General features: G+C 35.5%; 7 protein-coding genes across 9 annotated transcripts; 1 reads left to right on the top strand and 6 right to left on the bottom strand.

Moving 5' to 3' along the window:
• Positions 1–13,807: 13,807 nt before the first annotated feature.
• On the top strand, positions 13,808–23,435 carry LOC132628042 (proteasome subunit alpha type-1-A-like). The gene is made up of 2 exons (XM_060343731.1): positions 13,808–14,304; positions 22,757–23,435. Exons 1-2 carry the CDS (start codon positions 13,954–13,956, stop codon positions 23,228–23,230), a joined length of 825 nt encoding a protein of 274 aa, XP_060199714.1. The 5' UTR covers positions 13,808–13,953; the 3' UTR covers positions 23,231–23,435.
• A 1,038-nt stretch (positions 23,436–24,473) lies between these two features.
• On the bottom strand, positions 24,474–28,459 carry LOC132628041 (uncharacterized). Of its 2 annotated transcripts, none has more exons than XM_060343730.1 (8): positions 28,304–28,459; positions 26,697–26,960; positions 26,539–26,610; positions 26,402–26,440; positions 26,056–26,163; positions 25,737–25,834; positions 25,524–25,635; positions 24,474–25,110 (listed from the first exon to the last, which is right to left on the bottom strand). In XM_060343730.1, the coding sequence occupies exons 1-8, from the start codon at positions 28,394–28,396 to the stop codon at positions 24,838–24,840; spliced, it is 1,059 nt and encodes a 352-aa protein (XP_060199713.1). In that variant the 5' UTR covers positions 28,397–28,459; the 3' UTR covers positions 24,474–24,837. The 2 variants fall into 2 exon arrangements, with proteins under 2 accessions (XP_060199713.1, XP_060199712.1); XM_060343729.1 differs by having other exon boundaries at positions 28,250–28,453.
• Positions 28,460–32,460: 4,001 nt separating this feature from the next.
• Positions 32,461–38,117, bottom strand: LOC132628040 (gamma carbonic anhydrase 2, mitochondrial-like). Its single transcript, XM_060343728.1, has 5 exons — positions 37,918–38,117; positions 35,558–35,701; positions 34,223–34,348; positions 34,002–34,153; positions 32,461–33,125 (listed from the first exon to the last, which is right to left on the bottom strand). Exons 1-5 carry the CDS (start codon positions 38,030–38,032, stop codon positions 32,841–32,843), a joined length of 822 nt encoding a protein of 273 aa, XP_060199711.1. The 5' UTR covers positions 38,033–38,117; the 3' UTR covers positions 32,461–32,840.
• Positions 38,118–42,206: 4,089 nt separating this feature from the next.
• Positions 42,207–44,515, bottom strand: LOC132628039 (phenylcoumaran benzylic ether reductase TP7). The gene is made up of 5 exons (XM_060343727.1): positions 44,244–44,515; positions 43,996–44,130; positions 43,068–43,311; positions 42,702–42,905; positions 42,207–42,611 (listed from the first exon to the last, which is right to left on the bottom strand). The coding sequence occupies exons 1-5, from the start codon at positions 44,424–44,426 to the stop codon at positions 42,445–42,447; spliced, it is 933 nt and encodes a 310-aa protein (XP_060199710.1). The 5' UTR covers positions 44,427–44,515; the 3' UTR covers positions 42,207–42,444.
• Positions 44,516–53,173: 8,658 nt separating this feature from the next.
• Positions 53,174–55,644, bottom strand: LOC132623663 (phenylcoumaran benzylic ether reductase TP7-like). Its single transcript, XM_060338457.1, has 5 exons — positions 55,386–55,644; positions 55,143–55,277; positions 54,270–54,513; positions 53,749–53,952; positions 53,174–53,648 (listed from the first exon to the last, which is right to left on the bottom strand). Exons 1-5 carry the CDS (start codon positions 55,569–55,571, stop codon positions 53,482–53,484), a joined length of 936 nt encoding a protein of 311 aa, XP_060194440.1. The 5' UTR covers positions 55,572–55,644; the 3' UTR covers positions 53,174–53,481.
• A 1,918-nt stretch (positions 55,645–57,562) lies between these two features.
• LOC132628038 (uncharacterized) lies at positions 57,563–58,939 on the bottom strand. Its single transcript, XM_060343726.1, has 4 exons — positions 58,630–58,939; positions 58,373–58,497; positions 58,159–58,259; positions 57,563–57,961 (listed from the first exon to the last, which is right to left on the bottom strand). Exons 1-4 carry the CDS (start codon positions 58,679–58,681, stop codon positions 57,811–57,813), a joined length of 429 nt encoding a protein of 142 aa, XP_060199709.1. The 5' UTR covers positions 58,682–58,939; the 3' UTR covers positions 57,563–57,810.
• A 1,413-nt stretch (positions 58,940–60,352) lies between these two features.
• On the bottom strand, positions 60,353–64,148 carry LOC132623653 (putative pectinesterase 11). Of its 2 annotated transcripts, XM_060338437.1 has the most exons (6): positions 63,564–64,148; positions 63,383–63,468; positions 62,730–63,164; positions 61,660–61,848; positions 60,888–61,123; positions 60,354–60,800 (listed from the first exon to the last, which is right to left on the bottom strand). In XM_060338437.1, the coding sequence occupies exons 3-6, from the start codon at positions 63,120–63,122 to the stop codon at positions 60,593–60,595; spliced, it is 1,026 nt and encodes a 341-aa protein (XP_060194420.1). In that variant the 5' UTR covers positions 63,123–63,164; positions 63,383–63,468; positions 63,564–64,148; the 3' UTR covers positions 60,354–60,592. The 2 variants fall into 2 exon arrangements, with proteins under 2 accessions (XP_060194428.1, XP_060194420.1); XM_060338445.1 differs by lacking the exon at positions 63,383–63,468 and having other exon boundaries at positions 60,353–60,800.
• Between the last annotated feature and the right edge of the window lie 6,426 nt (positions 64,149–70,574).

Raw genomic sequence — 70,574 nt, 5'->3', positions numbered from 1 at the left:
GTTAAAATTAAACTATGTCATTTTCAAAATTCTAATTGTGTCAGGTAAATGGGGACATAGGAGTAATTTAACTCTGTTTGCGCTGTACAGTATACTTGTTTCCAAGTCTCCAACTTGGATTTGATCAACTCGTTCGGCGATTATTTTAGTTAGTACTTATTTTCATATATTTATTTGTTTGTTTTTATGCTCTTTTAGTGTGTTATTTTTTTCGTCTTTATTTGTAGTTAAATTGTGGCATCCTTGAAGAAGCCAGCTTTCAAATTATGTGAGGACCAAGAAAACACGTAACGACGTAAATGTTTTAACGTTTTGTTGTGCTTTTGGAAAAGAGCAATAATCACTTTCATACTGCTATTTGGCTATTTTGCAAAAGTTTTTAATTTATTACTCACAATTTGTTAGAATTTCATTTTCTATTTTTCAACAATCAGTGGATAATTTCATTTTTCCATCATGAGAAACTAATAAAGTTATATCCGTGTATTAATTGTATTTGTAGCACGTGTAAACATGTAAAAAAGAGGACCCGCATTATCATTATCAACATTATATAATTCATTACCCTCTTTCAAAATTAAAGTGAGAAATGTTCGTCATTATTCTTTTTCTTTTTTATATAATAAAGGAGATATTTGATATATTCACTTAATTATCAAAACCTATGTTTCACTCCTCGATTTCCAGGCTCTGTATATAATTAATTACGACCAAGTTCTGAGTTTTTAACTTCAAGTTGTTGGAATTTGGGGGAAAATAGTTATTATAAATGATCAGTAGTAATAAAGAATAAATAAAAGGAAAAAGCATAGCCGTTTCCTCATAGAGATTGTCATGACAATTATTCCATATTCAAACACTTAATCATACAAAGTATGGCCCCTCTTTCACATGGAATTATGGATTTGAGGACTCCATATTCGGTACTGTATAAGGTCCCATTATGGAGACACTAATTGAGAGCGCCGAATTGGAAAAAATCATCATTGCTCGTATATATTATAGAAAATTTAGTTGTCATGACTATCCTAAGACTTAATTATGAATAATAATTACCTTATTTAATATTTAATTTTAGCAGCTATATTATTCTAGAATTACATTTCATAGCTACGCAACTATATTTTAATTACTTTGTTTCATCATTTCCTAAATAAACGGTCCATTAGCTATTCTATCCCTAAATACACGGTCCATGAGATCTCACCCCTCTCTTTATCTCTCTCCGTTACCTATCTCACTCCCATATCTATTTTAACAGAGAGAGTAATATAAACAACTTATTTGGCATTTGAAATGCAAAAATTAAAGTTCAGCTCCTTTTGAAGGGCAATCCGTGCAATTTCTTCATTGTTGTTACATATCATTCAAAGGGTTTTTTTTAATGCTTCCGCCTGAGCATTGAATGCTGCCGGTGGAGTTGGTGGAAGTGGTGTTGGTGCATGGTGTGTATAATCGGTGGCTTGAAAGAGGCGATGATGATTTTGTAAAATATTGCTAATTCCTTTCTCTCACTGATAATGGCGCTATTCTACCGCCCCTCCGGTATGAATCCAACGCATACTCCACCTCCGATGAGAGTTGTGGAGCTTCATGCCCACCAAGTGTTTGATAAAATGTTTCAGTATATTTCAGTATACTATTTCAGTATATTTCGTTGTATTTTAATGTATTTCTAATTTATGAAACAGTTTTTGATATATTTTATTGTATTCCATTGTATATACGCATACTACAATTTTATATTTCTTAAACAATCAACCATATTTCATTGTATTTCAGTGTATATTTTTCTGTACTTTGAAGTATTTCTAAAAGTTTGGAATGGAGTAATTTGGAGAGAGAAATGTGGTTGTCGTGATTGTTGTTGGTAGTGGAGGAAGTGGCAATAAGGAAAGCAGTGGAGGATCTCCAGCCAATGGCCGAAGCTCAGCCATAACAATTCGTCTGTTAAATCTCCATGGATGGGCCAAAAGAAGAGGAAAATCCTTCTTATGTTTGCTGATCATGTGTTGTTGTTTATCTTATGAGTGATGAAGAATAGTATTGATTATATCAATATGATATTGTAGCATCATCTAGGAGCAAGAGAATAGGTTGTTGGTGTAGAAACACCATTGATGAGAGTTGTGGAGCTTCATGCCCATCAAGTGTTTGATAAAATGTTTCAGTATATTTCAGTTTATTTCTGTGTATTAACAAACCATATGTTTAATTTTCAATATATTTCAGTGTATTATTTTTGCCGTTGATTATGTGCATTTCAATATATTTCAGCGTATTTCTATTTGGAATGGAGTAATAGGGGGAGAGAAAGACGTGAGCTTTTATTGAAACATCAGCCGTTATGCGTGAAATATGATTGATTTAATTTGACTTACCATTTAAAAAGAAAAAGGAGAATTTGTTCAAAAAAATATAGCTTATTTTTATTCAACCCGATTTTGTATGTCCGTGTATTTCATTGTATTTCAAAAAAAAAAAAATGAAATTAAAATTACCTTGTTGATAATCGAATTTTTCAACTGTTCTTCACTACGACAATGTAAAATCACTCGTTCGTGAATTACAGAGTGTATTAGCTCGAATCAGATTGTTGAAAAAATTTCAAAGATTAAAGAAAATTTTACTGTATTGTTGGAAAAAGAAGATGCTAAGTTTTTTTGAATTCAAAAACTTTTGAATGGAGTGATTTTGATTGATAGACGTTAACTGTAATGGAACCTCATGAGGTTTGCGAGAATCATAGAACCATTAATACAAATTACCATATAATTTGAAAAAGATTTTTATTGCCATAAATATAGCCGTTTTTTACTCAATAGCTGCGTTGTATTTCGTTGTATTTCAAAAACGCGAGATTCAACTGAAATACAGCCAAAAACTGCTACGAATTGTAAATTTTCAACTTGTAGCTATAACTTGTTAGAAACTATTAAAAGATAGCTATTTGTGTAAGTTTTACATATATTATAGTAGTTTTCATATGGTTTTTTACCTAACGACTATCTCTATTGTAAGAAAAAACCACTTACTGAATCGAAGTACTAAGCACTAATAAATGTTGTGTATAGTATTTAAAACTAACCCGGAATTATTAGATAATGAATTAAATAATTCAAGATTAATTTTTATAACGACGCTGAGATCTAATTATTAATCTTTCCAATATTTTAGTTGGTATGAAGTATGAACTCATAAATAGTGGAGAAGAGGGTCGTAGAAGAATATAATAAAGAACTTTTGATGAGATGTAAATGACGGGAACTCCGATTGTATTATCACATAATTCCTGCATACATAGATTTGATTATTATCCATGAATTTTCATTTATTTTTCCTTTGATTTTAGTGGAAGTCATGTGCTGAATCAAGAACAAATAATAAACGTTTTTATTATGAACATTTTATTGTGTTTTCACTTATAAAAAGTCAAGTCTACTTAATTATAACGCGAAGAGTTTTACTTGAAAAAATAGAAGGAACATATATCAGGCGTGTCAAATCTAATGAAGTCCACTTAAATAGGAACAAAAATGTGAAAGTTCCACCGGAGAAGGTCCTCATCCTTCTCCATCTTTTTTTCTCAAATAAGATAAAATTGATGGAACGAAAGGAGCCAAAGTGAATAAGAAGGACAAAATAGAGGATAAATTTGACTCTCACTTTATAGAGATGGATTATATCATTGTTAAACTAATAATTATGATTATGAGAATTGTTATCTCAATAATAATAAGAATAATTGACAGATGGCCAGATATAAGTCAAGGAACCAACAAAGGAGAATTGAATGGAAAACATCCTTTGCACAGAAGCTTGGTTGGCACCTTCAATGATCCATTTCATCACAGTCCCAATCCCGAAACTATTCAGAAATGGTTCATTAGTAGATGGAGAGTTACTGCTGGCATCAAAGTCATACCTTTAGACCACAATCAGTTCCTCTTTGAGCTTCCTTCCAGGCAAGAGGCAATAAGGGTAAAGGCAGGGAATTGGTTCTGGAACGGAAGACATCTTTCTTTATCTTGGTGGTCGCATGACATTTTCTCATTGCAATCTGGTAACTGCTCGGAAAACATATGGTTGAAAGTTTTTGGAATCCCTCTAAATGCTTGGTCAATGGATACTTTTGAACATATAGGGGCTCGTTGCGGGGGTTATGTCGGTGTTGATGAAGATACGAAGAACAGAACCCACCTGATCTGGGCTCGCATCTGCGTCAAAAAATCAGCTATGAAGTTTCCGGCAAGTTTGAATTTTGAATTTGATGATAGGATCTTCGAATTGCCAATAATTAAGGAAATCCGGTCTTTTTCTTTACATGCTGGTCCTTCAACTGGTTTGCCCGAGGTTGGTAATAAGATGGGATCAAATTCTCTCTCAGCTCCACGTGCTAATACCATTAATGATTCACGTGACACACGTGTGGAAGAACCTGTGGAGAAAAGAAGGAATTCGAAGGATTTAAACACAAATGGGCCGGCCTTATTCTCTTCTAATAGTCAGGGTAGTAAGAAACACTACAAAGGGAGAACTTCATTAGCTTTGAACAACGATTACTACACTAAAGGCCCACTTACAAGCAAACACTTCAAGCAACACAAAAAGAAGCAAGTGTGGAGATCATCTGTACCAAAACTGGACCCATGCTGCTTCAGAGCTTCATCTTCCTTGAATGCTTCATTCTCTTTTGATCCTTTTGAACTAGAAATTCAAGCTTCTAGTCTCAGGGATTTAGAACTCATGGAGGGGACACTGTCCGAGCCTGAAGCAGATGATGAAGCGGTTCACGCAGGGCACTCGATGGACCCACATATACCCAAACCGATATTCTCAGCACTGTCAGTTTCAAATGAATCTGACTCTGGTATCTCATCTCAGTCCTACAACAGTTTTCTTCCTTTGCCTTGGCATGATCCACAAATTCAAACTGTTGATATCCCTGATGTGGTGGAAACCTCAAAATGGACGAAGTTGACAATGATGAAGGCTTGCAAAGTGTTGGGGGTAAATGTTGCTGGGTTTGAACACGAACTTCTGGGAATTATTCTGAGAATGGAGGAAAAAAGAAAAGTGCAGATTCTTGAGCAAAAAAATAAAACAGGAGAATTAAAGAAAGGGAAAAGCAAAGCAGTTACTGAGCTTAAAAGATTGGATTGGGGTCTCCAGGACGGGAGTGGGAAGAAAGAGAGGGGCAGGTCTCAAAAGGCTCATTCCAGATGAGAGTTAAAACACTCAGCTGGAATGTGCAGGGTCTCAACAATAAAGACAAGAGAAGCACTTTCAAATCTCTTATTCACAAGTGGGGAGTTGATATTATTTGCCTGCAGGAAACCAAAATAGAGACATGGAATCCATCTCTAATCAGGCAAATTTGGGGAAACAGATGGATCTCTTGGGCAGAAGTCAAAGCAATTGGTACCAAAGGTGGGATATTAATAATGTGGGACAAAAGAGCTTGGAAATGTGTTCATTTTGAAGCAGGAGCCTTTTCTTTATCATGTAGATTCGAAAGTCTTGCTGAGGATTTCAAATGGGTTTTTACTAGTGTTTATGGCCCTCATACCAATCCAGAAAGGGAGGATCTTTGGCTCGAGTTAGCATCTATCAGGGGATTGTGGTCTGACCTATGGGTCATAGGAGGGGATTTCAATGTGTGCAGATTTGTGGGGGAAAGATTGAACTGCGTTAGAAGATCAAGAGCGATGCTGGGCTTCTCCAACACTATTCTAGACCTGGATTTGATTGACCCTCCACTTCAGGGAGCACAATTTACCTGGTCAAGAGGGGAGGAGTCTCTCCAAGCCTCTAGAATTGACAGGTTCCTTATCTCAACAGAATGGAGCGAGATGTTCAATACTATCAAACAGTACCCCTTGCCTAGAGTTTTTTCTGATCATAAACCAATTATCCTGGAAAGTGGAGATTGGGAGACCACACCTTCTTATTTCAAATTTGAAAACATGTGGCTTCAAGCAGAGGGTTTCATGGACATGATAGAAGGATGGTGGATTTCTTACACTGTATTAGGCACCCCAGACTTTGTGCTAATGCAGAAACTAAGGAATCTCAAGAAAGACATTACTAAATGGAATAGGGAGGTCTATGGAACAATCGAGACTCAAAGGAACAAGGCACTCAAAGAACTTTGGAAGCTGGACCAGTTAGCTGAGCTCAGAGCTCTCTCTACAGAAGAGAAAGGTCAGACATTGAATCTCAAACTTGAAATTCAGCAAATAGCAACCGCTGAAGAGATCTCATGGAGACAAAAATCAAGATGTTTATGGTTGAAAGAGGGGGATAAGAATACAAAGTTTTTCCAAAGAATGGCCAACTCTCATAGAAAGGGCAATACCATTGACAGACTCAAAATAGGGGATGAAGTAATTGAAGACAAAGGAAGGATCAAGGATGGTATTCTGGAGTACTATCAACAAATTTACAAAGAAACTGAATCTTGGAGACCCTCAGCTGTCTTTGAAGGTCTGTCAAGTCTCAACACAGTGGATAAAGAGGACCTTGAACTTCCTTTCACCGAAATGGAGATTTTAGAAGCTCTCATGACTTGTGCCCCTGACAAAGCTCCAGGCCCTGATGGTTTCACTATGGCTTTCTTTCAAAAATCATGGAACTTCATCAAAGCAGACCTGCTAGCAGCTTTTAATTTCTTTCATCAGAACTGCCAAATGGTGAGATCATGCAATGCCTCTTTCATTGCTCTTATCCCAAAGAAGAAAGGGGCCGCAGAGCTTAGAGATTATAGGCCTATAAGTCTTATAGGCAGTGTCTACAAATTGCTGGCCAAAATTTTAGCTAAGAGGCTCGGAAAAGTGGTGGATTCCTTAGTTTCTGGACAGCAGAGTGCTTTTCTGAAGAATAGACAGATCACTGATGCATCTATGATTGCCAATGAAGTGCTAGACTGGAAAATTAAAAGTGGTGAGACTGGAATCCTATGCAAATTAGATATTGAGAAAGCTTTTGATCAGCTTAACTGGGCTTATTTAGTCAACATTTTGAAGCAAATGGGTTTCGGGGAAAGGTGGATAAGGTGGATTTATTTCTGTATTTCGACAGTGAAGTTTTCAATTCTGGTGAACAGAAGTCCAGTTGGGTTTTTCTCTTCTCAAAAGGGACTCAGGCAGGGGGATCCATTGTCCCCTTTCCTCTTTATCATTGCGATGGAAGGATTATCTCAGCTGTTAGCAAAGGCCAAAGAACTTCAGTGGATTCAAGGGTTCCAAGTGGGCAGAAATCCTTCCACCTCAGTCTCAGTCTCTCATCTACTCTATGCAGATGACACCCTTATATTTTGTGGAGCTGATTGTCAGCAGGTCTCTAATCTCAACACTACCCTCATGATCTTTGAGGCCATCTCTGGACTTCATATCAACATGCGTAAGAGCACTATATATCCAGTGAATGAAGTGACCAACCTAGAAGCTCTTGCTGATATTCTTAGCTGCAAAACAGGCTCCTTTCCCACCACCTATTTGGGACTTCCTTTGGGTGCTAAATTCAAATCATCTGGGATATGGAGTGGGGTCATTGAAAGAATGGAGAAAAGACTAGCCACTTGGAAGATGCAATATCTCTCATTGGGTGGCAGGCTCACCCTCATCAAAAGTGTCCTAGACAGCATTCCCACTTACTTTATGTCACTCTTCCCTATGCCAACCTCAGTTCTAAAGCAAATTGACAGGCTTAGAAGGAAATTCCTATGGGAAGGTAACAGTGTTACTCATAAATTCTCTTTGGTCAAATGGCAATCAGTTATTCAACCCAAAGGCCAAGGGGGGCTGGGGATTAGAAATCTTAAGTTTCATAACAACAGCCTACTCATGAAGTGGCTTTGGAGATATGGTCAAAATGAGGCAGGGTACTGGAAGGAAATCATCAAAGCTAAATATGGTATTCAAGACCACTGGACTGCAAAGAAAAGCAATGAACCACATGGTGTTGGAGTATGGAAACACATCAGTAGTCTCCAAGAGGAATTCTTCCAGGCTGTCTCATTCAAGGCTGGAAATGGGCTCAAGATCAGATTTTGGCAGGACAAATGGCTTGGGGACACTTTAGTAAAAGATTTATTTCCCTCACTATTTCTGATAGCTTCTAACAAAGAAGCAACATTAGCTCAATATAGAGTTAACAACTGTTGGACACCAATTTTAAGGAGAAACTTACAGGATTGGGAAGTTGATGATTTTCTTTCTCTATTAGAAAGTTTGGGACAAAGTACTTTGGTGGCAGATTTTCAGGACAGAATACTCTGGGGCAATTCTAAGGAAAAGATTTTCACTGTGAAGGAATGTTACAACAACTGGTGCTCTCAAAATAGCCTTTTAGAGGTTTGGCCTTGGAAGTTTGTATGGAGAACCAGACAGCCTCTCAGAGTTACTTGCTTCACTTGGACTGCACTGAAGGAAGCATGCCTAACACAAGACAATCTTAGAAGGAGAGGTGTAATAGTTGTTAACATGTGTACCATGTGCAAGCAGACCAATGAAAGTGTCAACCATCTATTTTTGCACTGCCCTGCAGCAGCTAGCCTCTGGTTTTTCTTCTACTCTATGCTTGGTCTACAATGGGTAATGCCCTTCAACATCAAAGATGCATATGCTAGCTGGATACTCTGGAGAGTTGACAAATCCATTAAAAGAATTTGGAGAATGATCCCAGCAGTAATTTTTTGGACCCTATGGAAGGAGAGAAACAACAGATGCTTTGAAGGAATCTCAACTCCTATTTGCTCTCTAAAGTCTAGGTGTTTAGTTAGTCTTTTTAGTTGGCTTTTTTTTGCCCCTGTAAACAATGTGGGTAACTTTCTAGATTTTATCAGCTCCTTTTCTCTAGTTCAGTAGAGATAGGATATCTTTAGATTGTTCTACAGGTTTTGCCAAGCCTGCCAGCTTTTCCCATCTGTAACCTTGCATCTTCTTGATGTTTTACTAATGAATTTTATTACTTTACCAAAAAAAAATAATAAGAATAAAGAGCATTCATAAAGTTATACATTTCTACTGCATACCTATCATAATGATACACATCTCGTCTTATCTTGAATTTCTCTTATACTCACAGAAAAAGCTTTTGTGGCTCCATCCCTACACGAGCAAGGAACCAGGCATTATCTCAGCTATGCTACTAGAGGCTCTCAAGAAGTCAAAGAGGATATTTACTAGTTATATCAGCCCTAATTGCTTGAACTTTCAGATGTTCTTCGAATTAATCATAGATTTTATTGTGATGGGCATAACTCTTCTTTTGAAAATCGTATAGACTTGCACCTAGTACAACTCAAAAAAAAAAAAATCCAAATATTAGTTGCAACATATATGAAATTTTTAATTTTTAAATATACTTTAAGTTTTGAGTTGTCAAATACAGTACAATAGAAGTATAAAAGCAATGAATTTGAGCCTTATCTGTGACCATAAATGGGGGGAACAAACCTTAATGAATGCTCACTCATTTCATGGTCAAAATCCTTGAAAGGTACGGGTCTGATACAATATTAGATATTTACCGATGAATATTTCTCCATTACACATGATTAAAAACGTTACTGTTATGAAGTAATGAGTATAGCACTATAGCTCCTCACTTTAAACAATAAGGACCCACAAAGTAATGGCATCATCTACCTTTCTTTTAATAAACTATAGTTTTGTTGCATTGGTGATCGCACTCTTTTTTCTAAGTTTATACTTTTAAACCCTACACATTTCAGTCTTTAGAAACTTTTAAATTTATTTCAAAGTTTCCCACATACGGAAGTGGTCATCAAAGGTTCAATTCATAGACTATTGTTTAACACAATAGTGTCTTTTCCTACGGCATTATTGGGATATTAATACATAAAAAGGAGAAATCCCCATGGACCGTTTTGCTCATCTTGTTATCATGATATTTTAATATACGCCCAATTTAAATTTAGTGCTTACTATAATGATCTTTTTTCACTTTCCCCTTTTCACCCTTTTTACTTGTATGTTAGTTTGCGCGATGTGAAAATTATAGCTTTAATATATATGTGCTAAAGAACAAGAAATATACGTTCATGTAGTTGAGATGATCACAAGCTGATCCGAACACCATATTATATAATTGAATCTATTTTTAATAGCTTCTATGTCGACTACACTTTTTAATTCAAAATTGTACTAAATTAAATTAATGTTATTTTATAAGATGTTAGTGTTATTTTGTTGATTTTCATTTCTTATTTTTCTTTTGATGTAGCAACATATGACCGTTGCTTTTAATTAATTTTTCATCAAAGTACAAGCTTTCTTAACTGCGAATTTATTCTATAGATTAGACCTCTTAAACATGAAATTTGAAACTAGATAAACTTTCGCCTTGACCCTTTAGAATTTAAGAGTTGTAAGGAAGAAAGTACTCTCTATCTCCGACCAATATATATATATATATATATATATATATATATGTCAAGAAGTTTCGTCAACCAAGACAGTAACGACAATATATTAATTATGATTTGCGAACCAAAATAAGATTATTATTTCTCCTTTTCAAAATTCAATTACCACATCTTGACCAAATACACGCAAAAAAGAAAAAGAAAAAAGGTCAAAGTCATAGATGGACTCCTGAATTTGTCTTGATTTTTTATTTAGATCCCTTAACTGAAACGTTGATCATCTGGACCCTTGAACATAAGATAAAATGTGTCATTTGAACCCCTCGTGCCAGCTGGGCACACGCGTGTAGTCCACTTGCAGTGACATGGAAAAATAGACCAGTGACATGGAATGTCTGACCAATAAAAATAAGCCATGTCAACAAAAAAAATTAATTTAAGAAAAATTAATTTTAAAATATATTTAAATATTTTTAAAAAATCTGAATAACCCAACCCATCCTCTCTAATAGTCCACTTCACCGCTGCCACTGCCGCCGCTGCCTCCGCCGCCCCACCGCCGCCCCACCGCCGCTTCAAAATCTATTTAAGTAATTAAAAAAATGGTGCCGTTTTTTGTCGGAGATTTATTTAAATAGATTTTGAAGCGGCGGCGGTGGTGGTGGGGGCGGGGAGGCAGCAGCGGCAGTGGCGGCGGTGAAGTGGGCTATCGGAGAGAATGAGTTGGGTTTTTTAATTATTTAAATAGATTTTAAAATAGAATTTTTGTTAAAATTAATTTTTAATGATTAAAAATTTGAAAAAAGGAAAAAATTTGGTAACTCACGCTCTGTTTTAAGCAGTGCAGTTCACGTGTGTGCCCAGTTGGCACGAGAGGTTCCAATGACACATTTTATTTTATGTTTGAGAATTCAGACGATTAATATTTTAATTAAGGGATCTAAATAAAAAATTAGGATAAGTTTAGAGGTCCGTCTATGACTTTGATTAAGAAAAAAAAGATGATGGGATGTCGATACATATAGAAGTCTTGGGTAAAAATGATTTAAGTACGTAGTAATTGTCTGATACGACTGAAGAGAATCTTTATGAAAAGGTGAAGGCAAATATAGTAGGAGAGAATGATGAAGACCTAAAGGGTAAAGTAGATCCTAAGCTCATCACTAGCCTACTTTTACTGTCACTTCTCTTTTTCTTTCTTTTTATTTTATTAATAATTGCTAGGTGTTCTTTTTTATTAATTTCAAGAAGACCAAGAATATGCACCTGCCGTTTTACAGCAAATCGTGTCTCGGCTCTATGGCTTTATCAGTCCATGGCACACCTCGCACTTTCTGACTAATCTTTCTTTTTAAAGCCCCCTTCTTTTGTTTGTTGCTGGAACAAACATATAACTCGTTGATGTGGATACCTGACGTGGATACCTTACTGTTGGCTAGGAGTGTTATATGAGCGGTTGAACTGAATTTGAACAGATCAAAATAAGCTGAGTGAATAAATAAACGGATCATTAGTTCGCCCAAATCGTATTTAGTCATTCCTACTATGTGTATGTGTTTTCGAGTTCTTCATATGTCTTTGACTTTTAAAGTCTGAACAATACAAAAAAAATGTGAATACATCGTACAAATCTTTAAAATACACTAAAAATTAACAATTTTTTTTTTGATATACTGGTATCAAATCCTTACACATACATGTATTCAGTGAGTACCTGTAAATGAATTTGTGTAACATTATTACATTAAGTATTTACATTATTCACAAGCTTTATGCAATTCAATGAGTTTTTTTTTTTTTTTTTTTTAACTTCAATCAGGTTGGGATTTCATTCCACTACGTCCAGTTGCATAAATACAAGACATCTAACTATGCAAGCACTATGACATGAAATGTCATTTGGTTCTCGTACAAATCTTGTAAGACAACTCATTGACCAGTTCAAAATTCACTCTTTTTCCCTTGACCAATCAATTCTAGCTGGACTCAAAATCTATAGGACAATACTCCAATAATTTTCACTCGGTGTCCTTTTAAGGGCTGATGTTTAACATTTGTCCTTAATTTTTTAAAAGTTTTGTCAATATAAATTTCTCATTCTCTTCCTCCTCCTTCTCAATCTTCTTCATAGGTGTGATAGAAAATTAAAAATTCATTGTTAATTGTGGTTACTTTAAATTGCCTTAGTTGAAAAAACTCATAGAATACCATTGTTCGATTTTATTGAGTTTGTTCATAGAAGAAGACAAAATGGAACTATTGATCTCTGAAAGTTTTGGTTGAATCTAACCATTGGGAATTGTTGGGATTTGTGTTAGATGTTGAATATCAAATTTGGACTTGATTTGGATCAATTTTGAAGCAAAAATATGTTGGTGAAATTTCTATGCAAGTCCCACCGATCCATCGGATTTGTGAACAAGTTGTGATACAATTTGTGTTGGAGTCTTGACGATCCAGCAGAACTCGTAGTAAAGCCCATCCACCAAAACCGCAAAATTCTGACATGCAAATCATTCATAAAACACTTAGTCAAATGAAGTCAAAACTTAAACAATGGCGTGAAAATAGGCTATTTGTTCAAATCACCACACAATAACTCTCAAATCCCAATAATGGATAAGGACTTGGATTTGGATCCAGTCAATTTCGAGATACTGGCCCGTACTAATCTCCAGCCCAATCAAAATGTCATAATTGGGCTAATCAGTTTAACAGATCGACCCATAACAATGACAACCCAAATGTACTTGTCAGATTCTGCAGAAAAAACGCATCTCTTCACTCTGCCTTGTAGAAAAAGAAAAGGTAGCTCAAAGCTTTCACTCTCCCAACTGCATTAAAGGTTAGAGAAACATAAACACATAACCATAGCGCAAAGCATGTGATTCCAACTCCACAAAACGACATCGTTTTAGATTAGATAACACTTCGTAAACACAATGTTCAGAAATTTTTTCATTGACATAAATTTATATTTTCATTCATAATATTTCACAAGTTATACTCATAAATTCGATTGCTAAAGGACAAAAGTTAAAGATTACAGGGACAAACCTTAGAAGAAATTTGCATGATGGGTTGGTCTTTCATTTTTATCCTTCAAAATTAAACTTATGCCTAGGGTGCATAAGTTCTTTTAAGGGCACAAGACATAACTTATGGGATATTATGATGCAAAAATATAAACTTATATCCGGTGAAAAAGTTCTTTACATTGGGGGACAAAAATTAAGAAGTAATTGCACCGTTTGTCCTTCAAATGGACTGGTCTTTAATTTTTGTCTTTCAAATGGGCTGGTCTTTAATTTTTTCCCTTCAAAATCAAAGACCAGCACAAAAATAGGGCCAAAAGTGGCTATTAATAGACCAGCCCATTTGAATGACAAAAAGTGCAAGAAGAAAGCCCATCTCTTCACTCTTGCCTTGAAGAAAAAGAAAAGGCAGCTCAAATCCTTCACTCTCCCAGAACTCCAGCAAAGGGAAGAGAAACAAAAACACAAACCTCCAAAAAAAAAAAAAAAAACGACATCGTTTTCGATCCCTAAACAAAGACTCACACAATGTTCAGAAACCAGTACGATACGGATGTAACAACATGGTCACCAGCAGGAAGACTATTTCAAGTAGAATACGCAATGGAAGCAGTAAAACAAGGTTCAGCAGCAATAGGTCTTCGATCTAAAACACACGTGATACTGGCGTGCGTAAACAAGGCTAATTCTGAACTATCATCACATCAGAAAAAGATCTTTAAAGTTGATGACCATATTGGTGTGGCTATTGCTGGATTAACAGCTGATGGACGTGTACTTTCACGGTATATGAGGACTGAGTGTATTAATTATGCTTATTCTTATGAGTCTCCCTTACCTGTTGGCAGACTTGTTGTTCAACTTGCTGATAAAGCTCAGGTACTTTGCTTCAAACCCTAATTTGTATTTGCTATTTGCTGATGAAATGAATCCTTGTTGAAATTCAGGGGTTAGGGTTTTACTCCTTCCGTTTCAATTCGTGAGTAAAGAAAACTTTTGAATCTTGTGTCTTAAACTAAAGATGTGTAGACTTCTGAATGCATGTGAAAAGTTGGAATTAAAGAGTTGGAAGAAAAGAGAAACATACATTCTTTTTGAAACAGACTAAAAAGGAAAGTAAGGCAAACAAATCGGCGGAGCGAGTGCTTTGGATTGAGAACATTCCCTTTCACTTGGTAGAAGGGTCAATTGGATTTGGTAACACGAATGCTAGTGATCCTGCAATTAGTTTCTCACTCATTTATTTCTAATTAACAATTAGGAAGGTGTGGAGGTCGAGGATTAGGGTAGAAGGGTAGGAGGAGGGGCTTATTAGTAGCATTATTTTGTAATTGCATAGTTTTTTTATTCTTCGATGTGTATTATTTTATCTATTGTGCATTTGCTTTGTATCTTGCGATTTTGCTGTCATATTTTTTTTTTCTTTTTTTTTTCTTTTGAGCTGAGGGTCTTTTGGAAACAACCTCATTGCCCCACAAAGATAGGGGTAAGGTCTGCGTACATCCTACCCTCTCTAGAACCCACTTGTGGGATCACACTGTATGTTGTTGTTGTAATTTGGCAACACATCAACAACAACAACAACAACAACCACCCAGTGAAATCCCACATCGTGGAGTCTGGGGAGGGTAGAGTGTACGCAGACCTTACTCCTACCAAGGTAGGACGGCTGTTTCCGAAAGACCCTCGGCTCAAGAAAAGCATAAAAGCATAAAAAAAGTCAGATAAGGCTAAGAGATTCAAAGCGATATGAAAATGAAATAATATAAAATAAAATAATGCAAGCGACACAGATACCACAAGATAATCAAAACACAGAAAATAGCAGATAATAACATAAATCGGAGCACAAGAAATTATATTGCGATACTGCGACTACTAATAAGAACGGATAACGAGACTATTTACTAGCCTTCTACCCTAATTTGGGTCCTCCAAACCCTCCTATCTAAGGTCATGTCCTCCGTAAGCTGTAATTGCGCCATGTCGTGTCTAATTACCTCTCCCCAATACTTCTTCGGCCTACCCCTACCTCGTCTGAAACCATCCATGGCAACCACTCACACCTCCGCACTGGGGCATCTGTGTCTCTCCTCTTCACATGCCCAAACCATCTCAATCTCGCTTCTCGCATCTTGTCTTCCACCGAGGCCACCCCCACCTTATCCCGAATATCCTCATTCCTAATCCTGTCACTCCTGGTGTGGCCACACATCCATCTCAACATTCTCATCTCGGCAACTTTTATCTTTTGAACGTGAGAGATCTTAACTGGCTAACACTCCGCCCCATACAACATAGTCGGTCTAACCACCGCTTTGTAGAACTTGCCCTTAAGTTTTGGTGGCACCTTCTTGTCACATAGCACTCCGGAAGCAAGCCTCCATTTCATCCACCCTGCCCCAATACGATGTGTGACATCATAGTCAATCTCCTCGCTGCCTTGCACAATAGACCCAAGGTACTTAAAACTACTTTTCTTCTGGATGGCCTGGGTACCAAGCCTCACTTCCAAGCCAGCCTCCTGAGGTGCTTCACTGAACTTACACTCCAAGTACTCTGTCTTGGTCCTACTCAGCTTAAACCCTTTACCCTCCAAAGTATGTCTCCAACCCTCCAGCTTAGCGTTAACTCCGCTACGAGTCTCGTCGATCAGGACTATATCGTCCGCGAAAAGCATACACCATGGCACCTCACCTTGAATTTGTCGTGTCAATCCATCCATCACTAAGGCAAATAAAAACGGACTAAGAGCTGATCCTTGATGCAACCCCATCACAACTGGAAAGTGCTCTGAGTCTCCTCCTACTGTCCTTACTCTGGTTTTGGCTCCCTCATACATGTCCTTGATCACCCTAATGTACGCCACAGGTACACTTTTAGCCTCCAAGCATTTCCATAGGATCTCTCTTGGAACTTTGTCATAAGCCTTTTCTAGGTCGATGAATACCATGTGTAAGTCTCTCTTCCTCTTCCTATACTGCTCCACCAATCTTCTCACAAGATGGATGGCTTCTGTAGTTGAGCGTCCCGGCATGAATCCGAACTGGTTCTCTGAAATAGACACACCTCTCCTCACCCTCATCTTCACCACCCTTTCCCACACTTTCATAGTATGGCTTAGCAGTTTGATACCTCTATAGTTGTTACAACTCTGGATATCTCCCTTATTCTTGTATAGAGGGATCATTACACTCGCCCTCCATTCTTCGGGCATCAATGTCGTCTTAAAGATGACATTAAACAACCTAGTCAGCCACTCCAAACCTGCCGGCTCCGCGCTCTTCCAAAATTCCCCAGGAATCCCGTTAGGTCCGATCGCTCTTCCCCTGCGCATCCTACGAACAGCACCCCTAACCTCCTCAACCTTAATACTCCTGCAATACCCAAAATCACGACGCCTTTCTGTATGTTCTAAATCTCCCAACACAATGTCTCTGTCCCCTTCTTCATTCAAGAGTTTATAGAAGTATGACTGCCATCTCCGTCTAATGAGAGTCTCCTCTACCAATACTTTGCCATGCTCGTCCTTGATGTACTTTACTTGATCCACATCACGTGCCTTTCTCTCCTTCGCCTTAGCTAGCCTGAACAATTTCTGGTCCCCTCCTTTCTCTTCTAGTTCAGCGTACATGCGTTCAAAAGCTGCCGCTTTTGCCGTCGAAACCGCCAACTTCGCCTCCTTCCTCGCCATCTTATATATCTCCGTATTCATCCACTTCTCCACCCCATCCTTGCTTTCTATCAACTTCGCATACGCCACATTCTTTGCTTCCACCTTTCCTTGGACTTCTCCATTCCACCACCAGTCCCCTCGATGCTGACCACGACTACCTGTCGAGACCCCCAACACTTCCCTTGCTACCACCCTAATGCAACTAGCCGTCTTATCCCACATACTGGTCGCATCCCCACTACTATCCCAGGCCCCCATATCCTTCAATTTCTCTTCCATCTCCAGGGCACTAATCGTGGTCAAACTACCTCATCTGATCCTAGGTCGGTCACTCTTCTTCCTCGTCCTCTTGATCCCTAAATCCATCACCGAGCTTATGTCGGGTTGTAAGATAGTCGCTCAGAATGACCTTACAATCTTTGCACATACCTTTATCATCCTTCCTAAGGAGTAAAAAGTCTATCTGAGTTTTAGCCACCGAATTACGGAAGGTTACCAAGTGTTCCTCCTTCTTTGGGAAACTCGAATTGGCTATCACCAACCCAAAAGCTCTTGCAAAATCCAAAAGTGAGACTCTTCCTCCATTCCTGTCCCCGAAGCCAAAGCCTCCATGCACATCATCATAACCTCCCGAAATAGGCCCGATGTGTCCATTGAAATCACCTCCCACAAATAGCTTCTCAGTAGGCGGTATGCCTCCCACTAACTCGTCCAAATCCTCCCAAAAGCGCCTCTTCTCCTCCTCGCCTAAGCCCGCTTGCGGCGCATATGCACTAATAATGTTCAAAGTGAGTCCTTCAACGACCACCTTAACCGACATCATCCTATCAGTGGCCCTCCTAACCTCGACCACCTGATCCCTTAATTCACTATCTACTAAATTGCCCACCCCATTTCTATACTTCGACCTACCAGAGAACCACAACTTATACCCGTCTACCTCCTTAGCTTCAGGACCTACCCATTTGGTATCTTGGATACAAGCTATATTAATCTTCCTCTTCTTAAAAATCTTAACTAGCTCTATGGACTTCCTCGTTAACGTCTCAATGTTCCAAGAACCTACTCTCAACCTAGACGCTCCTTTAACCCACTTACCCCTTCTAACCCTCGCCCCTGTCCCCGAACGAAAACATGACCCTAGTCTACCATCACTAAGCAAAGCCACAAGAATGAGTATGAACTAATAAATTATTCAAAAGTCTAAAGTTAGCAAAATGTAACTACAAGTGTATGGACAAATAATGGGTATGGCAACCGGAGGTACCAACTCCAGTTGAACTGAACCTGGTCGCCGCCGGAAAAACTGTTCAACGTCCGAGTTACTGTTCACTGTCGGAATTCTGCTCACAAAGACCTGAAACAGGAGAAGAGAAGAGGGGGGAAAAGAAAAAAAAAGGAACAGGAAAAGAAAAAGGAAAAAAAGGGAAAAAAAGGAGGGAGAAAGAGGGGGCTGGCCGGAAAATGGTGCCGGAAAAGTCTCCGGCGATGGCGCGGCTGAGTTCTGGCAGCACCAGAGGCAGCTAAAAAAAAGGGGAAAAAAGGAGAAGAGAAGAAGAAGAAGAGAAGAAGAAAAGGGAAGGGAGAAAAAAGTAAATCTGGCCGGAAAAGTGGCCGGCGTTACTTGATCGCCGGAGTTACCTGAACAGTGATGCGGTCTGGTCGCCGGACGGGGTGGCGGGTGGGGTGGGGGGGGGAGAGAGGAGATGTTACCGTTGAGAGCAGAAGAGAGAGAAAGCAGAGAGAGAAAGGCAATACAAGAAAAGCAACACATCGTGGAAAGCTTTTTTTTTTTTTTTTTTAGTGTGTGTTGGATTGGTTTTGGTGGGTGGTTTTGGGGGGGGGGGAGAGGAGTTTTACCAAGGGGAGTTAAAATATAAAAAGTTAAACGCATGAAGAAGCTAAGGGGATTCAACATATTGTATGTATACATTGCAAAAGATTACTAAGTAATTTTTTGAGCGCCCTTGCTCGAGATGGCTTTACCTCTAGGAGGGGAGGGGGTTCTGTTAAAAGATTATTCCTTGTTTCCTTCATTTCCCCCAATTGCCATCGACTCTATGCTGTTAAATGATGAAACTAAAATGGTTAAGCATGACAGTTTTTTGATCATTTCTGTTCATCTTTTAGGTAAACTTGTGTACTCAGTACTGCTCTTTAGGTATATTAACTATTAAGTGATGGAGTTGAAACTGTAAAAAGATTACAAATGTGTAAGTTTTTCTTAACCTTCTGCGTGAGGTTTCCTTCAATCTGGTGTTCCCAAGAGAAAAAAAATTAGAGCTCCACTACCTTAGTTTGCAAAATCAGTTGGTTGCCTATGTGCAAGATCTTCATTTCTTCTACCTGAGTTAGCATTATCCTAGAATGCTTCAAACTCCCTAAAAAATTAGTTCTCTTATATCATTGCTGAAATGGAGGACAAGTTTTTCAGCAAATGACTATGGGACAGTTGGGGAGTAGCTTGAATGCCTTTATTGCTCCATGGACTCGAGTCGGAGTTTCTTGTTGTAACTGCTCTTGTGCTTTCTTAGAAAAATGGCTGCTTTGTTTTTCACTTGTCAAATTCCATAAGATCAGTTTGAAACTCGGCGCGATAAAAGAGTTGCATACAGTTTAACCCGCAAGGGTGGCTCAGTTGGTTGAGTATGGGGCTTTCATAATGGAGGTCTCAGGTTCGAAACCCCCTGCCTACGACAGTAGGGGATTTGCCTTCTGGGTCGAGCTCGTCGCACCAGGCTTGCCTAGTGCGGGTTACTTCTTCTGTGTGGTTTGCGAGCTATTGCACAGAAGCTAGGTTTACCCTGTGCGCACCTGAAGGGTAGCGGTTGCGGGTTCCCATGTCATCCAAAAAAAAAAAAAAAGAGTTGCATACAGTTTGTTATATAAAAGTTGCATACAGTTTGTTACATATATAAGATTTATCAAGAAAAAATGCTGCATATTTAAAGCTTGACAGGTTCTAAGGCTTTTTCCTTGGGATATATTTGGAGCAAGTTACCCTTCTATTTTACTATCAGAGAACACTGTGCGCCTTTTACAGATTTCATAAGCATTTATCATTTTCCAGAGAAGCATCTATCATACTCAAACTGTAGCCAGGGTTGTCCAAATAACCCCCGCTCCCTTTTTCCACTTTACAAATGAGCTGCTTTAATCTGCTTGATCAAAAACGAAAAAACAAATGAGGTGCTTTAATCTGTTCCTGCATCTTGGTAAATTATTACTACATGGACATTCTCCAGAGTGCACCTTTAGAATTTTCAAGTTACATGCCCCTTTATGTAGAGTAAAATTGGGTATATATTCTTGGATTTTCATGTCAGATATCAATGTGGTGTTTAGGAAATACGATACCATATAAAAAGGGACCATGGTAGGATGTGAGGTGCTGCTATGTGTAGTTTAGTGGTAATAGTTAGCACTGTTTTGAAGTGTTTAGGATAAGTCACCACTCTAAACCAGTGGCCTGTCTCGCCATAGACAACTAAGGCGTGGCAATTTTCAGAAGGCGAGGCAAGACGAGCATGGCGAATGGCGAGGCGAGGCGACACCTTTTGATTTTTTTTTTTTAAAAAGTTACTGACTATATTAAAACAGAACAGAAATATTTACCTAGGTCCTAGGGTTTCATTCATATGTTTTTTCCATAGCAGCTGCTGCGTCTCCTTTGGTCAGATTGCATCTCCACCATTCATATGTTTTTTCCAGCAGCAGAATAGCCTTTTTCAGGCAGATTCGGAAACGACAGGCAGCCGGTGACCCAATTCGGGCAGGGTATTTTTTTTTTTTTCATTTTTGTGCGACTTTTGGAGATCTTGAAGAAGAATAGATGTTTCTTCGTTATAATTTGGTTAATGCTAACAGTACAGTAGTACACTCAGGGACCTTATGACTTATTAACTATCTAGTTGCCTAGTTGGAGACTTTTAGACTTTATTATCAACTATCAACTATCTATTTTTATTTTTTTCAATTGAAATATTTGCTAGTATTTTGTTGAGTATTTGAGTTTTTGGGTATTTATATGTGCATATTTAATATTTTAATTTTTTGTGTTAATTCTTGCCTCGCTTCCAAAAGGCGTTCGCCACGCCACGCCACGCCATGAGGCGTGAGACGAGCCCTTGTCGCCACGCCACGCCTCGCCTTTCGCCATCCTAAACACTGCTCTAAACCTTCTCATAACAAAGCAGAATATAATTCGCACTAATTGAATGGGGTGCCTAGCATATGCTTCCTTACATTTACTGGTCTTATCACAAAGTATCACACATTAGAGCTAACCAGACTGCAAAATTATGCTTTTCTTTTTTTTGGGAAGTAAGGCGAGGGATTTGCAGTATAATGTTTGAAGTACAGCCTTAACTTATGATCACGTTAGCTACAGGATTTTATCGTCGCAGGCATTCCTTCAAATCTTTTTTATTGCTAACTGTTGGTGAATGTGTCCAAGTAGGCTTTGCAGTGGTTATATTTGACAGCAATTTCTCATACTTTTGACTTCTAAGGATTCTGAAAATTGTACTTAGTTCCTTTTAAATTGTAGAAATCTCCCATAGATGTAGAGGAAAATGTAAACATGCACCCAGTAAATAAGTTTTGTGGCCAGTCCATGGTATAATAGGCCCATTTTGTGGTGATATATTCTTAGGCTTTTGGGTTATAAGACGTGTTCCAGTATCTATAAATTTTACATTATCAAAAAAGAAAAAAGATGTGTTTCAGTAACTGTTAAAACTAGAGTGTCCTGACTTTGTTACTGTAGAAATTCAATGAAAATTAAGGGCATTCTTTCATTTAAGTCATGGAGGACATGCCTTGATGTTAGACCCACTATTGCCATGTTCTTTCTGCTTTTTAATGATTCGGATATAGTTACCTCAAGTTTACTCTGTCTGAGGTCTTACTAGTATAAATTAGCCTTTCTCATTGTCAGTCAACTAAGTAGGGCCTGAGGTCCCTGCGAATCCATAAATCTGAGGAGCATGCCGCAACGTCTTAGTTAGTTCTTCTCAAGAAAGCATATGGTTTATTTTGACAAGCAGGCTGAATCTTTACTTCTGCACAATTTGTTGGGTATTTGTTGATAGGTTCACCAACTGCTTGGTGTCTGATATCGGACTTATTATAATTTGTCCCAAAATGTTTTTATGGAAGGAAAAAGTAGAGGTCGGCTCTTAGATGATGGGTGGTATGCTTCATGTTCGAACAGTTCTGTTCCATAATAGAAAGAGAAACGCCTACAAAGTTGTTTTAGTTCTTCACGTATAGGATGTGTGTGACGGTGAACTAGTCACCTCCAAACGACACATGTAGAGCCTGGCATGGGGAAAAAGTAAAGAAAGAATAATTCTTTTGGGTCCTTTGTTGTGTCCTGGTGGATATTGAGCTAAATATACCGTTTCCCTCTATTTCTCTGGATGATCTATTAATGCAACAAATGTTTATATTGGAATATGAGGCTAACCATCTTTTTGAATTCTCTACCCGTTTGGTGCACCCCTTGTATACAACCAGTTTGGCCATGTTTATGAATGAAAGTACTTTTACAGTTTTACTTGATCAACCAAAATATACTAGGCTAACCATCTGATTCAAAAAGGCGATGCCTATTTTTGCGCTCCATCATCTTAACAGTTGCTTTTATGTCAGGTTTGCACTCAGCGATCGTGGAAACGGCCTTATGGTGTTGGCTTGCTTGTTGGTGGACTGGATGAGTCTGGTGCTCACCTTTACTACAATTGTCCTAGTGGTAACTACTTCGAGTATCAAGCTTTTGCCATTGGATCTCGGTCACAAGCTGCAAAAACCTACTTGGAACGTAGGTTTGAGACTTTCATGGATTCTTCTCGTGAAAGCCTGCTTAAGGACGCACTCTTTGCACTGAGGGAAACTTTGCAAGGAGAAAAATTAACAAGCTCCAACTGCACGGTAGCTGTGGTAGGAGTAGGAGAGGCTTTCCATACACTGGACAAGGAAACCATACAAGCATTGATCAATGAATTTGAGATAGCTGGTGAGGAGGCTCCTGCCGAAGTCCCGGATCAAGCTGCGAGTGATGAACCAGCAGCACCTGAAGAGGGTGCTGCCCCTGCTGCTGAAGGAGCTGCCCCAATGGATATTTGATGATGCTATGTCTTTCTTTAGGCCTCACTTCTTTCATATTAAGAGATTTCTTCCTAAAATGTTGAGATTTTGTGTGGCACAATGGGTAATATTTCTGCTTGGATGTTTTATTATGCAATCATGCTTTACTATGGTCCAAACACTTTAAAACTCATGCTTCTGAGATTTGAACTATAGACATTTTAAGCGACTTTGTTGGGTTGGATCTCTCTCTCTCCCCTCCGTTGTGTATTTCTTTGTTACTCAGTTCATTTTCTTCCCTCAGAAACTGTTGATGAAATGACAGCATGACCTTCTGCTTCTCTATAGCTCCAAGCAGCTGATCAAATCAACAGTACACTCTCTTTCTTGTCCTAATTCGGGCAAGAATAGGGAGGACAGTTGCTTGCAGTAATGGTTCCGATTAAACTATAAAGGTTTTGAGGTGAGGGGAACTTACAACTATGATTGAATGAAAAAATATCGTTAAGTTTATTTCATAAGTTTGAGGAGGTTATATATAAAAAGATAACTAGTGTGTTTTTGAGACTCGCTCGTTACCTCTTTGTGGTACTCTATAAGCTGACAGACCACTTGAAGTTTTACATGATCTTTGTTAATAGTAATTTGTTTTCATGATATTCGAAGCTAATGCAGTTGATTACAAATTTCGCTATAGTGTGTCTAGTAAATTAGCAAAAAGGAGCTTGTTCCGCAATACCTTAAATTAATTAAATTAGCTCTAATGTTTTTCCAATTTAAGTAAATCTTGATGTGACACGTAAAAATTATTGTTTAATTTTATAACAAATGAAGAGGTGCTAGTTCTATATTTGGGTTCTCAATCTTCACCCAGAACTGTCCAACTATGAACTTTGTAACATCAACCTGGGCTACTTCTGCTAATGATTATGATTTCTCGTTATCAACTCCAGATGCAATGCATGACCTACTTGGTGGGGTTGCTGAGCTTTTTCCAAAAGTTTAGCGAGCAAGTGATTCTGTGTAGGTTTTCGATGAAGATGATCTATTAATCTTCGCAGGTTCTTTCCCTTGTTGTTTATGTAGATTTCAACATAAATCTCTTCCTGTTTCATGTAGTAACGCGTATATATCTCATGTTGTATAAATTGTTAAATGAACTGTACGAAGAAACAAGAAATCCGTCCCACTAGAATCACAGAGAACCACAGGTTCTACCATAACATCATTCTTTATAGCTTGTTATGGGAAAGGGTATAATACATATGCTGGCTACTGAGGATGTGAAACAAGGTTCAATTAAGAGTTACAAATCAAAAAGCGGGAACAAGGGGTAACAGCTTTGATTATCTGCAGTATGGCAAAGTTTCAACGCATTGAATATAAAACTGAATCTTGACACCTGAATTAAGATGGAGATCCAGATTAAACAATATCAACTCTACGGTTCAACATTTCTTCACGAGAAGTCAAATAGCAGGAGTAGGCACTTAAAAAACACAGCGCTGCTCGTTTTTCTCCCTTTTTTCTTCCCTCGGTCTTTTTTTTTTCTTGAGTTTGGGGGGAGGGGGGTAGGGTAGTAGAATTAGGAGGATTTCAGCTGATAGGTAGAAGAAACCTCTTGACAACGGAACAAAATAACGCTTCTATGTCACAAGACTCACAACAGAGGATTTGCTTGGCTCCGGAATGGAGAGACCGTTGGTCTGCATTTGTTTGTACATCCATAGCCAGTTTTCAGGGGTTACTTCACCCCCAAGAGATCGAATCACAGACCCACCGCTGCAAGAACCCACAAGGCAACATTCCTCCAGTGACAGTCCCTTTACCAATCCATACAAAAACCCACATGCAAACAGATCTCCTGCACCTGTAGCATCAGTTACTTTTGCCTCGCCAATTGCTGGAACACGGACAAACTGAAAAACCAAAATAATACTTCATCTTCATTACCGTCATAACAAACACTAAGTTAAGATTGTATAATCATCAGCGAAAAAAGTGTTACTCCTTCTATCCCATTATGCGTGACACTTTCCTTTTTAGTCTATTCCAAAAAGGATGACACCTATATTAGAAATAATTAATTTTCAGTCTCCAATTTTATCTTCAATGGCGATTTTATAGCCACAAAAATGTCGTAGCATGTTTAAAACCACACTTAAAAAAAATTAAAGTGAAAGTGCTAGTAGGCTACTAGAAGAATGACAAGAACCACCAAGTTGGGGCATACAACTACCGACCTTCAATATTATGTACATCAAGAACAAGAGGTTCGATTTAAATCTTTTTGTTTTAAAGATGAACTGCGGGTTGGAAGGATAAGAGATACCTCTTTCTCATGTTTGGCAATGCATCCTTTTTGGGCTAAGGTTACAACAGCCCACTTGCAATGTTTAGCCAGAAATTCAAGTGCTGCCTCAGGATTTGCATTGTCTTCACCACTGCACCAAATGTTGAAAAGACATAGACCGTCATTTGCATGAACTTCACATCGACACAATAAACATAATTTCTCAGTTTTAACCCTAAGACGAATAATCACCTTAGCAGCTCAGTTGCTTCATCCTCATTTGCAAAGCAAAGGTCTATGTTTCCAGACTCCAATAATTCAATCAGAGGTGATTTAAACTTCCTCACCATCTACCATATATTAAGAATAACAGAAAGGCATCGATAACACAGATCAAACATATTTCAACAGTTCTTATCTTATGAAATTCTTTTCTAGGATAACTCAAATACAGAGAACGAAATAAGATCTTTGTATCAATTAGAAGACAGGCAACTGTTTCCGCTTAAAAAGCTCAAAGAAAATAATGAAATGCCAAACTTCTAATTATGTAGCCTAAGCGAACAATTACCTCAAAGCTAGCTAGATCTAGCGAAACAAAAAGGCCTTCTTCCTTTGCTATTTTGATGGCCGCCTTAATAACTTCTACATTCAGTATGGCATATCTCAGTACCAACCACTGTAACAAAATAAAGACATATAGTGAAGAAATTTTCAATGCTACAAATTCTCCAGAATTGTACTCCAGCTAGAAATAACAGGAAAGGTAAGTTTGTGGTAGAAATTAAAATGATTTCATAAATGGATCAGACAACTCTACTTGTTACTGGCCACAAATACAACATTAAAGTATCTAATGGTGTAGAAAATGATGGAGAAGAGATAAGAGGTTAAAATATCAAATTATGAACCCTCACCTTGGAACCTTTGAAGTCCTCTCTTTTCAGTTCATCTGCCTGATAAGCAAGGAAATAATAAGATAAGCGTAAGGTCACTTCGTCATTAGAATCATTAGCCACCACTGAATTTGACTATAGATGAAAGTGGAAAGCACCTGAACTTTCACAGAGCCAGACAGACAGGGACGCATGGTACGATTGCCATCTTCGTCAACCAGACAAACACACTGTATATCACAATAACACAGTTTTAAAAACCCGAGAATCATCTAGATATATATACAGAGTCCTAATGTCTAACCAATGTGTTCACCTGAGCTGTAGTTCCATTCTTCAATCTCAATCTTGAGATATCCACTTTGTAAAAACCCATGTTGCTCATAAATAGTTCACCTTCTTCATCATTGCCACATGCCCCAATAATCCCACAACTAATCCCAAAGCCAGCAGCCAAACCTCTAATTGTATTTGCAACACTACCTCCAGCTATGGTCTTCAATAGAGATTCATTGTCAGTAGAAGGAAGGCTATGTGCGTTAAGCTCGTCGAGTATATGCTTCAACTCTCCAACTGCAACCTTCAGTTAACAAAGGAGACTAAATGAATCAGAATCTTGTTTATAACAAGTAGAGACATTCGTAGCAAACATAATATTTCACGGTTATTATATTTTTACATTTTTACTTATAAACATTATGCCTCTCCTAGCTGCCAGTTACACAAGATAAGCCAACCAACTACGTCTCAATGGTCAGTTATACCAATCCTATATATCAAATCAGCTTTCACATCCCAATGAATTCAGCACTCAGATATCATAGTTTAAGACTATTTAATTACTGATTTCTTCCGATATCCGGGCTCGGAACCATTTGCACATAGGTGGAGTGAAGGGTAAGATCAACATAATCTTTTAACAAATGAAACCAACATGGATTAGAGAAAAGGGAAGTTTATGAATCAAATGTACAATGCATTTTATCTACTCAAGCAAAACCTCCTCTAAGTCCAATCCTAAAGTCCACAATATCAAATGCGAGCCAAATTCCCTAGTTTTCAGACTGATCGTAGTAGGAAACGTCAAAAGGTTATGAAATCAACTATCAACTTATAATGTTCAATTCCAATGTTGTTCGGACTCTCCAAAAGTGTATATGGGTGCGTGTCCGATCCTCTGAAAGTAGTGCATATTTTGAAGGATCCGACAGGGGTGCAGAAACCGTCTAGAACCACAAAGACTAAACCCCCTAATATACAGAAAAGATGAGATCATCTCACCTATTAGCTGCTTTTTAGATTCTGTGATACATCAAATCCTCCTCGGTAAAAAGGTTCGTTCTTGTCTGTATCATTCTCTCTTTAGCTGTCTCTTTACTGATACACTGGATTTTGCTATTGCACTAGCTTGTTCTGTTTGGATTTTTGAACATCTTCCTAAATCCTAATGCTATCCCAATGAACTTATAAAGCACTATATAACTTGTAGCAACAACAATCACACCCAGCTACCAAACTACCTATCCCCTAAAAATAGGATAATTAAACACACACATGCAAAAACATATACACGTGTATAGAGAGAATAACAGGATCCAAGGACCAATAGAATCAGAGCAAAAAAGGGAACTAAAACAAAGAGCTAGCTGAAAACTATGCATATACTTTAGTTAAAGTGACACTGGATTTAAAGATCTAATTTTTGTAGCAACTGGCAGAATACAAACTATTTTTTTTTTCTTTTCTGTTTGTGAAATCATGACAAAACCCAAAACTTAGAGATGACAAACAATCAAGAACTATTCTTATGAAGTATATGTAATTGGGAATCAAGAAACAGGAAAATTGAGAAATAAAATAAGTACTGACAGGGAAAGAGCCACCACGTTCGCCGCGAATGTGGGAGAGAAGAGACCAATCAACCTTAGCAATATGGTCTACTAACGCAAACGGTTGAAGTCCAAGTACCACCGGTGCACTCTCATGATTGCTGCCTCCTCGAATTTCAACTCCCATAATTCGCAGTTTGATATTTCTTCCCACCCTTTTCCCGTGTTTAACTCTCTCTCTGTGTCTTCCAATTTATAGCTGCCCCTCTCTCCTTTACTGCACACTGTTCACTACTTGTCCACTTGGTTTTTTTTAAATTTTATTTTCTTTACTTTTAAGCGACAAAATAATTTTGTAAATTGTTGAGCTACAGTCTTTCTTTCTTACCGGATTCTTGAATAATTGGATTCCATCGGTTTATAATAAGTGTCCCCCTTTTTCTATTTTTGTTCAAAATAAGTTATGAATTAACTTTAATTTTTTAGACTTGTCATTATTTATATATACCTAATATTTTGGTTCAAAATAAGTTATGAATTTTTTTAGATTTGTTGTTACTTATATATACCTAAGAAGTCTTTTAAATTACTCCAATTTTCTATGATATCATTTAAATAAGGCAAGTTTAGTTAAAATATCTGTTTTTTTAAGGAGTAGTCGTTTTTTCAAGAGATGTAAAAAAGATTAAATGGACGGGGAGTAGTTAACTTCAGTCTATGTTTGACTAATCAACTCTATTGTCACATGAATTTATTGTTAGGCTCATGAGTAATTCTTTGATATAGAGATCCAAATTAAATCCTTTATTTTATGAAATATTTTAGTTTCACATTCCGCTATAGTTTAGGATTGTTCATACTTTTATTGTCCGCAATTGTCTGGAATTTGGTCGTAACTTTAATTGAACTCAAACGTGGTTTGAATGAATTCAATATGTTAAATTCTTATAGGACAAAGGTTTAAATTTATCCTACACTTTTGATTATGGTCCAAAATTATCCTTCACTATATTTCATATTAGAGCTCTGTTAGAATCAGCGCTAACTACAAGTCAATTTGCTGATGGCAAGGGCATGAATACTTCAAACTTCATAGTGTAAGATAATATAAAATTAAGATATTTCAAATGGTGCAACTGTATTTCTTATATTTTTCGGTAGCTAATATGACATTCTATTGACTATTGATCATTACGAATTTAAGGAATTTTGTGGCATTGATTGGTATTATAATTTATGATTTCTAAGAAGTTAGACTTGTTATCTTTTCTTGTCAACATTGCTTGGTAAAATAACTAGAGAGTTCATTTTTCTAGGTAAATAATGATGATTTACTCGTAATTATTGGGTGAGAACTAAAGTAAAAAAGAAGATACATCTCCTCATTTTCATCCAGTTTTAATAGATTGATAAAACAGACGTGAAGATATACTTATTCTTCCACTTTAACTTAACCCCTCTCTTACTAAACAAGGAAATAGGAACTTTTATCTTGCCAATAGATATTTTTGTTCCAAATGAAATTAACAATATAAGAATTATGAATTTCGTACCTCCTAAATCGTTAGCCACGAAATTCAAAATTGTATGGACAGGAAAAATTCTGTGGGTTGGAACTGGAGTCGTATCATTATTAATGTGGACAGGGATAGAAATAACTGTATTTCATTAAGTTCAACTGAAACAAGTGTTTTCAAAATGGAATATAAATAATATGTAAGACATTATTAAAATTTATTGAAATTTTAAGTTCTAAACTCACAATTTCAAAAGTACAGTGTTTCACGCTTAAATTTAAAACATTAAACCTATCAAATTTAAATTTTGTATTCGCTTGGGTAAAATCCTATTTAAAATAGGATGGTGTGGTGAGTCTGTCAAATGCTCAACAAGTTCCGACATTAGTGAAGCATAAACTATGTTCGTCAACCAAGTTTATTTAATGGTCGTAAGTTTATTAATCTGACAAAAAAATCTGAATTTTGATACACTTCAAAGTATTCCATTTTGACGGATTCGAAGAGCCATCAATTACTATAATCTCTGTCTTACAAAAGAATTTGCGTAAATCCTTTATTTTTTTTCTCCCATACTTGACATTAATCAACAACCAACTGAAGTACTCTATAATTTTCCGCTACTCGTGCAGGAAGATGGAACAAATGATGTCTCATCTTTTTACTTTTTAATGAAAAAAAAATCTCTTTTTGTAAATATCTAAAAAAAACAATCTAATCCACGTAAGATATGACAACACTAAAAAGTAAAGACAGACCACTAGATATTTGCTGGTTGTCTCTTTCTACTATAAATAAAAATAAATTTCACTTATCAATTTTGTTAGAAACATTTGTGGATTTTGATCATCATTATTCATATGGCCTTTTACAGAAACGTATCTAAACTCGTGCTCTTCCCTCAGATTTTGTCTACCTCTCAATAATGGTTCTTTATTTGTGCAATCTTTCTTTTTACTCAAATTTGAAAGCTCCCATTTGATTGATTCTTTTGTCCAAATTGATAAATTTGATTTTACACCCACTTTTGGTACACAGCTCGTAGTTCTCTCTCTGTCTCTGTCTTTTTCCTGTCTAAATGAATTGACTGAGAGAGAAGCATAAACAAAGTAAAGAAAAATGTACATTTGGTTGAGTTGCATTTGCATATAACATATTTTAAGGCGGATATTATAGGAAATTGCAATTTCATCTTACATCACTTAAGTGCAGAGTTTCAATTTTAAAAATATTCTCTCATCAATCAACTATTGCAAGATTCCAATATCAACAAATCTCTCTTATCTCATACTTTCTTCTGCTCACATTATTAATGATCCCGTCCCCCCACCCAAAAAATCACAAAAATGAATTTTAGAGTGGATATACTGGGGATCCGAGTGTTGAATGGTAGAAGAGGTATAAAACAACTCATCCTGCACATGATGCTATGAAGTTCACAGTATAAAAACTGCAGCTGATTTCCACTATCCAAATTTGGAAGTTTGGAAGATTATAGATGGTCTAAGGCATGTAAGGAAGATGATCAACATTGCCTCATAGTTAATTTTTTTTTTCTGCGTACAGCCTACTCTCCCCAAACCTCACTTGTGAAATTACATTGGATATGTTGTTTTGAAAATCCCGAAAACAGTGGCTCATAGTTCAAAACTTGGTGGACAATGACTCACATCTCTATGTTCCCTCCACTGCAGATACCAACCTTCTATCTGCAGATTGCCTGAAGTTCCGACCCTTGACGTGTGTCTAATCCTCTCTAAACTCTAGTTCTCCTTGCTACATTTTAAGAGCAAAGCTAAAGCCAGATTTTGAATTTATGAATTCTGAATTTAAAAAAAAAACAACTTATTGAAATTTTTAGATAAATTATTTATACATATTAAATGAATTTATTTAAACACAAACACAGTGTCTAAGCTAAAGTTACTAATTTCTTCGAACCCGTAAGTAGAATTATAGTTCCGCTCCAGTTTAAGATCCCACTGTCAAAGGTGTAGAAAATTACGCATGCACTTGCAAAAGAAGACCAAATTTTACGCTCGGAAAACATATCTCGAGTCAGTGGACCACTTCTGTGAAAGAAAAAATAGTCCAAAAGGAATCTTCTATGGACCCCTTACAATATACAAATCACGAAAATATATTTTTTGTGTAAGGCCTCAATAGAGAAAGTGAAACTCAAGTATGCGCCGAATGGTAAAGAGAGAGATTCATGACCAAGATGACTCCATTCAAAACCAAACAATTCAACAGATTCCACATCACTCGTATAGAAATGACAATGATTGAACTACAGACTCCCTTTTTGTCGTTTTAAAACACAAAAAGACAAGCTGAATTTACGGGGAATTGGCACATCTTTTGGCTCTTCAGATTCAAATCAGCCAATCATCTTTAGCTCTCTAATATTTCTATACAATACATTATTATGGAAAAAGACACTGTATGCATATTATATTGGGATTTCCACAGCTAGCATGCCTTAGGCCCAGGTTACTGATTTTCCCACATGCAATGTGCTACTTAGTCTTAGATCTCCATAAAATATTGAGTATTTAACAGCTTAGAAGGTCATAGCATGGCCATTAGGAGGAATCTCAAACAGTAGAAGGGTTTGAAGAATATCAAAAAGATGAAGAGAATTTCGTGCACGATAGAAATTTGCTATCCAAATGATACTCTTTATCAGAATCAAACACAATTAAAGTCGTTTAAGTTATAGCACTATTCCATCTGATTAGGAAAGTCCACAAGAATGGCATTGCCAACAGAAATGCTTCAACTGATAAGAAGTAATTTTAGAATGTGCTGTCAATGTCTTATGTTATTCCAAGTACAATTTAGCAATTTCATCTATGAAAACGATTTCTGAGTTACAAGCACCAAATGCATATGGCTTCTGAGCGTAATTAAGTTCCTTTTCCAAGCTGAAGAAGTACCTGGGAAACCGGAGGCAAAAGTCTTAACTACAAGCACTGACATAGCGATGCTACCCAACAAGTTTGGTATTATTTGGAAGGGCAACAACCAATATCCATGATTATCCCATACAGATGCTCACGGGGTAAAATAAATCTCTGGAAAGCAAAAAGGAGAGTTGCCTGGGCACAAATCTTATTGGACAACACTCTTTGCAGCCTTTTCAGGGAGAATATTATCAGGAAGTACAAGCTCGGCAGGTGTTTCACGGACAACACCAATCATAGAATCATATTCCTCATCTTTTTTGGCATACTTCTTACGAAGCATCTTTTCAAATTCAATTTCATCAAAGGACTTGGAATTCTCAGCTGCATGAACACGAGCAAGGTTACAGTAATTGGTTGCCGACTGGGCAATGAAGGCTATCTCTTCATCAGTTAGCTTCCTCAGAAATTTAGCTGGATTGCCTGCCCATACCTGTGTCATATAGAGATTCACGATTAGATGGTGAGAGCAGACGTAAGTCCGTTGAATCATAGCTATTTGCAGAAGAAGCCAAGCATGACGTTGCTTTGCGCTGAATGTGGAATCCAGCTCATCACCATAAGGATTTAGAATGGAATGAGAACAAAAGATGTAGCTTGGTAGACTTATCAAACACTGGACAGTCTTAAAACCTCCTTTGCACCCCAATCATAGTACATAATTAAGACAGTTGGATAAGTCAAAATTTATAGGAAAATGTAGACCAGTCAGTAAGCCATAAGTTGGCAATCAGCATACTGTCAAAGTTTCAGTCTCATATTCACATTACTTATGACTTTGCAACATATAAGCAACACTGTTGTATCTGGCCTATTCAAAATAGCATAGCAAGCAACAAAAACAGAATGACATAGCAAGACGATTTTGCAATAATACAGGCGATCAAACAATTCTCAAGTGTAATCCACAAGACGCTGCTTTCTTTACCCACTTTCTTTCTTTCGGGACAAAATAGACTATAACTTTGCTGTACAGCAGTGATGAACCCGGAAATTTAAAGTCCTAATTGCAATCAAGAACAGATAGATAAGGGCAAGTTCCTATATGATAATATAGTCTTGCCCAATGCAGTATCTAATAAAGACAAGATCCAATCATATCTTCGATATCTTTGCTTCTCTCACGCATCCTGTGAATCCCACAAAAGAAAGAGAAAGTCCACAGGTATATGCCTCATGGAAAGAGTAGAACACCTCAGTGGAGTTTCACCCACCCAAGGCATTTTAGCAATACCTCTACCACATCTTTTAAACAGTGAACTTACTGTAAGGAAATCACTGGTGATGAGGGGACTAGTGGATACCATACCTCTCCGGAGGGGATCCTTGTGTTCTGTCTCACAAGGGCTCCTGCAGCAACCATGGCATGTTTCTCTACATGGACACCATCAAGCAGTGTGGCTCCCATACCAATAAAGGCCTCATCCTCAATGGTGCAGCCATGTACAACAGCACTATGACCTACAGATAGCTTAAGTCACTATCCATAAAACCAAGACAACTGATGCTAAGGTTGACTTGAATGCTTACCAACAGTGACATTGTTCCCTATAATGGTGGGAAGCACCTTTTGACTTATATTTGATTTGGCCACATGAACAAGGGAGTTGTCTTGTATATTGGTACCACATCCAATACTGATGTTATTAACATCACCTGTAAAAGAGAAGGCACATAAAATTGAAAATATTGCATGCAAATCTGGAAAATTTCTTGCCGATTACAATCACTCCACACAAACAGATGCTGAAGTTGTTGGCGATATAGTTGTGAGACCTCAAATAAGAGCAGGGGAAGCCGACGTGTCGAAATGGGTCACGTATGACAGTATGAGAAATGAAAATTTTCCCCAAACAGGTTGGACGGGGACGTGAATAACCCTTCCACACCTCACATATTTGCTGATTGTTTATGCGATTAGAGAAAAGGTATATGTACTAACACACTCAACATATACATGTGTAACACAGGGCTTTACCTTACGTAAAATTTGAAACAAAATTATATAAATGGTACTTCATGCATTTATTCAAAGTTCCTCCTACTTGTAGGAGTTGAAAAGAATATTATATCAGGGAGAAGGAAGGAGGAGAAGATATTTGCTCCAGATATTATATACAAAAGAAGATTTCACTAAAGCGTATTGTCCAATTCTCCAAGCATGAAAGATAGAATTGTCAGAACACTCTCAGCTTCCATTTTGTGGACAAACAAAATGTAATACTCCTTCCATTTCATTTTATATGGTGATGTTTGAATGGGCGAAACACCTTCGGCACATACTAAAAGTAGCCTTAAAACTTGTGGTCTGAATTATCCCATGACATTTCTATGGCTCTAAGAACATGTAAACTAAGAAATTTAAAGTTAAAGAATTTTCAAATCATTCTTTTGGAACATACCAATGAGCCGCCCATTGAACCGTTACAATTAATGTTCGATTACAAAGAGAAGGAAAGGATCTTCAGGAAGTGGGTTTTATGATCCGAAACTAGTAACTCGGACATGAAATTGTTCAAGTTCCAACTTCCAAGAAGCCCCCAAAATAACATTCATTCGCTGATCAATTTTCAAATAGTTTGTTTTAAATTAGGAGCTACACTAATCATTAAGTATTGCACATAGGGAAGCTTCAGTACCCTATGTTAACTGTCATATGCAGGAATTAAGGAAAGAATATAGAAGGCCAGTGAGCAACAAAAAATTAACTCTTATTTTCTAATGGGTAGCATGCACCATACCAACTTCAATTTTTTATGCACTAGAATGGGGGTCTTTATCCCCCCCCCCCAAACAAAAATTCAAAAGGATGTTAACAATTGAACGCACCATTCAACAATGACAATGTTATGATAAAATGCCTACCTCTTAGCACACATCCATACCAAATCGATGAATTGCGCCCGACACTGACATCTCCGATGACCGAGGCACCTGGAGCTACAAAGACATCCTTATCCACCACTGGAGCTTTATCAAATATGTTCATAAGAGTCCGATGCCTAGACACTGAAACATAGAAAGTGTAACTAACCAAGCATAAGACCAAAATTTAACCACTCAAAAGGAGTCTAATTACTGCTAAATAACATACATATTATTTCTTTTCTTTTTTTAATGAGAGTGAGGGTGTTTGAGAAGGCATATGAGAATTGTTGCATGAACACTCAGTGAGGCATAACTGGAGCAATTCATATGAGAAATAAATAAAAATCAAAATAATGCATCAACTATGTTTAACTATGACTTACCACGAGTTCATACACACTAGCATCTGATACTAAACAGACACGAGTATTGTAAGATCAGAGTACATAACACTGACTATTATCAGCACTCAACAGATATCAACAGTCTACAGGTCGATCTTTTCAGAACATCTGAAGAACAAAAAGTGTCAAGATACTTCTCTGGTATGCATACAATTAACGAGGGGTTGACCTTTTAGTCAACATTACGTGACCCTCAGATTGTCTGTCTTCAGTCTTCATGCATTTGTCAATATAATGCAATCTTTTTAAGGTTACCTGGATGTACATTTTCTGCTTAATTAGCCAAATTGCTCCTACATATAGGTTAGCATCAAATGTTTAACCAGATACCAAGAACTGCTTTGCTGTGGACCTTTGGAGATTCTTTTTATTTCCTTGGAGGGGAAGGGGGGTGAAACCAGATTGGGAGATTTCTTTTTTATTTTTCATTTTTGTGGAAACCAGCTTGGGAGTTGGGAAACATAGAATATGCAACACTATGTTTTTTTGGCCCCTTCAAATATAAACAGGTAAGAGAATAGGGCTCTAAACTGCGAGGAAAACTATAAATGAGACCTGGAGAGAGAGGCGCATTGAAGGTTGTGGACTACTGGTTAGTGACAATAAAGTGGATAGTTCGTCATATTATAAATCACATCCCTCTCCTTGTACGCATATTATGTGTTTTAGAAGAGAGAATGCAGCAACTAGAATGGCAATAAAGTTCTCAAGTTATAGTGGAGGCTAGCAAGAATCCGCACCAAAATTTCCACTTCAGGTCCTAGTACAATCAACAACCAACGGATAAGAAATGGACCTTGGACCTAACTCAACCCTAAAAGTTAGTTCATGAGGTGTGGATTCCCCAAAATCATATAGGGAGCCCAATTCCACATCCTACAATAATACGGGGGCCTAACATCGGGTAAACTAAAAATTGGGATGGGAACCTTTGACACCATGATAAGAAATGGATTTTGGGTCTCACTCAATCCCAAAAGCTAGATTATGAGATAAGAAAAAACCATATAACAAACCAACTCCACATCCCACAACAGATGTGGGACAACTTAAGACCACCTTTGTGATCCTTCCTCCATTTCTAGGAACAGATATTTGAATCAGCAAAGTTCTTGGTGGGCATACAAACTGGCTAAAGTCTAAGCACCAGTAGTCCTTGAAAATCTGCTTAATATGCAGCTAGAATAGGGTGATTTTATGTCGTTAAACAGACAGGTTTTTAAAGAAAGTAGCTAATTCTACCGACATTTAACAGCTTCCCTGCATTGATAAAAGATAGCACCACTCTTATAAGCGCAGGTGGTGCTATCTTTTAGGATACCAGCCTTCAAGGCAATCTCCTCCATTTCTGATGCTTTACAAAGACACTCCTTACATATTACATCTTTCGTTCGCTTGTACTTCATTTACGCTTAGCATCAATTAAACTAAAACTACAGAAAATAGAATTCGAATAAGCATTAGGGTATGGATACGCGTTAGAACCCACTCCAAAATGCCTTTTCCGATTCTCTTTCCTAAAGCATGACTTCATAAGCGCTGAACACCCATTCCAAAGACAATTTTAGGAACTGACCCGAAGAAGACATGAGAACTACAAGACAGCTTTTCAGTTTTCACAGTCTCAATAAGAATACTACTCGCACTATTCGAGGAGTCACACAGTGTTTCTTCGACTAGATTTTTTTCCATATAAAAGTTGGGATTTACAATCTTTTTTTTTTTTTTTTGGTTAATGTATAAAATCATTAATGTAATTCCTAACCATGCCAATTTATTAAAGTTAGGAACAACAACAACATACCCAATCAAATCCCACAAAGTGAGGTCTGGGGACCCCCGCCTCATGGTGGTAGAGAGGCTGTTTCCGAGAGACAGTAACGCATAATTTATTAAAACATAGATGCAGCGAAATAGCAGATTAGATCTGGGGTTAATGGGAATATTACGTACGGTGTTCCTCTATGTGGGAGCTGCCTTGAAGGAGATTGCCAACGCGATCAAGGGCTTGACCGGTCTTACGAACGATGGCTCCAAGGGAGTATATTGCTTTCCCTACCGTTCCCATTCTTTCTTTCTTTCTTTCTGATCAAGAGAGACGACTGGTGAGAAATGAAGGCTTTCCACTCAGTAATGGTGGTAGGGCAGAATGGAGATTACCCACATCCCTAGGGCCTCCTAAGGGCAAATTTGGTATCAAGTTTTCTTCTATTTTTTTTTTTTGACTTTTTAAAGAGGGCATATTTAGCAACAATTTATGTGACACTTTGAGATTCAAATTATGTATACTTTAGTCTATAATTTTAACCATAATGACATGAGACGAAATTGCAACTTACCGGATAGTTTTTTCATATTTAAGTTTTAATTTTAATATATTGAGTTGATCTAATTCAAATTGACTTCAAAGATTAATCAATTTATCTCTCAAAAAATTAAAAGTGTCACATGAATATGGGCGGGGAGCGGTCCAACTTTGTCATCCATCCAAAGTTTGTGGGGTGGGGGTGGGTGCAAATATACCCTACCATTACAATATTGGTCCAAGCATGCTCTATTTTACTATCAAAATATTAGTTTTCCAACATGTAGGCATTTTCACAAGGTAAAAGGGCTAAATTTTCCCCTAAACTTTGTGAATCTCGGTTACCATGCATCATCACTCTAAAGATTGTACTAACAATTAATTCTCTCAACTCTCAAAAGCATCGCTTGAAGACTACCGTCACTTCATCAATCATCCCGATGACACTCACAAAGAGAACGCACCAACATTTCAAACAAAAATCATTATATTAAACGATCTAAGTCACACCTTCATCTTATCATTTTCCCCTGTCACCATTTTACTCTATCGTAAGATTACCTTAGCCATTGTAACCCTAACTTGACCATTGTTGCAAATGATTTAGAAGCTAAAGTCGTGCAGATGGATTTCAGGCGAAATAATTAAACGGCATAGAAGCTAAAGTTGTATCGATTGACCGCCAATGTTTTTTACCGCACAAGGGTGCTTTAGCACTAGTGTAAGAGTTGTCGCCATGCGATAAAAGGTTATGGATTTAAGCCATAAAAATAGCCTCTTTCAAATGTGTAAAGTAAGACCGCATAAAATAGATCCTATGTGTGATCCGGCCAATCTATGGATCTCGTTCATAGGGGTGTACAAAGAAAATCGACAAATCGCACCAAATCGATAATCCGAATCAAACCGAGAAAAAAACCTGATTAGTGGTTTGGTTTTAAAAAGAAAAACCCGACCACCATTGATTTGGTTTGGTTTTAATTAAAAAAAAGTCAAACCGAACCAAACCAACCCGACATTACATATATAAAGTTTAATAAATATTTAATACATAAAAAAATCTATTTATAATGTTATTTATAAATATTTTGTAAAATTTTCATAGTTTTTGTCTTTTAACGTATTATTTCAAGCTTGGACTTTGAATTTTGAATGATCAATAAGTTTTATAGCCCATAGATGTCAGTAACTCAAATAAAACCCGACAAAAAATCAAATCAATAGTAATGCTAACAAAAGAAATTCAATTCTAACATTATGAATGACAATAATTTTGGATATCTATTATTAAGTTTTATGGTTTAGACGGTGAAAATATATAACTTAATTTTATTTTTTTCTTTAATATTTAGCCATGTAATTAATAAGTATTAGCCTTACTTATTTTAATATGACTTAGTACTTTTATATTATGATCATTTTCTATATGCCTTATACATTAACAGGATTTATTATAACATGACTTAGTAGTTTTAGATTATGATCATTTTATTTTATGCGATTTCATTTATTTTTTTTGTAGAATATTTTAGGACAATGTCATCTCTCATCTCACATTTGTGTTATTTTCTTAAAACATATCTTAATTAGATAGTTGTATCTTACTATGACTAAAGAAATATTTGAAGTACAAGTTATATGTTTAGTATGAAGACTTTATCGAAAAAACCCGAGCAACCAGAAAAACCGACAAAACCCGAACTTGGAAAACCCGACTTTTGTTGGTTTGGTTTGATTTGATTTATAAATTTTAAAAATCCGATGCAGTTGGTTTGGTATTTGAAAAATCCAAACCAACGCGGTACATGTACACCACTACTGTTCATAATGGGAGTCATGTGAAAATGCAACACTGGGCCGCCTTTTTTATTTTATTTGGTCTTGTGCAGATTTGCTTCTCGGTGGTTCATATAGAAGTCCATACAACCTGTGCTATCGGGGCAAAGTTGTTTGCAGCTCAATTCTCATTAAATTTTAACTAACATAAATATGTGTTAATTTGAAATATATTGACAAACATATTTCAAAGCAGAAAAAAATGGAAACTTGAATAGCTCTCTCAATATGAGTTTAATGTTTATTTGAAGGTGTAAATTTCGAAGATAGGCCATGTGAATACATAATCATAAACCCAATTGATGTAACAACTTCCTAACAACTGAAAAAATGACAATGTTATCATCATATATGCTATATAGTACTTATCTGGCTTTTATTACAAATGGGGTTTATTTATACTTATCATACACGACAAATTGGGCATTATTCGTAGTAGTTTGGAATACTTTAGTATCATCAATGTGATTAGTTCATAAAACATGGCCAGCTAAGTAATTACAAGGTCTTCTTGCAGTACCTAACGACTGCATAGTTTTGCTACTACATAATATCCTTCTTCCAATGACTTTCTGAATATTCTCTCTCAAATGAGTGGAAGAACAATTATCTTGATTTTATTCTTTTGGGCTGTTCTCACCATTGTTACCCCTGTTCTAGTCCGTTTATCAGCTACTGCAAAAGCCAATGGGGAGTTTTTTGTTATCAAACATACAAGTAAGAATATTGTTATAATGTTACATCACTTACTAGACATATAGTCTTATCAAGTTTGAAGTTACCGATCTCTCTTTTTGCAGGTGACCTTAAGGAGAGACTGGAGGATGGCAAAGTGATGGGGTTGTTGCCAATGCCAAGGCGGGCACTTGTCGCGGCGGCACCACCTTTAGCACCGGCGTCGGGGACATGGCTGGCCCCAACACGCGGACAACGAGGTTAGGGAGATGAAAATCACTACCAGAAAATCGGTAATTCCCGACAGATATCCCCTCGAAATTTGGCTCACCGATAAGGGTTCCCTGTCAGAAAAGCTACCGGAAACGTTACCAACTAGCCAAATTCAGGCTGAGTCCATCGTGAATTTCCGTCGGAAATTAATTATTTTCTTGTAGTGAATGTTGTTAAGCTATTACTCATAAGCTATGTTGTTCGGATACTTAAAAATGTTATTGCTCCATTTGTTAGATTCTTTGAAAAGTAGTGGATTTTTAGAGGATCGATATATATGGTGACATTTACGGAGAATTCGAGCAACATAATTTATAAGGTGTAATAGTTTATAAGGTGTACATGAGGCCATTGAAAAGTGAGGACTCCATTTTGGTTCAAGAAATTGAGTGCCCTTTTCCAAATTGTTAAGGCAGCCCCTCTTGGGCATTGAGACAGGGTGGTTTTTGCATTATTTTGGCAGGGGTTGGATGGACATGTATGATTTGTGAATATATCTACAGAGGGTACAGCAACAATTCCATTTATTAAAGTACAGAAGCAATTGGTTAATTCTTTTCTTTTTTGGTTCAACTTCTTTTTCATTTGAATTTTCATAGTTTCATTCCCATGTAATAATAATGGCAATGTGGATTGATGAAGTTTGAGTAAAAAGAAAGGTTTACTCTACTTAAGAAAGGATCATCATCCATTCTAGATTGATGAAGCATATTCTTCCTAAGACAAGTTAGGTAAAGTTGGAAGGTTCCCCTAACTAGTAGGGAAAAAGCAGAGGAACTTCCTGTAGTATGACCAAAGCATGAAAGATAATGGCAGGGCAATAATTCACCCATTTCATCATTTTCACCAAATTGACAATATTCTTCAATCCCTATGTATCAGCTCATCAGCTATTCGTTTGGGATACTATTACATAGATTCCTAACGGAATAAATGACGGGGATAGGTGGCAAGAGGAAGATCCGGTCCTCCCCTGCTCTGAATCATTCTGAATGAAGGGTTGGTAAACAAAATGGAAAATATATGGTGAATTTTATGAACGAGTGGGAACTGAAAGTTGGATGCGTTAGTTTGAATTCTTTAGATTTTAGGGCAAACAGTCCGTTGATTATGTTCCATACGCTATCTGAACTCATAAGAAAACTAGAGAAAATTGAATAAGTGAGCATCATATATAAACAGCAAAAGCAAAAAAGACACGAAACATCTTCCATTTTCTGTAGTTCCATTATAGTACTCATTACGGATGGTAAAAACAGACTTTAAACATACTATTCAACATGTCTCTGATGACACTGTTAACACACACTCCTAGTTCCACACAGAATAGCTGAGAACACTCATCATCTAACAATTTATTCGACTGATCGGAGACATCAAACATGTAAAATTTAGACAAAGTGACCAAGGTACTCCTCCACAGTGGTGTACTCGACATCTGGATAAAGTTCCGAGGCCTCAAACCCAAACGATGGCTCGATCTCAAAATTGGTTTGATCACCCTTCACAAATGTCGAGTGGTTGATTGCTAGTATGATATTGATTGGCATTGGAGATGCTGCACAGTACACAACATACAATGTCAGGATTACCAACGCTAAATCAAAAGAAACAGTCTTAACTAAGACGAATGATAAAGTTTACTGACTCTGGATGTCCTTGAGAATTTGCTCCTCTGGAACGTAGACTTTCTCGAGAGTTTTACCAATCAATTTCTCCCATATAGCCACAAGCTCGTTGAACGATAAGGTGTTCTTGGGAGGCTTGATGTAAAGGGTCTTGTTCAGCGTTCTCAGATCATCAACAGCCTTAATGGTATAGGTGCCAATATCATGTTCTTCATTGAACACAGCTGTACAAATAGAACAAAGCAGAAAAAAGTAGTCAAAAGATGAGACATTTAGATTCTCAAAAAAAAAAATAAAAAAAAATCAAAATAACTATTAGTCATGAACTTGTCCTGTTGTCCCGTATGGCAAATTCAAAAAGGGATGAGGGATTTTTTTCCGGGTACCTTTAACATTTCCATCTCCGGGAATGATGACTTTGTCTCTGGGTGGAGGAGGAGCAGTGGCTCCTGGCTGGACCAAAGTTGGTAAGAAATAGCCAGCAAAACAGTTGCATGCGACATAAGTATAAGGAATTCCTTCAGCCTCAATAGCTCTGCGGATTTGGACTTTCACAGCAAATGTAGACTTTGCTGGCTCCACAGCATTCAACTTATCGACATCCATACCAAACTCCGAAGGGAAGAATCTCTGAAATTATTTAAGTATAAGATAATTTGGCTCTGTGAATATTATTATCTAAATCATTTTCAGATCCTCTAGTGACATTATTTGAGGCATTTACGCGAACTTTCTGCATACTTCTGTCATACACATGGCTATGCAGATCAAGATGTTCCAGTAGGGGCACGTTAACAGTTAGTAATCCAACTCGTTTTATGTGTTAAATCAACGAGACTAATACTCTCTTAATTTGAGGTTATGTTGCTCAGACTCTCCAAATATGCTGCCGCACCCGTGTTGGATCCTCCAAAATGCACAACTTTTGGAGGATTCGACACACACCTGTCGACATTATTGAAGAGTCCGAGCAACATAGATTTGAGGTCCCTTTGATATTAATCCAGGTTCTCTAATTCAAATGTGATCTATAAATTCAAGAATTTTCCCAACAATTACTGTAGTTATCAAGATTCTCACACGACAAAGTACTATCAATGAGAACTAACAAATAGATAGGATCCCTCCATCCTTAACCAGAGGTCTCGGGTTCGAGCTCGCTAGGGAGGGCTTCCCCTTAAATGGGCATTATACGGAGTGTAGGCCCCAATGTGGGTACAGAACAGCGGAGGGGAAACCAAAAGTACAGATATAAATGACAGACTACTCATGCTAAATGGATACTCAAATAATGAAAAATATGAAGCAATTAACCTTAATATTGCCAGCTTCTTTGATAGCAGCAATGATCTTGACTTGATCTGCCAATTGCATCGAACCCACTGTTGATATCACTACATCCACTTGCTTCATAGCCTTCACTAAGCTCTCATGATCATACAAATCACCCTGTTCAAAACAAGAAAATTAAATACTATACTTATATGCACAATTTATCTCAATCCTTTTTCTTATTTTTGTTTGCATAAAAGGAAATTAAAGAATGCACCATTTGTACATACATTAATAATTGTGACGCCCAAATTCTTGAAATTCTCAACAATTTTACCCTTAACAGGGTCAGAAACTGTGCTTTCTCTAACCAAAGCAAAAGTGGGGTGTCCAGATTTTGCACTTGCTTCCACTACAAATTTTCCAATATAGCCAGTTCCTCCAATGATCAGAACTTTGCTTGTCTCAGCCATTTGATCAAAGTTAAAGATTTGAGTGTGGTGCAGAATTTTAAAGAGCCTTCCTCAAGAATTTGGTTGTGTTGGGAGTATCAAGTATGGTGAGGCAACTTCATTTTTATACACTGAGGTAGGGAGCTGTAATTACCAAAATGACCTCAGTGTTCCAACTAACCGTCTAACTAACTTCCTTTGAGGAGAAACTACCCACTAGGTTAGGTAAAAGGTCATATATGGAATTGCCAATTTGGTAATGCATGTAAATCACTGCATTGTAACTTAGAAATGAATAAAGCCTGATATGAGGATGAAAATGATTCAATGCAGGTTATTGGCATTACCTCTAAAGCATTGAAATTTATTGACGTTACGTTGACATAGAGTGATGGTGTGAGAATGGGAAATATGTGAATGTGATCACGTCTAGAGCAATATTAAAAAACCCCACTAAACCATGACTTTCGACCCTTTTTCTTTGGGTTGAAAATGTGAGTGGCTCGAAAGAAAGGAAATGAAAGAGAAATTCAAATTTGCTTTATCTTTGGGTTGAAAATGTGAGTGGCCCTAAAGAAAGGAAATGAAAGATAAAATCAAATTTACTTTGGAAGTGTGAGAACTGAGACAAACTGGCTGACAGACTGCTGAACTACTATTGGGGTTTCCAGTAGTAATAGTTGAACTAACCATATGACCTCCAGAGGCGGAGGGTACTCTAAAGGTGACATTTAAATCGAAACTTAACATTGGGTCCGAGTATGCAAAATTCTCACACGGAAGCGGAAGCTAACAAAATGCAACAATAAGAAGGCCGTTAAATCGTAACTTGCGGCCTTACACGAAGAAAGAAACTAATCAATCAGAATTGAGATAGGGAAGAGAAGCGAAAGAGATTGATGAAATTCGAATTTTGCATTTCACGGGGAAAAATCATCGGGTTTTTACTGAATTGTCAATCTTGATCCGACCTTTAACCTTCGGTCTTTCTTGTTTGTTGTTTATTTAAGGTTTTAGTACATTCATTAAAGAAAGTATTTGAGTATCAATTATAATGGATGCTTGACTAAATTAATCTTTTCCTTAACTGGGTACTAGAGTACTAACGATTATATGCTTTCTTGGAACAATAAGTAGTTTTGGTCATGTAATTTGGAGCTCAAATATGAAATTTTGATTTGAAATCAGTGTTTGCTTATGACATTTGAACAGAACGTCAACTTCAATTTGAAATTTTGATTTCAAATCCCAAATCCTACTAAAAGGCTGAATTTCATTTTCAATTTGTTTAAAATTTAAAACTTGTCCCACAAGTTTATATATTTTACCAAAAAAGAGCCATAATTTTAAATTAGCAAAGAAAGACCCATGCTCGACGTGAAGAGAAAGTTTGTACCATATGGAATGATAATATTAAAGAATAGCTAGTTACTACTATTGTGAATCTTTGTAAAATTATGTGTATGTGAAAGTTTGTAAGAATATGTAATAGTAAGCATTTATTTATAAGAGTAACATGGAGATATATGATTTGTTAATGCGACATCTTAAGATATTCTAATACCTTGTTTATGAACAGTGGTTCGCTCATTTGGCAAGATTATAAGAATTGAGGAAGTTTTGATAATTTTTACAAGTTGTGGGATTTTTATGTTTATGAAGAAAAAAAAAAGTATAATTTTTGAAATCCAACTTGCATTCCAAGCAATTTTCAATTTCAAATCAACATTATTTCAAATTAAATCAATAATTATAAAGTTACGATTTACTTTCTACTCTCTTTTCTTTCAAATTATAATATGTTAGTTACTTCTTGTGATGAAAGCCGAAACATCTCTTGTGGACTAAACAATGTAGACGTGCGTGTTTGCTACATGGCAAAATCCGGTAGCTTTTAGCAAATTCCAACAATGATGTAATTGTGTTACTCTCATTAAGTTTAAGGGGTAGTGTGGACCTGAAATTGGTTCTCTTCACACTATGTAAAGGGAGAAACAATTTAGGTTGTGTTTGATACGGACGAAAATATTTTCCACAAAGGATGTGTTTATTGGCCATGTGAATACTTAATCATAAATATTCAATAGACGCAGTGCCGGAACCAGAACTTTTATTAAGAGGTGTCAAAATATAAAAAAATAAATCCACGAATAAGTCAAGAGGTGTCAATATGTAATATATATACATAAAAAATATTTTTAGCTAACTACACAGTGTAATTTTCCGACGAATCCTAACAACCCAAATAGAGAAAATAATAAGATTATCATCATAGTATCTGACTGTTATTACAAATGGGGTTATATTTATACTAGGGGTGCATCTGGTGGTTCGGTTGCGTTTTGAATGTTTTTGATTTGGTTTATCGGTTATCGATTTGTGGATATGCTAAACCGTTATAGAACCATCAAGATATCAGTTATCGCAGTTATTAATCGTTAACAGTTCGATTATCGGTCTAATCGTTAATGAAGTAAGCCGCACTAGGTAAAAAAAATCTTTTATTAACCACTGAAACCTACTCAACAGAACAAACGCGAGAGCTTCAGTAAGCGTATGTAGCAAGATTCACATTACTTAAAAATATAGTGGTATAACTTTGCATAAATACTTTGAGAAACTTGACCAAGAAAGGTTTCACTAGTTGTTTGCATACTTCATGCAACCTTATAATAAAGACACTGTAACTAGTCGTGATCTTATTTAGCAAATTATTTAACCTCATGAAGTAAAAGAAGTATGTAAGTTTTCATCAAGCTACTACAAGCAGCATAAGTTTCAAGAAGAAAAGGCAAAATTATTATTTGTAATTTAATAATTATTATCGGGTTATCGGATAACCCGTTAAGAAAACCGTAATAAGTTGTTACAGAAATAACCTGTTTAAGAAAAAACTAAACCGTTACCGAATCATTAAACCAATAACCCATACTTTGCCGATAAAATAATCAATAACATTTTTTTCGATTTGGATTATCGGTTTGGATTCGGTGTTTATACGTATCATACACGTCCTATTCGGCATTATTCGTAGTCGTTTGGAATATTTTAGTATCATCAATGTGATTGGTTCCTAGAACATATATGGCCAGCTAATTAAGTAATTAAAGGTCTTCTTGCAGTACCTAACTACTTCACAGTTTTGCTACTACATAAAATTCTTCTTTCAATGTCTTGCCAATTTGGTAATGTAAAGTACTTCGAAATTTTGGTGCATGTCATACATTGACATTGAGTTATCTTGTGAGAAATGGGAGTATGATCACATCTAGAGCACTATCTACAAACCCCACCAAACCGTGATCTCGACCTCTGTCTCATCGAAAATGGCATTTCCTGGAATTTCACCAAGAATGTTTTACTCAGTTTTTAATTTCTCTTTTTTTATTACACAAGGAAAGAGGAGAATGGGAGACAGTGAGAATTAAATTCATGACGCTTATCATGAGAATTTTTTTACTCATATCACTAAATAGTATTTTTTCGATTCACTTTTACTTGTTCACTATATTAAAAATAACGTTTCATTTTTATTTTTTCACTTTAGCATGTCAAGATTTGTTTTTCTTCATGTTTTACCCCTAACATTAATTACTTATTCCCCAAATTATTTTTCAAGACTTAAGACTAGACACCAACCAATATGATATTATCGTAAAGTATACACTTCAATTATCATTTTCCATTGTGGACAAGTAAAAATAAAAGGAGGGAGTAAGTTTTCATATAATTACTCAATTTTCGATCTTCCAATGTTGTAACCCCCCCCCCCCCCCCCCCCTCCTTTTTTTTTTTTTTGGGTATTTGTTTGTTTTTTAAAATTTGTGTTAATTTTTAGGTCATCGCTTTATGAACTTACACTTTATCAAGACGAAAATCATACTTTTATCTATTCCTCCAGATAGTTTGAAATTATTCCAGAAATCACTATTGTTGGGTAATGCCAACATTCTGATTGTAGGGTGAGGTCAGGTATGGGCCGACGATGGATCGGGTTGGAGTCTTGGTCGAACATGTATGATGCTTGCTTGATGAGCTTGATTAAGAAAAGTTATGCCCTTACTATATATCATGGTCGGAACGCAGGGGTTTATCTGAACCCCCTTCGTCGAAAGACTCTCTCTATATACAAGGTCAAAATTATTTTTTAGGTAGATATAGCAGATGACAAATCCCCTTAGTTTCTTTCTACGTTTATTTCTTTATATTTTGAATCCCCTTAATGAAAATTCTGACTCCGCCACTGCTTACTATCAGGCATCAGCATTGATAGGGTTCCTAAAATTGAAACTCTAGGAATCACAAACACAAAATAAATGCGGAATTAAAAGATAAAGAAATTTGGAGATGAGAAGGGAGAAGATAGAAGTAAGACCCAAATTAGAAGAGAATTATTAGGCAAACTTGAAAATAAGTTTCAAGTCCTCCTAACATATTCTAACAATTTGAACCTATACTATTTGAACATCAAGGCAAGACAATTCAATTGAAATCCACAAGTGAATAACTCTTCACAAAATTCAAGGACAAGGTTTCATTAATCAACAGTGAAATCACACTCTACAAACTAACTCTCAAACTAGGCTAGTAAGCCAAACAAACTATATTGAACAATGTCAATTCTCAATTCATCAAAATCTCACTATTCTAGCTAACCCTCGAGGCACTATACATAGTGTTGGGGAATTATAACAAACTAGGCCCAAAAGTGACCTTACGAAGATAGCCGTAATTAAAAAATCTGCCCCGTCATAATCCTTTTACTGGCCGTAAATAATTATACGGTCCGTACTTCTCGTCGTCAAACTGTCAATTCCCATAAGCTGTTTTACGATGACATTTACGGGTCGTCAACTGTATTACGGTCCGTATATTGTGTCACGCCCCGAACCATGGCCTGGACGTAACACGACACTCGGTGCCTGACTGCGTGTGACCGAGCGAACCACATGGCTTGTTGAATCATCATGATACATACATGAGCGGAAATATAACGTGAATGCATGATGAGCCTTTATAAAACGTAGTAAGTCATAATACTTAATAAAAACACTTGTTTAAACATGAGTGCGGAAATAACATGAATGAGCCAAAAATGGCTATACGACTCCGAATGTCTGACATAACATAACTGACTTGTCTAGTCTATGAAACCTCTATCATGAGTCTGACTGGAAAACATACTTACTGGGACAAGGCCCCCAGCGTACCTTCAGATGCATAACTAAGCATAAAACAAAAGTTGACTAAACCCCGAATGAGATGGGGCTCACCAATAAGCTGATACGAATGCTGTCTTACTGAGCAGATGTGTCGTCCTGTATATCAGTACCTGCATCGTGAAATGCAGGCCCCCGGGCAATAAAAAGGGGACGTCAGCACATTGAATGTACTGGTATGTAAAACAACTGAAAGAAATAACATGGGACATGGAATAACATGATAAGAACTGAAACTGAAAACCTGGACATGAACATGAGTGCATACATATATATATAAAACATGGTAAAAATATCATAAGTAGGGAGAGCAATAACTTATAACCGATCCATGGTCTGGTGCTTGCGTCCCGCCAGCAGAACACTCAGTCCTTGCCAGGGAACATGAGATTTAATAAAATATGAAAGGATCCAGTCATTATGAGAGATCGTCCGGGACATGGGTGGAGCGATCCTCATCCTACGGTGGCTACGTAGTTTCAGGCTATCTGAAGCCCTCCTCGGTAATTAATGCAACTCCCAAAACATGAACATGAAAATAGTGGCACTTGCTGCCCATGGTATATCATGAATCGTAACTTGCTTGTACATGGTATTCATGATCATAACTTGCTTGTACATGGTTTTCATGAATCATATCTTGCTTGTACATGGTTTTCATGAATCATAACTTACTTGTACATGATTTTCATAAATCATAACTTGCTTGTACATGGTTTTCATAAATCATAACTTGTAAATATAGTTTCATAAGATAACTTGTCATAGTCTTGCAAAACATGTTTTTGATGCATGAGTAATAACAATAGTTCATAATCATATATATATACTTGACTTGAAAACATGTTTGTAACTTGCTGGATGAAATCATAAAGTTTCATATAAACATAATGAGAACACATGAGGAAGAATTCATGATTCATGGATTTAGCTAGGATTCCTAATATCCGTAATGGAAGATTAGGAATACAATAACGAACATAGATACAAAATTCATGTACATACATACATAATTACGGGCTACCAATATGTTGGGTTTAATGCCCTAGGATTTGAACTTCATATATTTTACGAAACGAATCATGGGGAAGAACGTAGAGATTCCCACATGTGGATGGAAGTTCTACATACCTTAACTTTCCGCTTTTGAGCGTATCACAATGTCCTTCAACCCCTTCAACTTCAATCTATAGCAATACAAGTCATAGGGATCCTATATTAGCAACAATATCCATGTTTTGTTCATCTAAGCATTTTATCAAACACTTAGTGGGCATGAAGCTCTATAACCCTCATTAATGGTGTTTTCTTCACCCAATCTCCATTCTTTTACTTCTAGCTAATGCTAAAATCTCAATTAGATGTAATTAACATCATTCTTCATCACCCATATGAATACAACAATCCCAAATCAACAATCCAACAATTCTAGCATAGTTCATATAATTCTCTTCATCCAACCCAAATATTATTCTCCCAAGAATTCATCAATTCACAACTCTAAATGATTAGGGATAAAAACATTACCTTTTTGAAGTCCAATCCTCTTGAATTCGGGTTCTAGGGTTTCCACATCCAACAAAAATGTTCCAATCCTAACTCTATGGATTAGAAGAGTTTTTACTCAAGTTAGAAAGGGATTAGGGACTTAAATTCAACTTAGAATCATGATAAAAACTTACCTTGGAAGATCTTGAGGTTTGGGATTTGTTGTCTCTGAGTTTAGAGAGAATTTTCGTGAATGGGGTGTTGGGGAAATAAACCCCAACCCCAAATATAACAAGAAAACGCGTAAACCCGACTTTTGACCCGAAAACGTACTTAACGGACCAAACGACGGTTCAAACGACGAACCGTCGATCAGATCGACGGAGCGTCGATCTGCTCCGTCGAATTGGTCAAATTTCCAGTGAACAACGCACAATCGACGGTTCAAAGGACGAACCGTCGATCAGATCGACGAAACGTCGATCTTCCCGTCGAAGTCACCCATTTTCCAGCGAAGACAGGCTTCAGTAAAATGGGCATAACTCTTTGCAAAGATGTCCGTTTGACCTCCATAATATACCGTTGGAAAGCTATTTCAAAGGGCTACAACTTTAATCAAGGATGTTTTCCCAAATTCCAAATTAATAATGGGGTTATAATCGTTGGAAGTATGACCTTCTATAAACTCTCTTGCAAACATGTTCCGTAGAGTGGTTTTCAACTTTGCTTTGCCCAAAGACATTTCTTATGACTTAATTGGTTTTCAAAACACTTCCTATAATCCTCATATTGGTTCCATTATATTATCATCTTATGAGTCAAACTTTCGTCCGAAGTTACGAGGTGTTACATATTGTATCATAAATCGATAACAAAAGCTGAAATTCTTCGGCTTGAAATACGACACCTTTTATGGTCCGTGATATATTTTACGGGCACTTTTATGGTCCGCCACTCTGTTTGATGGGACGTATTTCTTCAATGCTTCTTCCATCTTCTTCACTCATCCAAGCAATTATCCAAAGGTTGTATATCTTGGTTTGTTGTACTTCAAGGGTCTCCAATGCCTTTCTTTTCACGAAAAATCCTTGCAACACTTGGAGTTTCCTAGCTTGGCTCCGAGTGAAGGGTCGTTGTTGAGTCGTACGCTTTGATATCATATCATCCTCCCCTTCTGGGAAAAGATTCGTCCTCAAATCTAAAGAATTACCTACAACACAAGAAGATAGATCACTTACATTGAAAACATTGTGGACATTATACTCACTTGATAATAAGGGGGTAATGTGAGTTTGAAGGCAAAATGAAATGAAGCCATTGTATCTATTTTTACTGCCCTTTAGCTGTCTTATTTAATAAGAAACATTTTGTTATAGACAATAGTTCATTTAATTTGTACCTAATGTGTGTTTTGTAGAAAGGAAGTCCAGCCTATCATCTGGTATTCTGATATCAATATTGCGAGAATTGAAGAAATGGACGAATCTGTAATGAAATATCTTAATGTGAGAAATTTACACTGAGACTTAATCATTAATCTCTTAACTAAATCTAACAACGATTTTGCATATATAGTTGGTTCTTCTAAATTCATAACAATCAAATCAAAGTGCACATAAAAATTTATGTTGCTTTGAGCTTGATTTTTAGTTCTTTTTAACTTTTTGATTTTTTTTTTTTGCACACTTTTCAGAGTGGAAACTGCGTGCTCCACCAAGTGTTTATTTGTGGGGGAATGGGTTAAAAAAAGTTCTATCTTATTCCATAATAGATGACATGAATATTCATCCTTCTTTTTGAATACATACATATATAAGAATTATGTATACTATCAGTATATGAAAAATAGATTCAATTATATTTGTTACTCAAACACGCAACACGATTGTGAACAACTTAATTAGCTTTAACGTGTCTTAATTAGTATGAAGATGACACTTTTTTAGCCAAGTACTTTAAAGTTCAAACTTGTCAGTAACACAAGAATTACAGTTGGGAATAACTAGGGATATCAAATGGATAGGTTGGCCTTGGGCCACATTTGAGCAGATTAAAACGAGTTAAATCAATAAAAGCATGTTCAAACATGTTTTGAGCCATTTCTCATCTCTACGAGACTCGTCAAGGTTACATGATCAGCTCAATAACGCTTAAAATTTGGCAGAAGAAGGTCGACAATAACACAAAATCAAAAAGACACCAACATATTTCCATTTTATTTAGTTTCATATAGTACTCGAAATGGATATAAAAACATAAATAAACTTAAAACAGGTGACAGACACACATAGTTCCTGGCAAAATGTTCGAAACAACATTCTTCGTTTAACGATTTAGTTTAGCGATCGGAGACATCAAACGTGTGAATATTAGACAAATCGACCAAGGTACTCCTCCACAGTGGTGTACTTGACATCTGGATAAAGTTCTGAAGCCTCAACCCTGAACAATGGATCGATCTCAAAACTGGTTTGATCACCCTTCACAAATGTTGTGTGGTTAAGTGCTAATAAGATATTTATTGGAACAGGAGATGCTGCAATTGTATACAAGATAACAATGTCAGGATTTTTAATTACCAATACTAAATTGAAAGGAACAATCTTGATGATATATTAAGGCTAAAGATTACTGACTCTTGATGTCTTTGAGAATTTGCTTCTCTGGAATGTAGATTTTCTCCACAGTTTTACCAATCATTTTCTCCCACATAGCCACGAGCTCGTTGAACGATAACGTGTTCTTAGGAGGCTTGATGTAAAGGGTCTTGTTCAACGTTCTCGGATCATCAACAGCCTTAATGGTGTAGGTGGCAATATCGCGTTCTTCGTTGAACACAGCTGCAGTCAAACATAACAAGAAAAAAGTACAGAAAAATGAGCAATACGGAAAAAATTGGAATTAGCTAAGAACTTCGTTGCTAATCAGTTGCGAAATTGCTCCGAATTTTTTTGATAATTCGTCATTATCATATTTAGCGATAGATTTTACTGTTTAGCTACAGAATTTATCTGTCGCTAGTTCCTATTTTTTTTTTTTTAAGTAGGGTAGACATTTCGCCATGAACTTGTTCTGTTATGTTATCACAACATGGCAAATTAACAAAGGATTTCAAATTAAAGGAGTCGCCACTTAACATTAGTAGAAAACCACGTACCCTTAACATTTCCATCGCCAAGAATGAGGATTTTGTCTCTGGGGGGAGCAGTGGCTCCTGGCTCAAGATAGACCAAAGTTGGTAAGAGAAAACTAACAAAGCTGTCGCATGAGACGTAAGTATAAGGAATTCCTTCAGCTTCAATAGCTCTGCGGATTTGGGCTTTCTCAGCAAACATAGACTTTATTGGCTCCACAGCATTAACCTTGTCGACATCCATACCAAACTCTGAAGGGAAGAATCTCTGAAAAATTCAAGTAATAAGATAATTTAACTCCGCGAACATTATGTAAAAGTGCCATATGTAAAATTAATGTTAGGTGAAAAAATCCTAATAAACCAACTCTACGTACAGACATCAAATAAAACCTGCCTGAAAATTGAGACCAGTCTAGGATACAAATGAGGTTATAAATTCAAGAATTTTATCAACTACCAGTACATACAGTTATCAAAAATTCCCTTAGTACTCCTTTGAGAATGATTTAGGCTAGAAACAAGTTTGGTTATATGGCAAATTTTGCGGGAGATCTTTATGTGAATATGTAATAGATCGGTAGTATAAAATACAGGAGATATGATCATTTTCTTCTATTCAAATTATAACCGATTATTTTGTATCATTTGCTCGAATCCTAGTAAAGACACGAGCTTCCTTCTAATTTGTACTTTCATTGCTCTACCTTTGTCCTATATTACCTGTTTTTCTTGTACTTGTAGAGGTAATAGGAGATCAAAAGTTAAATTCATCAAGTTTAAATTCTAGATCTGTCTCTATAACGATGAGAATTAACCAGTTGATATCAATGATATGACAGAATACTCATAAATTGATACTCTAATTATAATGAACAATAAGAAGCAATTATTAACCTTAATATTGACAACTTCTTTGATAGCAGTAATGATAAAGACTTGATCAGCCAATTCCATCGCACCCAATGTTGATATCACTACATCCACTTGCTTTATAGCATTCACTAAGCTCTCATGACAATACAGATCACCCTGTTTTATCATTAAGAAATCAAATACTTGCATGCAAAATTTATTTCAATCTTGATTTTTCCTTAATTTTTGTTTGCATAAGAAAAAAATTAAGAATGCACCACATACATGAAGAATAGTGACACCAATACTCTTGAAATGGTCAACAAGTTTAGCCTCAACAGGGTTAAAATTAAGTGTGCTTTCTCTAACAAAAGCAAAAGTGGGGTGTCCGACTTTTGCACTTGCTTCCACTACGTATTTACCAATACAACCAGTTGCTCCAATGATGAGAATTTTGCTTTTCTCAGCCATTTGATCAAATGCATTTGAGTGTTACTGTAGAAATTGGAAGAGATGAATTTGGTTGAGGCATCAAAGCATGCTGAGGCAACACCATTTTATACTGCACTGAGCTTGGGAATTGTAACTACCGAAATGCCCTCAGTCTTCTTCTAAGAGCCCGTTTGGATTGACTTATAAGTTACAGATGAAAACAGCTTATAAGTTGTTTTCAATTTTTTTGAGTGTTTGGTTGGTCAGCTTAAAGTCATTTTGTGCTTAAAATAAGCCCAAAAAAATAATTTGGTCAGTTTGGCTTAGCTTATCTAAAGTAATTTATAAGCTGAAAACAGCTTATAAGGCAAAAAAAATAAGTTGACCTACCTCAATTTTTTTTTTTTTTTTACTTATAAGCTGTTTTTTTAAGTCCATCCAAACAGACTCTAAGTAAACAAAATGAAGAGAAGCGTGTTAGGCTAAAACAATCCAAAAGTATACACGTGTGAGATTCTCCACGTTGGGCTGAACCCGCATTGCTTTTCTCATTATACCTCACACCATTAAGAATATCCAACATACTTTACAAATAATTTTTTTTATTTTAACACTTTTCATGTGAGCAGATGCCGACCCACGTCGTGGGGAGGGGTCCCAGGACCACGTTAACTTGGGGAAATTTTTTGTTTATATATACCTGGAGAAATGCTAATAAATTGTATTCCCTCTGTCCCAATTTATGTGACACTTTTTACTTTTTGAGATTCAAATTATTTGAATTTTGATCAATATTTTAAGATATATTTTTCCACCAAGGAAAAATTTACAACTCATAGTACTTTTCATGTAATTTTCAAATATATAAATTTTAATCTAATCCAATTTAGTTTTAAAATTTGATCAAATTAACTAAAAAAAATGTAAAATATCACATAAATTGAGACGGTAAAGGGAGTATTAGGTAAGATAAGACGTAAAAGAAAGGTGGGGCCACTGGTTGAAATTGTAGATTGGCATGCCTTCCTGAGTTTAAGAATTGAATTCAAATGTCGGTTTCTCCTTCCTTGGCTTTCTTTTTTCGTTTTTATTTTAGCTGACAATGTTAATGCTTAAAAAAGTGCATAAAAAGCGGTCGTGGCGAGTTTCTAACAAGCAAGCAATCTCATGGGGGTTCAAACTGCAAAGTGGTGTTCACAACCATCGGTCATTGTAACTATACCAAATAAAGTCATTTAGTTCGAATTATCCGTTAGTACATCAGTTCTATATGTGTTTAATAAAATTTTACGACAAAACAGTGTTGCATACATCACTTCGACTAACGTCATTCGCCCTTAGTAGTGTCCTCATATTTAAATTCTAGATCCGCCTCTATATATGAGAATTTATTCGCACATATCAAACATTCTCCTTCGAACTAAATTTCACATGATCCATTTTAAAATTAACTACCTGTCACCTATATTATTAAAATATTTTAGATCATAGGTCAGCTAAATTAAAGGTCGTACATGAAATTGCCAATTTGGTATAAGGAAAACGGGTTTTTAAGAACTCTTAAAAAAAAAATAGAAAGAAATCCCCTTTTCTCAACAAGTTCTTAAAATCACTTGTAGATGAATTCGCTACACAGTTGGGAATAACTTAGCTAAATATATATTTTTGGTTCAATTATTGTCTGGGACATATCACCTTCTAAGCTAAATATTCAAAACGCGTCAGTTAACTAATAGCTTAATATCAAAAAATCAAGCACAGAATCTTTCTTATCTCCATACATTTAATCCATTCAAACTTTAACTCACGCGTCCAGTTGACACATATATAACTAGCTCTCAATTTGAAATCATCCGTCTTGTGTTTATTTCTAGCATGGTATTTTAAACTCTGTATCTAGTTGGAAGATAATCATATTAAAATCCATCTACTGTGTCATTTTTCACTAATCATTTGTGAAAATATCATATAACTAAAATAAAATTTGCAATAGATAACAAAAAACTGATTTCTCCCAGTAAAAGATATCATACTTCAAAAAAACTTTGTTATACGTATAACACGAGAAAGTACGTTACAGAGACATGTAAGTAGTATGTCTCAAAATTACAAGCTCTAACACCTTAATACCAACTCCAAATAACTATATGTACATAAACACAGTCGCACACTCTCACAAGCTCCAACAAAATTAAAAGTAGCTTGTCATCCGAAATTACGTTACAATACATAAAATTAACCCAAAAGTAGTAGCGGTTTAAACTCTAAAACCAAACGATCAAGCGTTGATTTCGGTTGGACCGGGTTTAGTGTTGGATCCAGTAGCCACGTCGGCAACGTGAAATTGTGACACGTATTTGTAAGCTGCACTTTCTGGTGCTCTCAGTACTGGTGGCTCATTCAAATATGCCCAATTGCTACTCATCCACCTATAATAATATTCCGAAATTTAAAATCAGATACCTCATTTTTCATATAATATGAAATTTAAACTCGTGATAATAATCTTCTTTTCTTAGGCAAAAGAAGAATTAAAAGTACTACTGCATATAAATTTTTTAAAATTGAGATCTTTTGTTCACTAATAAAGAACATCAAGAAGCAATAATAAAATACGTTTATTTACCATCCATTTTTGTTGATTAGTTGATCCAAACTCTCCTCACTTTCCAAATCATTTAATCTATCTTGCTCTGTTTTAGCTGCCTCCTCAAATACAATATTTACCTGTCTCCAATTAAAGCAGCCAAACTTGATTAGTATACATCAATCTCTAGAAAAATACTACACTATGTTTAATTCGTTAATTAAGGAGAATTATACGATATTAGTATATATACCTGTTTTTGGCTTTGAGGGGATAGCCTAGAGATATATCTGTGATGCTCTTCTTCTATCTGTTTCTTGGATCTCCAATATGCTTCTATCTCATCCTTTGTTAATGACTTATTTTTTCGATATTTCACTATAAATAAAATCCAACAAAGAAGATATAATTATTATACTACTAGTAAAATATACTCTTAACAAACAAACAAAAAGGAAAGAAAAAAGGGCTAATTCATTTGTCATGATCAATTGAAAAGAAGGAACTTACTAGCTTGGGGATCAGAAACTGGGGAGTCCCAACCTGCCATAAGAGAACCCATATCTGTTTTCTTGCTAATTGAACCAATAGACGCTTAATTTCACTCAACTTGTATGTGAACTGAAACTTACTAAAAGAACTCAGCCCCTTTTATAGATTCTAGACTAGACTAGAAGAAAATAGTCAATTGGTTAATGGTGGGGCCTGCCTTAAATTGCTAATCTTATCTCTAACAAAAGCAAAAACATTATCTTACTGTTAAATCATAATTAAATTATGTTTCCAGGGACTTTGGCATATGGTTTCTTCACTGTTAAATGATGAATGTTGGCGCCCATAGATATGCATGCAAGGTGCCAATATCTTATTGATGATAATTAAATATAAAGAAATGAAAAATCTTCCTAAATATCTTCTATCCATGGCGTGTCCACTAAGTTGTCACGTCAGATAATTCATATCTATTCTTATCGTAATGGGCCCGCTAGATTCTTTTTCCGGAAAACTAAAACAATTAAATTAAATCTGATTTTCTTTCTTACAAGTCGAAAATATATCAAGTACGAGGTTTAAACATGAATTGACTGCTATTTGAAGAAAAAACAAATTTAAATTAAGTTAAAGAAAATATTTGGAACTTAAAATTATATTTAGACATGAAAATGGAGTTAAAATTTTGTGATTAAAACTTTAAAACTCGTAAATCTATTTTTCAAACTTTAAATTTGTGGTTCTAAGTTTGAAACTAAAATAATATTCTAGTTTGATAAACAAACACTTACTTGAAAATAATACTTCTCAAATATGAAATAAAACATAGTACCACTTTGTTTCCAAAATTAAACTAAAACCCAAATCAAGCACTGCATGAATATCTCTATGAACAAAGTCAAAGAGTCAATCTTATTCAAGTTTCCGTGGAATTGGAGTACAGTCAATTTTCTTGATTTGTGTCTGAATCGTCCGATCATTCTACATCTCAGTAAACTTGGAATTGTAACATGTAAAAAGGCCCTTGGGTTTTAGCACAATAAATTGTTCTTGTTTTTAATTTCTCTTTCATCCAAATGCTAGCTAAAACTTTGGCTTTGGAGTTGAACGAATATTGCAATGCCAAATATCTAAAGAGAAAAACAACATTATCAACATCAGAGGTTGCTTTGTTACTTTCGGAAGTCAATTCTTATGTCAAGTACGCCTGTCATCCACTTCTCCAATTATATATGTTAAAAGTAGCCTGTCTTCCTTTGCTGGTAATTACTTCACTGACCTTTAGTGTGCTTAAAAAAGACATTCCGTAAATTTAATGTGAGAACATCATTTTGATATGTCTCCACTAAAGAATATCCCTTTCTTAATGATTTGGCTTAATTTTCTACTCCTATGTTATATATAATAAATTTTGAGAAACCTTTTTAACAGTATTTTCATGCATGTACTGGTAGATTTGTCTACTTTGTTATGCCAATTCTCTACTTGTACATGTTTTGTTAGAAGAAGGCTAAAAGTTAACAGGTACTCATCCGTCCCAAAATACTTATCACGTTTCACTTCTCGAGAGTTAATTTGATTAATCTTCGAATAAAGATTAATTTAATATTTTAAAATTATAATTAGATTTTCAGAAACTATATGGAAAATACAAAAAGTTACAATTCTTCTCATATCAATACAATGAAAAAATACATCTTAATTTGAATCTCAAGATGCGAAAAGTAACAGTATTTTGAAACAGATGGAGTAATAATTTTAAAGACGAGAGTTTGCTTACATTAATCTTTTAATAGATAGGGCACTCTCTCTACATAATAAATCGAAGATCTTTTGTGTCTTCACTAAAAACCTCCATCATAGTTGTAGAGGGTTCAATTGACAAACAACTTAGGACTAACTACAGTAATTTAAGAAAAAATATAATCACGAAATACATGAAGAACTTTGAGCAAAATATGCCTACTAATAAATTTAAGTTTCATGGGCTGCTTCTCTTTTTGTTGAAACTGGCTTTAGACAAAGGTGTCAAATGTGTGGGCTTGGACCTAACCCAACTTTTTGGGCCCATGATGCTCTCTTTCAAGTAAGGTTCAGCATCTTCACTAGACAAAGTCCTTAACCAGTTCACCCTCTTATCAGAACTTGCACCTGGCCCATAACACTTGTACTCAGCAAAATATGATGTCCTGTTGCCAAGTAAACATGTTAAAATAACGTTGTTGGTAGTGTAAAAAATTTATTTATACTGTCAGTGTATAAGTTAAATGACGTACTTTTGCCTGGAGGAGTCATTCCAGTCTTCCCAACCATTAGGGAGTATGATACTTGACATGTAAGTTTGGGCAAATATTACCCTAGCATAGGCACCCCATGGTCTACCAAGAATTGCACTCTTCACTCCAGTAATCTTGCATCCATTGAAAGTGAAACCTGTATTCTCTTGAGGTGATTGCCTATGTTGTGCTGTTATAGCCCCATTTGTTTGTGAAAGTGAATGTAAATGACATTTCTGTGGGAAAAAAAAATTACGTCTCAATGCCAAGTTGAGATGTACCAGAGAAAAAGCTACATGTTCTATCGGGGCTCAATGAAATATCTTTCCCAAAAAATTACTTGTACATATAGGTAACAACAGTTTTTCGTATCTATCTAATATATGAACTATTGTATCCGCTTAACTTCTATTTTAGGGATTAAAGGGCTAAAAATGACTTTAGTTTGTTGCTTGGTCATGCGAATGATCTTAACTTCTTTCTTTGAATCTCTTATTAAAAATTTTGATTCCACGTTTAGGGTCTGCTAGAGCACATACAATTACAATTAAATATTTGATGAGAAGTTTTATATATGGCAAGAGGAAATTAAATCAAGTAATTTAACTTTAGTGGTTAAATTAAGGGAGAATAGTATACATCGCTTAACTATGATGGAGTAATAAATGACTGTATGAAAGACACATGACATAGCATCACTCTGGAGTATTATTTTGATATAAATACTGGGTGTATATATAATATTACCACATACATATAGCATATATGTTACCTCAAAGAGAGAAGCGGCATTTCCACATATGAAGTCAGTGTCCCCTTCAATATAACAGTTTTTGTAGTAATGTCTTCCAACATCATCAAGTAATGTGTCCTGATAAGACCTAATTCTACAACCCAAGAAGGCTGCTTTATCACCTTCTACTCTCAATGCTACTGCTTGTACTCCAGGTCCATACGTGTTCTGTAATTAACATCAACAAAAAAAATATTAATAAATCAAGAAGCTAATGCTACATATTTTCACTGTTTAATTTTATATAAATCTATCGGAAGTCTAACAATGTTGCTTAATTAATTATTCAACAAGCATATAATTAAAGGTACTAATATATATATATATATATATATATATATATATATATATATGACTTTAAGTTTTGTATGCTGATGGTGTAAAAGAGATTTTCACGGTCATGTCAACTGCAAAGGCGGATGCAACATTGCAGTGTAGGATTAATATGAACCGGGTACTTTTGAAGAAAAACATAAATTTATGTGAAAAAATAAAATTGTAAAAAAAATAGTATATTTGAATTCATAATGTTAAAAATACCTTGGGCTTAACGTTAAGAACTTTCAAAGTTGAACTGATCGGGGTTGTTTGGTTCAGAAAAAGGTTTCCAAGATTATAATCTTGGGATTATAACAAAGATTATAACAAGGACAAATAATCCCATTTCAATATGGGATAGTTAATCTCATGCATGATTTGGTATAATCATGATTTTAACTAATACCACAACCAAACGCTTGACAAACGGTTGATCCATGTAATCAAACGGCTGATAGAGTTTAATCCTGAATTCATCTCTAGTCATTTGGAAGATAATTACGAGTAAATCTCTATTATAAGCACAACTAGTCACCTTATAAATGTGTTAACTGACATCTTATAATCACCTTGTAAATGTGTCAACTAACATCTTATAACGGGTTAAACTACACTGATCGTGTATAAAAAATTACCTATCGGCGCAAATAACTCTAATCCATTATATTGCATTGCATGTTAAAATGTCCAAATGTAGAAGAAAAAAAAGTGAGTATTTATGCAACATATACCTGAATTGTAAGGTACCGAGCCACAAAATCAGAAGCAAAAACGGTGAAAGTGGGAGATTTAAATATATCTCCATAATCATTCCCTGTAATTATGGTATTGCTCGCAGCTGCTTTTCTCCCACTGATTGTTATAAATGGCTTGTCAGCAGGAACAACAACTTTCTCACTATAAACACCAGGCTTAACCAAAATAAATACATATTGAGAATTCTTTGAAGGCACTGCATCAATTGCGTCTTGTATTTTCGTGAAATCTCCATTACCAGATTGATCCACTTTTATCAAAATTGCACTTGACAACTGACTTGATGATGACTCAGCTTCAGAATAAACCAGTAAATAACTCGTAGCTAACATAACAACCATCAACGCAGTGTACCCATGAAATGCCATATCCAAAAGCAGCAGCGAAGTCAGAAATTTTAATTAACACACCTGTGATAATACAAAGCGCAAAAGAAGAAAATAAAGTTCTTGCATTTTTTCTTGAAATCAAATATGCAGTATTTATAGACAAAAGTGAAGTTCCTTGTTGGCTTGTTGCATAAGTAGCGGCCTGTACGAACTATGTAGTGACTGTTCCGATGTCTCCAAAAATGTAGTTTGAAAAGAAGAGATTCTATCAGTATTCAAAATAATGTTTGACTAATTACCTTTGCCACTACACTAGAAAATCCAACAATATGGGCAAAAAAGAGTTGTTTTTTTCTCTATTTGCACAGTGTAATTTTCCTGTCCTCTGCGAAGAAGCTCAAAATTATGACAAATTTAGTCTTTTAGGAGAAAAGAATCTTAGAACTTTGAGAAATGCAGCTTAAAAAATTGAATTATTACCTTCCTTATATAGACAAGGGGACTTCAATATTCAACAAGTTTTCTTGGGAATAAAGTACGTACGTCGTCAAACTTCAAAGTTCTGATATTTCTCCATTAACTTGAATATTCAGGTCATTCTCCATAGTCAAAGAAAGAAAATACCAAATGAATTTCACCTCAAATCAATTTGCAGTAGCTACTATATTTCTGGCTTCAAATTTCAATTCAAATTAGGAAGAGAAAATAAAAAAGAGAACTGTATGGTAGTTTAGTTAAGGTGGGGAAGTTGACAATTAGGAGAAGTGGGCGGGAAAAAAGGGAGTGTATAGTATCGGTTACTTTGCACGTCTAAAATTTGGCGCCGTTTATAATTAAGAATTTGAATAGCCTAAATTCTTGGCAGTTTTTGAAGTATACGTGCTGCACAACCTCTATATATAGTGGAAAATTACCTTAATTCTATGGCGTCTCGGGTCGTTAATTTAGAATTAAAAAAAAAAAAAAAAACCGTTTGATTGGTCAAGGCTTGAACGATTTAAACAAAAGTCAAATGTCTGGTGCATTAGAATATACTAATTAAATTCAAATAATTCTTAATATACACTTCCGGCATTAGCACTTAGTCATATTATGGTTGTATGAGATTCTATTAGTATTTGAAAGTTGTAATTAACGAACTATTAATAAAATGATTTGTTGTGCGTTTGGTAACCAATGACGCTCGACCTATGTATTGTCAATGATGTTAAATAAAATTCATATATTTCTTCAATTTTATTTGGCCTACATCATTAGTAGATAAGTGGATAACCTTTCGTCACCTGCTCAAGCTCTACAAGAATATTTCTAAAAATCTTAAAAAGAAAAAAAAATTAAAAGCAGGAGAAGGGTGCCCCAAATAAGCGGGTAAATAATTTATTGGTGGTTTTGAAAATTTATCTAGAACAAAGGAAAATGACATATTAATCAACTTATTCTGTACGACTAAAAGGAAATATTTTTACATATTTTAGTTTGCTACTCAACGAGCTTAAGAACAAGTTTAAACCATATGCATGTTACTATGTTAATAGTGTAGATAATATTACACAATCAGACATCTTTGTTGCAACATGAAACATATCCTAGTTTCAAGATTTTAAATATCACATTTTAAAGAAATTTACATGGAGATATACTTTTTTTTTTAAATACATGTAGATATACTTTCAATGACCTGATAAAATAATTCAGTGATAGGGTGCAAAACTTAAACTCAACAACAACAATTACATTTCACCTCAATTCCAACTCTAGAATATGTTTTTTATTTGTTTAATTCGATCTGATTCTTCACCCAAAAACAAAAAATAAAGTCCAAGATTTGGTCATCAACCATTTATATTTTCGTTCATTGTTAATTTATGATACTATCTGAGATAATAATTCCGTTGTGCCACTGGCACACTATTAAAACTCATATTCAATTCTGTTGCATCAAATATATGTACGAGACAATAGGTTATCTAACTTCAACAGTTTAACTAAATCAGATAATATTGATTAGCTAGTCACGATCACGAGTCATGACCTTCCTTAATTTTCCACTCACCTAACAAGAAACTAAGGTGCTGTTTGGCCATAAATATAAAAAATAAATTCATTTTTTTTGGAATTTTTGAAGTTGGAGTTGTGTTTGGCCATAGTTTTTGAAATTGTAGTTTTTGGTGAAATGTAGTTGTAAAAAGGTAAAAAAAAGTGAAAATTTTTTTGAAAAACAAGTTTTTCTTGTTTTTGGTATTCCGGAATACAATTTCAAGTTGTATTCCGAATATTTATGGCCAAACGCCCAAAAGTAAAAAAAAGTGAATAATTTTTATGGCCAAACGACTACTAAATTTGATTGTAATTTACAAAGACCATGTATAGAGAGAGCAGCATCCAAGGCAGCTAAAGGTGTCAATGATTTTTCAAAAACCGACCAAACCGAACAGTATCGAGCCGATTTTTAGGTTTTCTTTATAAGAAAACCGACAATTTTTTCATAAATTTATAACCGTACCGAATAATTGGGTTGGTTTTTATTTTTATAAAAATAAAGCGAAAAAATTCCTAACCATACCGAATGTATTTATATGTAAACATATTTTATATATTTAAGTTTAAAACTAATAAAATATTAAAATTTCGCATTGGGCCTGGGCTGATGGAAACAACTATGAGCCGGCAACATAATTAACACTCAAGGTCCTAACACTGAAACATACTATACTACTTCTATATATTAAAACTAAATTAGTTTTAGGATCTCGATTAGTAACATGTAAGCTACAAGGTATTCGAACGAATTTGGATAGCAAACTACTAGATAAATTATATGATTTAAATTATATTTCTCTTATTGGATATTTAATCTCTAGTTCTTGAGTATCATGATTTCTTCCCACTTATGTGATTTAAATTATATCTTTCGTCTTTGCTTAACATTGTTTTACACTATCTTAAAAAAAGTGAGATCAATGTCTTTCTTGTCATCTTTCACGTTTTCTTGATTCATCACCTTTTAAACAGTAAAAATGTCTAGAGAGTTTTTGTCGAAGTCTAACCGGAGTATATATGCATGGTGTCGTGTTCTAACTTCTACTAATGATTTTTACATGAAGTTTTTATTTTAAGAAAATACCGAAAGTTAACCGAACCGTACCGAAGAAAAATCAAAATGATGGGACGGTTTCGAAAAATTGGTATGCTATAAATTTTACAAAATAACCGTCTGAACCATACCATTGGCACTCCTGAAGGTAGCAGTTGAATGCTACTTGAATAACAAAAATATGATTGCGAAACCCGGAAATTAAATAGACCAACCTTCAATCCTATTGAAAACCATAAATCATAGTATGGAATATCAATTTTTATATTTAGTACCTCATGTGACATGTTTATGTTAAAGAAATTAGATTAACATTGAGCTAACTCAATCCAAATGTGAGACTCAACCGCTTGAACAATGTGTGTATATATATAACGGGAGGACACAAGCCCGGTAATGTGGCACTCTCTAGAGCCAGCATTAGCATTTACCTTTTTTGTCTCATAATTTTGCCTTTTCCCAAATTAAATTTTTTAAAAAGATAAAAAGAAAAAAAAACGTACCTATCTGGAAAAAAACCAAACGCCACCTTCTTTAATGTCTCTTAATTGCGGCTTCTTGACAAACGTTTCACGAGATTCACAAGAAACAAAACAATCGTTCAAATGAGTCTCTTGCGGTACTTGAAACTTGAATAAATCAACACTCTACAATCAACCTAACGGGGTTTTGGAGTTGCCATATCTGGTTTAGTCAATAAAGAAGCCGCCGCACAGAGCAAGATTTAGAACCTAGCCATGGTTTGCCCAAACACCTACTCTTTCTTTTCTTCGCTGATGCACTTTTATGATTATTGTCACGCCCCGAATCATGGCCTGGACGTAACACGACACTCGGTGTCATGTCTTGATGAATCATCATGAGGCATAACATGAGCGGAATATAACCTGAAACGTGACGAGCCTTAATAAAGAATGAAAAGTCATGATATTTAATAAAACACTTGTTTAAAACATGAATGCGGAAATATCATAACTTGAGCTAAAGATGGCTACTCGATTCTGAGTATCTGACATAACTGACTGACTAGTCTATGAAACCTCTATCATGAATCTGAACTATAAAACATACTTGCTGGGACAAGGCCCCCAGCATACCTTAACTTGCTAAACATGACATGAAAATAAATAAGGATAACACCCCGAATGAGATGGGGCTCACCAACAAGCCGATGCAAGCAAATCCTACTAACACTACAACAAATGTGATTTTTAGCTACGAAATTACTAGCTACGACACGAAATTCGTCACCAATTGTCGATTTTTCATGACGAAGAATATATTTCGTCTTTAAATGCATGAGGCACATACTTCTAGTGACGAAATACAAAAAGTCGTAGCAAAGTTTTGTTCACTAAAATTCCCCCCAAATAATGAGTTGGCGCCATTTATTGAGTACTATTAGCCACAAATTTAAATTTGTCAATGACACATTATTTTGTCATTAATGATGTACCAAATTCGTGACGAATCATTTTTTGCCCTAAAATTAGTTAAATTATGGACACGAAAAACTTTCGTCACAAAAAAGATATTGATACAATAGCGACGAAATAGTATTTGTAGTTAATCGTTGTAAACTTTATCCACAAAATTTTATATTTAATTGTGACCTTCATTTTTGTCACTAATAGTTGAAACAATTAGTGACGATTGTATTATTGTCTCTATTTAACCTACAATTTAGTCACAACTAAATTTTGTCACAGAAAATACAATTTTCAAACGGCTACGACTTAAATTTCGTAGTTAATTAGTGCAATTATTGGCCACGAAAAACACTCGTAGTTATAAATTAAAAGATCATCAATGATAGACATTTCTTTGATATGATAAAATAAAAAGTAGAGTTTTATCTGTCAATAAACATGCAACACACAAGCGGATTGGTCCATTGGATAGGGTCTATATTGGCAAATGTTGGACAATTAGGCCGAATTTTGAACCCGGCAATTGTAGCCAAAGTCTATTTAATTTGCAGCCCAGAATATTTCAATCATAGCAATTAGTTGACAGAATTGTCAATTTATTTTAAATTAAAATCAATTTCTTGCACAATTAAACCAAATTCAAAAATAATTTTGAACATTGACCAAATTGGAGTAAAATTGAGATTAAATCATGTAGTAAATAAATTATTTAATATAACTTTTTCAACTAAACAAAGATAAAAATAAATACAATAAACAGATTAAATCTATGGTAATAAGCCGTAAATAGTTATAAATTAGTAATTTTAAATATATTTGTAATTAGACAATTCTTTTTTGAACTGATTTGTAATTTCTAAAACCTCAAATACATTTTGTACGTTAGGAAACACAACAACAACAACAACAACAACAACAACAACATACCCAGTGAATCCCACAACGTGGGTACTTTAGGAAACAATATGTAATTAATTTACATAAATAAAATTAATACTGAAATTATATACATAATATTATTAGAGTATTTTTCAGTGTGAAATGGAAAAATAGCACAAAAATCATATGAAATAATATTTTGCACTTTTATAATACTAATAATAAAGAGATATTTCAACTCCGTTTAAAATTCACGAAACTTAATAATTAAATTAAAAAGTGGAGCGTCAAAATTGGATGTCAACACATATATGCATGATTAATTTTATGTTCAATTAAAAAAAATTGAATTTTTCTTACGTTATATAGATCTTTTATATGTTCTAATCTCTACTTCATATCACAAAAAATCATTCTAAAATATATATATTCAGTACAATTTTCGTAATGATTAGCGCACTGCACATCTCTAATGACCAGTTATATTAAAATCGTGATAGTAAATCTATCGCTAATCCATCACAATCGATAATATATTTATTATATGAAAAGTTTTACAATATTTTTTTGTGTTGTAGCTCTATCGCATAATTTTGCATTATTATTGTTATTCAAATAATTTGGTCATGATTCAGCCACTGTATTGGTAAGAATTACTGCGAGAAACAATTTATCTCAATCATTTTTTATTTCATTTATTTGAAGCTTGCAATTGTAGCAAATTCTATTTGATTCTTACCCAAAATTATTTCAATAATAGCCATTAGTTGGCAAAATAGTCAATTTGTTTTAAGTTAAAATCAATTTCTTGCACAACAAATTCAAATATAATTTTAAAAATTGACCAAATTGGAGTAAAATTGAGATTGACCTATATATCGATTTAATTAATCAAACTTCTTGGACTAAATAAAGATAAAGATAAATACCATAAATAGACTAAATATAAAATAATAAGCCATAAATAGTTATAAGTTAGTAATTTCAAATATGTATGTAACTAGAAAATTCTTTATTTTGAAATGATTTGTAATTCTCAAAACATCAAATACATTTTTTACTTTAGGAAATAATATGTAATTAATTTAAATAAACAAAATTAATACTCAAATTATATAAAAAATGTATACAAAAATTAATTTACATAAACAAAATTAATATGTAATTAATTTACATAAACAAAATTAATACTCAAATTATATAAAAAAATGTACATAAGATTATATGTAAGGTATTTTGTCAGATGAAATGGTTAAATAACACCAAAATAATATGAAAATATTTTTGACTTTATAATAATAATAAATAGATATTTCTACTCTGTTTAAAATTCACGGGGCTTAACAAATTAACTTAAAATGTGGAGATCTAAAATTGGATGTCAACACATATATGAGTAATTAATTTTATGTTCAATAAAATATTTTGAAAAATATTTTATTCATTTTTTGTAATGATTGGCGCACTGCGCATCTCTAATGACCGACCAGTTATACTAAAATTGAGATAGTAAATTAATCACTAATCCATTGCAGTATATATTTAATATATGAAAAGTTTTTACGATGGGTTTTTTGTCGTAGCTCTAGTACATAATTTTGCATCAGTATTATTTTTCAAATAATTTGGCCATGATTTTGTCACTATATCAGTAAGAATAACTGCGAGACATAATTTATCTCAATCATTTTCGATTTCATTTATTTAAACCCTGCAAATGTTTTAAAAATCTATTTAACTAGTAGTCAAAATTATTTCGATCACAGCCATTAGTTGCCATAATAGTCAATTTGGTTGAAATTAAATTCAATTTCTTGCACAATTAAACCAAATTCAAATATAATTTTAAAAATTTCCCAAATTGGAGTATGATGTGTCGTGAAATTACGGGATATTTGATGATAATTCCTTAAGCTTTTGTGATTCTTCAAGCACTTTTGGTGTTACTTTTCGTGTATTTAATTTGTTTTGTAGGATAAGATGTCTGGAGAGCATAACGGAGAAAAATGGAGCAAAAATAGCTGAAATGCGGCACATGCTAGCAGCACATGCGAGTAGCATGTGTCATACCCCTTTTTAACCGGGTTA

This window comes from Lycium barbarum, chromosome 2 (genome assembly GCF_019175385.1).
Source record: "Lycium barbarum isolate Lr01 chromosome 2, ASM1917538v2, whole genome shotgun sequence".
Taxonomy (NCBI): Eukaryota; Viridiplantae; Streptophyta; class Magnoliopsida; order Solanales; family Solanaceae; genus Lycium; species Lycium barbarum.
The sequence above is the reverse complement of the archived record's forward strand: the minus strand, read 5'-3'. Positions and strand labels throughout refer to the sequence as shown.

What these genes read in the sequence shown, in the direction of transcription:
- LOC132623663 (XM_060338457.1), bottom strand. Translation starts at nt 55,571, where the DNA reads ATGGCTGAGAAAAGCAAAATTCTCATCATTGGAGCAACTGGTTGTATT. An exon ending in AAGAAGTTGTCAATATTAAG is followed by an intron (nt 54,514 to 55,142) that starts GTTAATAATTGC and finishes TGAATTTTTCAG; the next exon opens with AGATTCTTCCCTTCAGAGTT. An exon ending in AATTCTCAAAGACATCAAGA is followed by an intron (nt 53,649 to 53,748) that starts GTCAGTAATCTT and finishes ATACAATTGCAG; the next exon opens with CATCTCCTGTTCCAATAAAT.
- LOC132628040 (XM_060343728.1), bottom strand. Translation starts at nt 38,032, where the DNA reads ATGGGAACGGTAGGGAAAGCAATATACTCCCTTGGAGCCATCGTTCGT. An exon ending in CTCCCACATAGAGGAACACC is followed by an intron (nt 35,702 to 37,917) that starts GTACGTAATATT and finishes TCTATGTTTCAG; the next exon opens with TGTCTAGGCATCGGACTCTT. An exon ending in GTATGGATGTGTGCTAAGAG is followed by an intron (nt 34,349 to 35,557) that starts GTAGGCATTTTA and finishes TCTCTTTTACAG; the next exon opens with GTGATGTTAATAACATCAGT.
- LOC132628042 (XM_060343731.1), top strand. Translation starts at nt 13,954, where the DNA reads ATGTTCAGAAACCAGTACGATACGGATGTAACAACATGGTCACCAGCA. An exon ending in AACTTGCTGATAAAGCTCAG is followed by an intron (nt 14,305 to 22,756) that starts GTACTTTGCTTC and finishes CTTTTATGTCAG; the next exon opens with GTTTGCACTCAGCGATCGTG.
- LOC132628041 (XM_060343729.1), bottom strand. Translation starts at nt 28,396, where the DNA reads ATGGGAGTTGAAATTCGAGGAGGCAGCAATCATGAGAGTGCACCGGTG. An exon ending in AGAATGGAACTACAGCTCAG is followed by an intron (nt 26,611 to 26,696) that starts GTGAACACATTG and finishes TGTGATATACAG; the next exon opens with TGTGTTTGTCTGGTTGACGA. An exon ending in GAAGCAACTGAGCTGCTAAG is followed by an intron (nt 25,636 to 25,736) that starts GTGATTATTCGT and finishes CATTTGGTGCAG; the next exon opens with TGGTGAAGACAATGCAAATC.
- LOC132623653 (XM_060338445.1), bottom strand. Translation starts at nt 63,122, where the DNA reads ATGGCATTTCATGGGTACACTGCGTTGATGGTTGTTATGTTAGCTACG. An exon ending in CTCGGTACCTTACAATTCAG is followed by an intron (nt 61,849 to 62,729) that starts GTATATGTTGCA and finishes TGTTAATTACAG; the next exon opens with AACACGTATGGACCTGGAGT. An exon ending in AATGACTCCTCCAGGCAAAA is followed by an intron (nt 60,801 to 60,887) that starts GTACGTCATTTA and finishes ACTTGGCAACAG; the next exon opens with GACATCATATTTTGCTGAGT.
- LOC132628038 (XM_060343726.1), bottom strand. Translation starts at nt 58,681, where the DNA reads ATGGGTTCTCTTATGGCAGGTTGGGACTCCCCAGTTTCTGATCCCCAA. An exon ending in AGTTTCTGATCCCCAAGCTA is followed by an intron (nt 58,498 to 58,629) that starts GTAAGTTCCTTC and finishes TTTTATTTATAG; the next exon opens with TGAAATATCGAAAAAATAAG. An exon ending in CCCCTCAAAGCCAAAAACAG is followed by an intron (nt 58,260 to 58,372) that starts GTATATATACTA and finishes AATTGGAGACAG; the next exon opens with GTAAATATTGTATTTGAGGA.
- LOC132628039 (XM_060343727.1), bottom strand. Translation starts at nt 44,426, where the DNA reads ATGGCTGAGACAAGCAAAGTTCTGATCATTGGAGGAACTGGCTATATT. An exon ending in TGGGCGTCACAATTATTAAT is followed by an intron (nt 44,131 to 44,243) that starts GTATGTACAAAT and finishes TGTTTTGAACAG; the next exon opens with GGTGATTTGTATGATCATGA. An exon ending in AAGAAGCTGGCAATATTAAG is followed by an intron (nt 43,312 to 43,995) that starts GTTAATTGCTTC and finishes AAATAATTTCAG; the next exon opens with AGATTCTTCCCTTCGGAGTT.